The following is a 72,089-nucleotide window of genomic DNA, read 5'->3' on the forward strand; positions in this document are numbered from 1 at the left end:
GTAGCATTCTGATATACCCACACACCCTCGCTGTAACATTCTGATATACACCACATCCCTCACTTTAACACGGATATATCCCACACCCCTCACTGTAACATTCTGATATATCTCACATCCGTTACTGGAACCCTGATATAGCCCATAACCATCACAGTAAAACTGATATACCCCATAACCCTCACTGTGACACTCTGGTATACCCCACACACCTCACTGTAGCACACTGATATAATCCACACCCCTCTCTGCAACATTCTGATAATCCCCACACACCTCACTGTAACGTGTTGATATACTCCTCATTGTAACACTGATATAACCCACACAGCTCAATGTAACACACTGATATACCATTCGTCCCACATATAAAAGTCTGATAAAATGCACACCCCTCAGTTTAACACTCTGATATAATTACAACCCACATTGATATACCCCACACCCCTCATGGCAACATTCTGATGTACGCCACACCTCTCAATTTAACATTCATCTACCCCAAGTACCTCACTGTAACACTGTTATACCTCACACACCACACTAAAGCGTTCTGATATGCCCACACACCTAATTTTAACAAAGTGATATGTCCCTCACTGAAACGCACCGATACGTACTACATCGGTGTCTGTAACACTCTGATAAAAATAAAAACCCTTCATATAAGACTGATATGTCTCACACCAATCACTGTAACACTGATATAGCCCAGACCCCTCACTGTGACACACTGATATACCCCACCCATCTTACTGTAACATTGTAATATAGCCCACACATCTCACTGTAACACACTGATATACACCACACACCTCACTGTAACACTCTGATCCAGTCCACTCCCCTTAATGTAACACTGATGTATCTGTCTCTGTCACATTTTGATATACCCCACACACCTCACTGTTAGACAATGATATACCACTCAGCCCACAGAGTAATACTCTGATAAAACCCACACCCACAGTTTATCACTCTGTTATACCTACAACCCTCACTGTAACACTGTTATACCCCACACTCCTCATGGTAACATTTTGTTGTATGCCACACCCCTTAATGTAACACTCATACACCCCACACCCCTCATGGTAACAAACCGATATACCCCACACCCCTCACTGTAACACATTGATATACCCCACACGCCTCACTGGAACATTGGTAACCCCCACACCTCTCACCATAACATTCTGATATATGCCACCCCCTCAATGTAACACTCATAATCCTCACACCCATCACTGTAACACAGTGATATACCCCACACCCCTCACTGTAGCTTACTGATATATCCCACACAACAAACTTTAATTCTCTGATATGCCCACACCCCTCACTTCAACCCACTGAAACACCCCAAAATCCTCACTATAACACTCTGATAAAATCACACCCCTTACTGTAACATTGATATAGCCCACACTTTTCACTGTAACACACTGATATACCCCACACCCCTCACTCTAAAACTGATATCTCCCACACCCCTCACTGTAACATTCTGATGTACCCCACACCGCTTATTGTAAAATTCTAATATACCCCACACCCCTCACTGTAACATACTGATATATCCCACAACACTTACTGTAACACTGATATACCCCACGCCACTCACTGTAACATGATAAGTTAGCCCAAACCCCTCATTATAACACAATAATACACCCAATACCCGTCAATGTAACACTGTTATATCCAACACCTCTCATTGTAACACGGATATGTCCCACAGCCCTCAATATAATAATCATATACGCCACACCACACATTGTAACATTCTGATGTACCTCTCGCCACTCACTGTAACACTGATATACCCAGCAGCCGATACTTTTATACCTTGGTATACCCCAAACCCCTCACTGTAATACACTGAAATACCACACACCCCTCACTGTAACACTGATATAACACACACCCCTCACTGTAACACACTGCTAAACCCCACACACCTTACTGTAATACTCTGATATATCCCATGCCCCTTACTGTGACACTGATATATCCGACACCCCACTGTAGCACTGATATAGCTCAGACCAATCATTGTGACATGCTGATATACCCCACACAACTCACTGTAACATTCTGATAAACCCCACACACCACACTGCAACACACTAATATTCCACGCAGACCTCACTGTAACACACTGATATACCCCACACACCTCTCTGTGACACTGATAAACACCGCACCCCTCACTGTAACACTGATATACCCCACACACTCACTGTATCTCTCTGATGTAGCCCACACCGCTCATTGTAACACTGACATACCCCACACACCTCACTGTTGCACACTGATATCCCACTCACCCCACAGTGCAACACTCTGATAAAACACAAACCCCACAGTTTAACAGTCTGATATAATTACAGCCCTCAATGTAACGCTGATATACCCCACACCCCTCACGGTAACACTCATATACACCACATCCATCTATGTAACACGCTGAAAAAACCCACACACATCTCTGTAACACTAATGTACCCCACACACAACACTCTAACTCTGTAATATGCCCACACCTCTCACTCTAACGCAGAGATACACCCCATACCCCTGACTGTACACTGTGATAAAAACCATGCCCCTTACTGTCATCATCATCATAGGCGGTCCCTCGAAATGAGGATGACTTACTTCCACGCCAAAAAAAGGACGAGTTCACAGTGTTTCAAGGAAGGGCCCAAACTACATCCTGATAGAAACATAGGTGCAGAAATAGGCGCTGTACCTTGCCATGGAACGCCGCCAGGTTGCCGATGGCCGACCCTCGCCGCTGCATTTATGGCCCCAACTTGCCGCTGATGTTTCCTCGCAGATCGGGGCCTCCACGCTGTCCGGAGACCGCCGCCTGCCGCTCCTTTTATGGCCCCGACATGCGAGGGATCATCAGCGGCAGGTCGAGGCCATCAAAGTAGTGGTGTGCGGCGCTCCCTTACTGTAACACTGATATACCCCACTCTCCTCACTGTAACACAATTATACCTCACATCCTCACACTAACACACTGATATCTCCCACACCCCTTTCTGTAACTGTCTGATGAACCCCTCACCCCTCAATGTAACATACTGATATACACTATAACCCTCACTGTAACATAATAATACCGCACACACTCAGTCTAACACAATGATGTACCCACACCCCTCAGTGTAACTGTCTGCTGAACTCCACACCGGTCATTGTAACACTCTGTGGGATTCAGCAGACAGTTACAGTGAGGGGTGTGGGGTTTATCAGTGTGTTAGAGTGAGGGGTGCGGGGTATAATTGTGTCAGAAAACTGTTACAGTAAGTGGTTTTGGGTATATCATTATGTTAGAGTGAGGGTGTGGTGTATATAAGTGTCCTACAGTGAGTGGTGTGGTGTACATCAGAGTGGTTTAGTGAGTGGTTTGGGGTTCATCATACAGTTACAGTGAGGGGTTTTGGAGATATCAGTTTGTTCGAGTGAGGGGTGTGGGATATAAATGTGTTACATGTATATACACCACACCCCTCACAATAACATACTGATACACCCCACTCTCCTCACTGTAACACATTTATATCCCACACCCCTCACTCGAATAAACTGATATCTCCAAAACCCCTCACTGTAACTGTATGATGAACCCCATACCACTCACTAAACCACTCTGATGTACACCACACCACTCACTATAGGACACTGATATACACCACACCCTCACTCTAACACAATGATATACCCCACACCACTTACTGTAACAGTTTGCTAACAAAATTATACCCCACACCCCTCACTCTAACACACTGATATACCCCACACCCCTCACTGTAACTGTCTGCTGAATCCCACATCGGTCACAGTATCAATCTGATATACCCCACACCCCTCACACTAACATACTGATACACCGCACTCTCCTCACTGTAACACATTTATACCCCACACCCCTCACTCTAACACACTGATATCTCCCAAACCCCTCACTGTAACTGTCTGATGAACCTCACATCACTCACTGTACCACTCTGATATACACCACACCACTCACAGTAGGACACTGATATACCCCATGCCCCTCACACAAACAAACTGATATACCCCACACCACTCACTGTAACATACTTATATCCCACACCCCTCACTCTAACACACTGATATACCCCATACCGCTCACTGTAACGCACTGATACACTCCACATGCATTCTACACCCATCACTGTTAGCACACTAAAAAAGACAGCTGGCTCACTGCGCCGCCATCTTAGTGCAGTGACCCAGAGCCGCCATCTTAATGCAGGCAATCTGAGGCAGCAAATTCTTCGCTTTTTCTCATGGTTTAATGAATTTTACAATCAGAGTAAATGCATTTTTCCCCATATTCTTCAAATGCTCTCTGAACTTAGTCTGTGTTACGGCATAAATACCCGTGTTTGTGCAGCAACTCAGGAGCTGCAGCATTATTCCCAGTTCCTTTACAAATAAAGGTAGATACATATCTCTATTTACAGGTAACTGCGAGTCATAAAACAGCCGTTGCCATATATAAAACAACATAAACAACGCCCATAACAGGATGAAATTGCCGGAGATAACGAACATCGAAATGATGGATTTCCTGCGGCTCTCCATCTCGAGGTCTCTAGGACGCTCCCCACTACTGGGACCCTGTAGCCTCCTGCGAGCTCTGCTGGACACTAAAATGTGTCTGACGGTGAGAGCATTGAGCAGCAGGATCACAGCAAATGGGACACATGGGTTGAGAATATAATGAAGGAGCTCGAGTACTGCAAAGACTAATGAACTGTGGGCTTCCAATGACTGAACACAAAACCACATGTAGGTCGACAATGCATACCAACTGCTCAACATAAAATACCAGAAAATGTTCTTTAAACCGCTCAGCACAGTTACTGTTCCCAGAACCGCAGCCGCTGTTCTCGCGGTGCAATATTTAGTTTTCAACTTCTGGCAACAAATGGCCACAAATCGATCAAAGGTGAAAGTGACGGTGAACCATACAGAGCAGTCCGTGACTGCATAAAGCAGGACAGCGTGGTAATTACACACTGGCATGTAGACCAGAAAACGAAACTGGTCCTTATAACGAATCGGAATCTGCTTCAATATCAAGTCGAAGATAACGACCATTAGATCCGCTGCTGCCATGGCCACCAGGTACCAAGTGACACATTTGGAGAGACCGCACTTTCCCCGGGACAGGATCAGAATCGTCACTAAGTTCACTGTGAGGAAGGGAAATAAACAGGGAAATTATACATCAGTTTGGGAGCAAGAGCAGCAGTTTGATGGAACTCGGAATGAAATCTTCAAGTCGTTACCCTCATTAAATTATATAATCTAATTGCATTAACCGTGGAGCTGAATACAGGGTTTATTGCAAGAATAATTGGGAAAACCTTGTGGGAAAAGTAAATGAAATGAGGATAAATACAACAGTACAGTAACAGATGTTTGATCAATGAGAGATTAAATGATAGATTTACCTTTATCCCAGCAGGTGAAAGCTCTGCCGGAGGTAACAGGGACACAAAGGACCAGAACTTCTCAGGAAACCTTTGTATCCCGGTATCCATCAGCATTTGGAGCAGTGCAATTCGCTTCTGTATGCCTCTGTTAGATTAGGAACAGAAAATCCCGCTTGGATTCCTGCTCCTGGTTAGAATATCCTTCATGTTTACAACTGGAACTGAATGTAACTGGAAGATACAGAAACTGCAACCTTGGCGTGCAATGATTACAGGCAATTGTATTTAAAATGTATGGATGTAATATCACAATGCTCAGATGATAAATACAATGGACTGCAGTTATAAAGATAACTGGACTGTAAGAATTGTGCTAAAGATGACGTTTTCTGCGTTTTTGTCGAAATAACCATCTTGTAGCTCACTGAAAGGAAGATATTCTAAATAACATTGCAAAGAATAGACACCACAGGATTAAAAATAGTAGTTATCATTGACCAGATAAAATCCAACTCAATGCATTTTTTAACATCAAAATCAGAAGACTGATCCTAAAGGCAAAGAGCCGCCAAATGTTTTGTAAATTATTTGAACACAAATGGAAACATTTATCCGTGTACTTTTTCAACTGTTGGCTTTCACTTGTGCAGAGAACATTTGACGAGAAAAAATGAAATGATTTCCTTATCCTTGGTAATTCAGTTATAATCAGCTGGGGTTGTTTATCATGAAGTACAGCAGGAGGTGATAGGGAATCACTCTGGGACTTACTGAGAGATCCACTGAATTGTGAAACACGGGCATGGGATCGAATTGTAAATTCAAAATATAGATTGGAAATAAATAGATTGAATTCTGACTGTATGAACATTTTGTAAGAATATAAATTATCTTCGTAATCCTTGTCCAACCATCAGAAGCAGTGTCCCGAATGCAGAAATTGGTGATGGTGCGAAAGGAGACACTGACTGGAACTGAAAGATTTGCGTATATTTCAGACATTTAAAGTTGAACTAGCAGGATTTGTTCCTGTGACTTTGTCAATAACCATTCCAAGCATTAGGTGAAACCAACACAAAATACTGCCGGTGCTGGAAATCGGAAATGAAAAGCGAAAATGTTGGAAATACTCAGCAGGTCAGGCAGCTTCTGTGGAGCAAGAAACAGATTTAACATTTCTGGTCGATGACCTTTCGCATTGAGATGAAAAGGCTCCTAAACCAACACAATATTCTACTGCCATGTTACAAATGTTCAGTGGAGAGAGCAGACTGAAATGTGTTAAATAAAGACGCTCATCTAATATCGTTTCCTGAGTTGAACATGGATCATGTAAATCTTGGCAATACTGTGTCAAGTTCAGAATCGATAGCCAACAGCAGGGTGGATGGACTGGGGAGGGATATGGAGTGAATCACAATTAAGCATTACTTTTAGAATGAACAGCTGGATACAGAGACTTACCAGGGACACCAACAGCACCGAGCATGTTCCAGTATTTGTAAACAACAAACCTTGCCTGAACAAAGATGCAACAACTTGAACCATAGAATACCATTAAGAACTGTGTATCCTATGGAAAATAGCAAGAATACTATCACAGTGCAATAAGGTTTATGGAATTAATAACTGGACATAGATACTTGCTAGGAATACCAACAACACCAAGGAGGGGATAGTAAATATGTTGTACACCATAGAATTTTTAAAGTAGCAAATGAGGCCATTCGGCCCGTCGATCCCATACCAGCTCTCTACAAGAGCACTACAGCTAGTCCCACTCCTGCGCTATTTTTTATTACAATGATTTATTTTGCTATGCCAATTCATGTTACTAGCCGATCACAAACCTTTACCAGCTTTTCAAGGCCCAAAGGTGGGAATTCCATGCATATAGGCTTCCAGATTGCAAAGACGGGCTATCTTATTATCTCAGTATGATTATAAAATCAAGTATCTCATTTCGAAGGAGAATACAGTGGCAGCTACCCTTTGAAATTTGCGTCATGAAGATCCTGGAATTGACCGCGTTCATTCAATCTTCACTCTAGATGTCGTTTATAAGAACATTTCAGTCATTGCCTCTGTTATTACAGAGTGCACACAGAAAGATGCCAAGTTACAGTGGGACTATGACCACACCCTGCGAGGGTGGTCTGAAGATCAGAAACATTTAACTTAAGAAAAAAAGCCTTTTATCTTCACCGGCTCGAATTATCATGTGAGCAGGGCTGTCATAATGGGGGCCGGACAGTATTCATTCCAAGTGCACTATGGACGAGAGATTTGATGAAAATGCATGGTGACCATACTGGCATCGTAGGCATGAAAGCGGTGGCCCGAAGTTTTGTTTATTGGTTTGTGTTGTATAAAGCCTTCGAAGAATTGTTAAGTAAATGTTCTAATGCCAAGAGTCCAGGACCATGCTAACTAAAACGCCGGTGTAAACATGGACTTGACCAAGAAAACCATTCCTAAGAATACATATTGTTTTTTGCATGATGGGTCGTAATAATTGTCTGCTTCTGATCGATACCTATTCGAAGTGGCTTGAGGTACGGCATATGGAGTCAACTACAAACTCAGAGCGTACATTGAATGTACTATGGGAAAATTTTGCATGCCATAGCCTGTCCAAAGAAATGGTGTCAGATAATGGACCGCAATTTTAGTCCATGCAATTTGCGAGTTTTTCTGCACACAACGGTACCAAACACACGTTGGTAGCACCATATCATGCTGCTTCGAATGCTTCAGGTTTAAGTTTGGTCAGGATTGTCAAAGAGGCTTTGTGGAAACAAGTTCTACAGACTTGTTCATCGGTGAGCATGAAGCATAGGTTAGCAAAAGTTATTTTCAAATACAAATTAATACGTCATTCTACAACAGGGCACACACCTGCTGGATTAGTGATGAAGCGTTCGCTGAAGATGCTTCTGAGCTTGTTGCAACCAAACTTGTCTGATGAGGTAGAAAAAGCAGAATCGGTGCAGAAACATCATATTCCGCTACGCTTTCAGGAGGGTGTTTAGGTCACATTTCTCAATCCGTCAAAAATGACAAGTCCACTCAAATGGGAACTTTTTCAATTATTCACCAACCAGTAATTGCTCAGAATTGGTAAATATATCAGGTAGGTTAGTGTGGATCAAATGTTGATGGCGAGTGACGCAACTTCGGTATCACTAGCAGATAATGATGAATCTGACTTGGACGATGATCAGAGTCAGTTGGCAAGTCGAAGTAATTCAACTGAATAAACAGTCACAACTTCTTTCTCCAAACCAACATAGATGCAACCGACTTGAACGGTGCTGTGGCTATGGAACAATCTTGCAGAGACTCAATATCTTCAGGGGGGAAATTGAAGTTCAGGTACAGTTGTGCAGATCAACGAGGAAAGGCAAGCCAACCAGACAGGATATTGATAACTAATATCATCAAGATCTTATGAAGAAAGCAAACACGATGACAGATGAAGGGATTATAAGGAGACTCAAGAGGACACAGGACGATACAGATCAGGAATCCTGGGGTACACTTCTTGTAAACAGATATTCCCCAAGACGATCTCTGAAGTCAAGTAAGAATATAGAAAATGGGAATAGCCAGCCAACTACAAGAAAATGGAGGTAGGAGCAGGAAGAATCTAAAAGTTTACAATACGATACTTGGGTTCAGCATTTGTAATCACAAACAATGCTTCAAAATATTTTATGAATAGCTTGCTTCTAAAATAAAGAAGAAGCAATATACTGTATGCTCACAGGTTTGTAGAGCTGTTGGGAAAGAGTGGCTTAGCTAGTCACGTGATATTCACATGACTCAATAAAACCAGAGGCTGTTGGTTTCGGGGAATCCAAAATGTAGCAGGTGGTTGTGAGCCTGTTGGATGAACTGGTAATATGTAGTGGGAATGTTAAAACGTTTCCCAACAAATCAAATAGTTCTTAATAGTAATAAGTTGTTATGAAATGTTTTGCAAAGGACCCATGAAGCAAATACAATTTTGAACAATAAGGGAGTCAAGGGTTATGAGGAGCCGGCAGGGAAGTGGAGTTGACGCCAAGGTCAGTTCAGTTATGAGCTGATTTGAAAGGTGGTGCAGGCTCGGGGGGCCACATGTCATAACTCTGCTGCTATTTCTTATCTTCCTTTGTTCTTAATACATTACACTCACCTTCTGACAAGGCACAACATCTCCAACACCTACAGGCACAAGTCAATAGTGTTATAAAACACAGTCTGTACACTGAGAAAGGACATCTGGGAATTACCCAACTAATTGTATGAAACATTTCTACATAAAAGGACTTACACATACTAAAATTAAGTGTCTGCAAAATAGGCAGGTTCTAAGGGGACATATTCAGGACAAGATTAGAAACTGTGAATGAACATCAATAGACATGAAACTGTAGGACAAATTTGAGTTCCTAGAATTTAGGATTCATTTTTCCGCTCTGAAACTGTCTGTTTTGTGCCACCGATAGAGAGGAATGTCTAGGCTTTCCTGATTTAATCGATTTGCCTGCTTAAACCGTCTGTGTGACTGGATCTGGCTCTTCAAATTGCCGATATTACAGGTTCAGTCTTTTTTAAACGTGTATGTGAAGGGTCCTGTTGCTTTAAATGCTATGTGACTAGTCTGGTTACTTTAACACATGTGTGGCTGGTCCTGTCTCTATAAACAGTCTGCTTGACTGGACCTGTCTCTATAAACAGCCTGTGTGGCGAGTCGTGTCTCGATATACATCCTGTGTGACGGGTCCTGTCTCTATAAACAGCCTGTTTAACATGACCTGGCTCGATAAACAGTTGTGTGACGGGTGCTGTCTCTGTCAGCTGCCTGTGTCACAGGTCCTGTCTCCAAAAATAGCCTATGAAACTGGTCGTGTAGCTATAAAGAGAAAGAGTGATGCGTTATGTCTCTATAAACCGCCAGTGTAAGTGGAACTGTCTCTTTAAGCGGCCTGTTGTGGGTTCCGTCTCTATAAACTGCCTGGTAATGGGTCCTGTCTCCATAAACCGCCTGTGTAACGGGTCCTGTCTCCAGAAACAGCCTGCGTAAAGGGTCCTGTCACTGTAAACATAAAAACAGAAACATAGAAACATGGAAAATAGGTGCAGGAGCACGCCATTTGGCCCTTCGAGTCTGTACCGCCATTCAATGAGTTCATGGCTGAACATGCAACTTCAGTACCCCATTCCTGCTTTCTCGCCATACCCATTGATCCCCCTAGTAGTAAGGATACCATCTAACTCCTTTTTGAATATATTTAGTGAATTGGCCTCAACAACTTTCTGTGGTAGAGAATTCCACAGGTTCACCACTGTCTGGTTGAAGAAGTTTCTCCTCATCTCTGTCCTAAATGGCTTTCCCCTTATCCTTAGACTGTGACCCCTGGTTCTGGACTTCCCCAACATTGGGAACATTCTTCTGCATCTAAACTGTCTAAACCCGTCAGAAATGTAAACGTTTCTATGAGATCCCCGCTCATTCTTCTGAACTCCAGTCAATACAAGCCCAGTTGATCCAATCTTTCTTGATATGTCAGTCCCGCCATCCCGGGAATCAGTCTGGTGAACCTTCGCTGCACTCCCTCGATAGCAAGAAAGTCCTTCCGCAAGGTAGGAGACCAAAACTGTGCACAATACTCCAGGTATGGCCTCACCAAGGCCCTGTATAACTGTAGTAACATCTCCCTGACCATGTACACAAATACCCTCGCTATGAAGGACAACTTGCCATTTGCTATCTTAACAGCCTGCTGTACCTGCATGCCAACCTTCAATGACTGATATACCATGGCACCCAGGTCTCGTTGCACCTCCCCTTTTTCGAATCTGTTACCATTCAGATAATAGTCTCTCTCTCTGTTTTTACCACCAAAGTGGATAACCTCACATTTATCCACATTATACTTCATCTGCCATGCATTTGCCCACTCACCTAACCTATCCAAGTCACTCTGCAGCCTCATAGCATCCTCCTCACAGCTCACACTGCCACCCAACTTTGTGTCATCCGCAAATTTGGAGATACTACATTTAATCCCCTCATCTAATTCATTAATGTACTATGTAAACAGCTGGGGCCCCAGCACAGAACCTTGCGGTACCCCACTAGTCACTGCCTGCCATTCTGAAAAGTACCCATTTACTCCTACTCTTTGCTTCCTGTCTGCCAACCAGTTCTCAATCCACGTCAACACACTACCCCCAATCCCATGTGATTTAATTTTGCATATTAATCTCTTGTGTGGGACCTTGTCGAAATCCTGCTGAAAGTCCAAAAACACCACATCAAATGGTTCTCGCATGTCCACTCCACTGGAAACATCCTCAAAAAATTCCAGAAGATTTGTCAAGCATGATTTCCCTTTCACAAATCCATGCAGACTTGGACCTATCATGTCACCTCTTACCAAATGCTCTGCTATGACATCCTTAATAATTGATTCCATCATTTTACCCACTACTGATGTCAGGCTGACCGGTCTATAATTCCCTGTTTTTTCTCTCCCTCCCTTTTTAAACAGTGGGGTTAGATTGGCTACCCTCCACTCCATAGGAACTGATCCAGAGTCTATGGAATGTTGGAAAATGACTGTCAATGCATCTGCAATTTACAAGGCCATCTCCTTAAGTACTCTGGGATGCAGTCCATCAGGCCCTGGGGATTTTCGGCCTTCAATCCCATCAACTTCCCCAACATAATTTCCCGACGAATACGGATTTCCCTCAGTTCCTCCTTCTTACTAGACGCTCTGACCCCTTTTATATCCAGAAGGTTGTTTGTGTCCTCCTTGGTGAATACCGAACCAAAGTACTTGTTCAATTGGTCTGCCATTTCTTTGTTCCCCGTTATGACTTCCCCTGATTCTGATTGTAGGGGACCTATACTAACCTTTACTAACCTTTTTCTCTTTACATATCTATAGAAGCTTTTGCAGTCCGTCTTAATGGTCCCTGCAAGCTTCCTCTCGTACTCTATTTTCCCTGCCCTAATCAAACCCTTTGTCCTCCTCTGCTGACTTATAATTTCTCCCAGTCCCCGGGTTCGCTGCTATTTCTGGCCAATTTGTATGCCACTTCCTTGGCTTTAATACTATCCCTCATTTCCCTTGATAGGCACGGTTAAACCTCAAGTGTAACTTGTCCTGTCTCTATAACAGCCTGTGCAACTTGTTCTGTCTCTATAAACAGCCTGTGTAACGGGCCTGGTTTCTATAAAGACTATGAAACTGGTCCTGTAGCTTTAAAGAGCCATAGTGACGGGTTCTGTCTCCATAAACCTCCAGAGTAACTGGTCCTGTCTCTAAAAACAGCCTGTGAGACTGGTTCTGTCTCTATAAAGAGCCTGTTTGAAGGGTCCTGTCTCTAGACACAGAATGTGCAATGGATCCTTTCTGTCTAAACAGTCTGTGTAACGGGTCCTGACTCTATAAACAGCCTGCATGACGGGTCATGTCTCTGTACGCAGCTTGTTTCTGTGGCTGTGGCTCTATAACCAGCCGATGTAACGGGTCTATAAACAGCCTGTCTAACGGCTCTATAAACAGGCTGCGTACGGTTGCTTTCTCTGTCAGCAGCCTATTTCACTTGTCCTGTGTCTATAAACAGTCTGCGCGACACATCCTGTCACTATAAACAGACTGTGCCACTTGTTCTCTGTCTAAAAACAGACTGTGGGACTGTTTCTGTCTCTATCAACAGTCTGCAACTGGTGCTGTCTCTATAAACAGCCTGTATGACTGGTATGGCTGTGTAAACAGCCTGTGTAACTGGGCCTGTCGCTTTAAACGGTCTGTGAAATGGACCTCGTCTCTTTAAACAGCCTGTCTGGCTGATTGTGTTTCTAAAAAGAGCCTGTGTGACGGCTCCTGTTTCTATAAACAGCCTGTGTATTGATATATTCTGTCTTTACAAACAACCTGGGTAACTGGTCCTGTCTCTATAAACAGACAGTGGAGCAGGTCCGGTCTCTATAAACAGCTTGTGTAACTGGTCCTGTCTCGAAACAAAGGCTGTGTGACGGTTTCTTTCTGTATACACTGCCTGTGTGAAGGGTCCTTTCTCTGGCAACAGCCTGTGTAACTGTGTCTTTCTCTATAAACAGCCTGTTTGACGCGATCTGGCTCTATTAATAGCATGTGTGATTGCATCTTTTCTCTTTAAAAACGTGTGTGATTGGTCTTGTCTCTATAAACAGCCTGCGCAATGGATCCTGTCTGCATAAACAGTCTGTGTAATGGGCCCTGTGTATATAAACAGACAGTGTAACGGACCCTGTCTCTATTAAGAGCCTGTGTGACGGGTCCTGTCTCTGTACGTAGCCTGTTTCTGTGGCTGCGGTTCTGTCGCCAGCCGATCTAATGTGTCAATAAACAATCTGTCTGACGAGTCTATAAACAGGCTGCGTAACGGGTGCTGTCTCCGTCAGCTGCCTGTGTCACAGGTCCTGTCTCTATAAACAGCCTATGAAACTGGTCGTGTAGCTATAAAATTCCAGAGTGACGGGTTCTGTCTCTATAAAACGCCAGTACAACTGGAACAGTCTCTATAAACGTCCTCTGTGTTGGTTCCTGTCTCTATTGCCAGGAAGTGTGATGCATCCTGTGTCTATAAACAGGTTGTATAAAGGGTCCTATCATTATAAACCGCAAGTGTAACTGATCCTGTCTCTATAAACTGCCGAATTGGTGGGTTCTGTCGCCATAAACAGCCTGTTTGATGTGTCGTGGCTCTATACACAGCATGTATGATTGAATCTTTTCTCTTCAAAATCCTGTGCGATTGATCCTGTCTCTATAAACAGCCTGCGCAATGGATCCTGTCTGTATAAACAGCCTGTGTAACTGGTTCTGTCTCTATAAACAGCCTGTGTAAACGGTCCTGTCTGTATAAACAACCTGTGGAGCAGGTTCTGTCTCCATATCCAGCCTGTATAACTGGTCTTGTTTGTGTAAACAGACAGTGGAGCGTGTCGTGCCTCTATAAACAGCCTGTGGGATCGGTTCTTTTTCTTTAAAAACCTATGTGACATATTGTGTCTCTATATACAACATGCGTGACGGGTCCTATCTCATTTAACAGCCTGTGTGACGGGTCCTGTCTCTGTACGCAGCCTGTTTCTGTGGCTGTTCATGTATAAACAGCCTATGTAATGGCTCAATAAACAGCCTGGCTTTTGGGTCGATAAACCAGCTGCGTGACGGGTGCTGTCTCTGTCAGCAGCCTGTGTGACGGGTCCTGTCTCTATAAACAGCCTGTGCGACGCATCCTTTCTCTGTAAACAGCATGTGCAACTGGTTCTCCCTCGATAAACAGCCGGTGTAACTGGACCTGTATCTATAATGAGCCCGAATGACGGGGTCTGTCTCGATAAACCGCCAGTGCAACTAGTTCTGTCTCTATAATCAGCCTGTGTAACTGATCCTATCTCTATAAACCGCCTGTCTGACTGGTTCTCTCTCTATAAACAGCCTGTGTACCTGGACCTGTCTCTACAAACAGCATGTGTAACTGGTCCTATCTCTATAAGCAGCCTGTGTAACTGGACGTGTCTCTAATAAGCGGCCTGTGTCGGGGACCATCTCAACAAAAAGCAAGTGTGATGGGTCCTCACTCTATAAACAGCCTCTGTAACTGGTTCTGTCTCGATCAGCAGCCTGTGGAGCGGGCCCTGTCTCGAAAAGCAGCATGTGTGATTGGTCGTTTTCCTTTAAAAACCTGTGTGACATGTCGTGTCTCTATATACAGCCTGTGTGACGGATCCTGTCTCTATTAAAAGTCTGGGCGATGCATCCTTTGGCATAAACAGCCTATGAAACTGGTCCGGTATCTATATAGAGCCCGAGTGATGGGTTCTGTCTCTATAACCTGCCTGTGTAACTGGACCTGTCTCTATAAGCAGCCTGTATCGGGTACCGTCTCTATAAACAGCAAGTGTGATGGGTCCTGTCTCTATAAACAGACTGTGAGATTGGTCCTTTCCCATTTAAAACCTGTGTGACATGCCGTGTCTCTATAAACTGCATGTGTAACGGGTACGTTCTTATCAACAGCCTGTATTTTATGTCATGTCTCTTTAAACAGCCTGTGTGACGAGTCCCATCTCTATAAACAGCCTGTGTAACGAGTCCTGTCTGTATCAACAGCCTGAGTAACTTGTCCCATCTCTATAAACAGACAGTGTAACTATTCCTGCCTCTATAAACAGCCTGTGTGAAGCTTTCTGTCTCTTTAAAACCTGTGTCACTGTTCGGTCTTTTGAAAACCTGTGCAAGTTGTCCTGCCGCTATCAACATAGAAATGTAGAAACGTAGAAATTTAAAGGGCAGTAGGAGGCCATTGCGGCACATTGAGTCCGCGCCAGCCGTCAAAATGACACACGGCCGTCGGTCAGCAGTTCTGAAGGTTTCATATAAACCTATCAGCAATGATCAATGGCGGAAAGTTAAATAGCACCCAGCCCAACAATTCCACCCCACACAACTGTAACACCTCTTACACTGAAACATTCTACACTACACCCGAATCCGAGGCACATGATCTCCTGGGAGAGGCAAAAAAACAAATAAAAACCCAGGCCATTTGGGGAAATAAAATCTGGCACAAATAGATCCAAATCCATTGCAGAGACGTGGTTGCAAGGTGACCAGAACTGGGAAGTAAATATCCATCAGTACTTGAGAATCTGGAAGGATAGACAGACAGGGAAAGGAGATGTGGTAGCTCTGTTGATAACGGCTGGAATTACTTCCATTGTGAGAAATTATATTCGCTCAAATGATAAGGATGTTGAAACAGAATGGGTGGGGATAAGGAATAATAAGTGAAAAAGTCACTGCCGGGCGTAGTCTATAGGCCCCCCTAACAGTAGCAACTCTGCTGGTCGGAGCATATACCAGTTAATAGTAAGTTCTTGTAAAAAGAGTACGGCAAAATTCATGGGTGATTCTACCATAGAAACATAGAAACGTAGAAACATAGAAAATCGGTGCAGGAGCAGGCCATTCAGCCCTTCTAGCCTGCACCACCATTCAACGAGTTCATGGCTGAACATGAAACTTCATTACCCCCTTCCTGCTTTCTCGCCATAACCCTTGATCCCCCGAGTAGTAATGACTTCATCTAACTCCCTTTTGAATATATTTAGTGAATTGGCCTCAACTACTTTCTGTGGTAGAGAATTCCACAGGTTCACCACTCTCTGGGTGAAGAAGTTTCTCCTCATCTCGGTCCTAAATGGCTTACCCCTTATCCTCAGACTGTGACCCCTGGTTCTGGACTTCCCCAACATTTGGAACATTCTTCCTGCATCTAACCTCTCTAAACCCGTCAGAATTTTAAACGTTTCTATGAGGTCCCCTCTCATTCTTCTGAACTCCAGTGAATTCAAGCCAAGTTGATCCAGTCTATCTTGATAGGTCAGTCCCGCCATCCCGGGAGCAGTCTGGTGATTCTTCGATGCACTCCCTCAATAGCAAGAATGTCCTTCCTCAAGTTAGGAGACCAAAACTGTACACAATACTGCAGGTGTGGCCTCACCAAGGCCCTGTACAACTGTAGCAACACGTTCCTGCCCCTGTATTCAAATCCCCTCGCTATGAAGGCCAACATGACATTTGCTTTCTTAACCGCCTGCTGTACCTGCATGCTAACCTTCAATGACTCATGTACCATGAAACACAGGTCTCGTTGCACCTTCCCTTTTCCTAATCTGTCACCATTCAGATAATAGTCTGTCTCTCTGTTTTTACCACCAAAGTGGATAACCTCACATTTATCCACATTATACTTCATCAGCCATGCATTTGCCCACTTACCTAACCTATCCAAGTCACTCTGCAGCCTAATAGCATCCTCCTCGCAGCTCACACTGCCACCCAACTTAGTGTCATCCACAAATTTGGAGATACTGCATTTAATCCCCTCGTCTAAATCATTAATGTACAATGTAAACAGCTGGGGCCCCAGCACAGAACCTTGCGGCACCCCACTAGTCACTGCCTGCCATTCTGAAAAGTACCCGTTTACTCCTACACTTTGCTTCCTGTCTGACAACCAGTTCTCAATCGACGTCAGCACACTACCCCCAATCCCATGTGCTTTAACTTTGCACATTAATCTCCTGAGTGGGACCTTGTCGAAAGCCTTCTGAAAGTCCAAATATACCACATCAACTGGTTCTCCTTTGTCCACTTTACTCGAAACATCCTCAAAAAATTCCAGAAGATTTGTCAAGCTTGATTTCCCTTTCACAAATCCATGCTAACTTGGATCTATCATGTCACCATTTTCCTGATGCACTGCCATGACATCTTTAATAATTGATTCCATCATTTTACCCACTACTGAGGTCAGGCTGACCGGTCTATAATTCCCTGTTTTCTCTCTCCCTCCTTTTTTAAAAAGTGGGGTTACATTGGCTACCCTCCACTCCATAGGAACTGATCCAGAGTCAATGGAATGTTGGAAAATGAATGTCAATGCATCCGCTATTTCCAAGGCCACCTCCTTAAGTACTCTAGGATGCAGTCCATCAGGCCCTGGGGATTTATCGGCCTTCAATCCCATCAATTTCCCCAACACAATTTCCCGACTAATAAAGATTTCCCTCAGTTCCCCTCCTTACTAGACCCTCTGACCCCTTTTATATCCGGAAGGTTGTTTGCATCCTCCTTAGTGAATACCGAACCAAAGTACTTGTTCAATTGGTCTGCCATTTCTTTGTTCCCCGTTATGACTTCCCCTGATTCTGACTGCAGAGGACCTACGTTTGTCTTTACTAACCTTTTTCTCTTTACATACCTATAGAAACTTTTGCAATCCGCCTTCATGTTCCCAGCAAGCTTCTTCTTGTACTCCATTTTCCCTGCCCTAATCAAACCCTTTGTCCTCTTCTGCTGAGTTCTAAATTTCTCCCAGTCCCCAGGTTCGCTGCAATTTCTGGCCAATTTGTATGCCACTTCCTTGGCTTTAATACTATCCCTGGTTTCCCAAGATAGCCACGGTTGAGCCACCTTCCCTTTTTTATGTTTACGCCAGACAGGAATGTACAATTGTTGTAATTCATCCATGCAGTCTCTAAATGTCTGCCATTGCCCATCCACAGTCAACCCCCTAAGTATCATTCGCCAATCTATCCTAGCCAATTCACGCCTCATACCTTCAAAGTTACCCTTCTTTAAGTTCTGTACCATGGTCTCTGAATTTTCTGTTTCATTCTCCATCCTAATGCAGAATTCCACCATATTATGGTCACTCTTCCCAAAGGGGCATCGCACAATGAGACTGCTAATTAATCCTCTCGCATTACACAACACCCAGTCTAAGATGGCCTACCCCCTAGTTGGTTCCTCAACATATTGGTCTAGAAAACCAACCCTTATGCACTCCAGGAAATCCTCCTCCACCGTATTGCTTCCAGTTTGGGTCCATATTGGTTGGACAAATCAAATTGATCTGGGTAGTCTGGAGGAAGAATTCATAGAGTGCAAAAGGGATGGTTTCCTTGAGCAATATGTTACGGAACCAAGCAGGTGGCAAGCTTTCTTGGATCTGATCTTGTGTAATGATACAGGATTAATAAACAATCTCCTAGTAAATGATTCCCTGGAATGAGCGATCATAGCTTGGTTGAATTTCAAATTCAGATGGAGGGTGATAAAGTTGGATCTCAAACCAGCATACTAAGCTTAATTAAAGGAGAGTATGAAGGTATGAGGGCAGAGTTGGGTAAAGTGGACTGGGAAAATAGATTAAAGTGTAGCATGGTTGATGAACAGTGGCGTACATTTAAGGAGACATTTCACAAGCCTCAAGAAACATATATTCCAATGAGGAGTAAAGGGTGTAAAAGAAAAGGTAGCCATCCGTGGTTAACTAAGGTAGTAAATGATAGTATCCAATTAAAAACAAGGGCATACAAAGTGGGCAAAACTGGTGGGAGCACAGAAGATTGGGAAGCTTTTAAAAGCCAGCAAAGAATTACTAAAAAATTATTAAGGAAGTGAAGATTGACTTTGAAAGAAAACAACACGAAATATAAAAGAAGATAGCAAGATTTTCTGGAGGTATATAAAGAGGAAAACAGTGGCTAAAGTAAATGTTGGTCCCTTAGAAGACGCGACTGGGGAATTAGTAATGGGAAACATTGAGATGGCAGAAACTCTGAATAAAGATTTTGTATCAGTCTTTATGGTGGAGGACACAAACAATATCCCAACAGATTGTCAAAGGGCTATAGGGGGGGAAGGACCCAATCACAATCACGAAGGAGGTGGTACTCAGTAAAATAATGGGACTAAAGGCAGGTAACTCCCCTGGACCTGATGGCTTTCATCCTAGCGTGTTCAGAGAAATAGCTGCAGCGATAGGAGATGCAAGGGGAGGAGGGTGTTGACTTATGAGGAAAGGTTGAGTCGGTTGGGCCTCTACTCATTGGAATTCAGAAGAATGAGAGGTAATCACATCGAGACGTATAACTTTATGAAAGGGCTTGACAGGCTGGATGCAGAGAAGATATTTCCATTGATGGGGGAGATTCGAACAAGAGGGCACGAGCTAAGAATAAGTGGCCACCCATTTAAATCAGAGATGAGGAGAAATTGCTTCCCTCAGAGGGTTATGAATCTGTGGAATTCGCTGCCTCAAAGAGCTGTGGTAGCTGGGACATTGAATAAATTTAAGAGAGAAATAGACGGTTGCTTAATCGAGAAGGCGATAAGGGGTAATGGGAAGCGGGCAGGGTAGTCCATGATCGGTTCAGCCATGATCTTATTGAATGGTGGAGGAGGCTCGAGGGGCCGTATGGCCTAGTCGTGTTTCTATTTCTTATGTTTTATATGTTCTTATGCTTTGGTTGTAATCTACCAACGTTCCTTGGATTCTTGGGAGGTCCCAGCAGATTGGAAAACCGCAAATGTAATGTGCTTTTTTAAAAAAGGAGACAGACAAACGCAGGAAACTACAGACCAGTTAGCCTAACATCTGTGGTTGGGAACATGTTGGAGTCTATTATTAAACAAGCAGCAGCAGGACATTTGGAAGAACATAATTCAATCAGGCAGAATCAGCATGGATTTAGGAAAGGGACGTCATGTTTGACAAATTTGCTGGAATTCTTTAAGGATGTAACTTACAGTATAGATAAAGGGGATCCAGTGGATGTGATGTATTTGGACTTCCAGAAGGCAGTTGACAAGGTGCCACATAAAAGGATACTGCATAAGATAAAGTTTCACGGGGTTGGGTGTGATATATTAGCATGGATAGAATATTGGCTAATGAACAGAAAACAGAGAGTCGCGATAAATGGTTCATTCTCGGGTTGGCAATCAGTAACTAGTCGGCTGCTGCAGGGATCAGTGCTGCCACCGAACTATTTCCAAACTTTATTAATGATTTGGAAGAAGGGATCGATGTAATGTAGCCAGGTTAGCTGACGATACAAAGAGGAAAAACAATGTGTGAGGAGAACACAACAAATTTGCAAAAGTACACAGGCAGGCTAAATGATTGGCAGAAATTTGGCAGATGGAATGTAATGTTTGAAAGTGTGAGGTTATACACTTTGCAGAATAAAATTAAAGAGCAAGTTATTATTTAAATGGAGAAAAATTGCAAAGTGCAGCAGTACAGCGGGACCTAGGAGTACATGTGCCTGAAACACAGAATGTTAGTTTGCAGGTACAGCAAGTAATCAGGAAGGCCAATGTAATCGCTGCCTTCTTTGCAAAGGCGATGGATTATAAAAGCAGGGAAGTCTTGCTACAGTTATACAGGGTATTAGTGAGGCCACCTGGAATATTGTGTACAGTTTTGGTTTCCATATGTAAGAATGGATATATTGCTTTGATGACAGTTCAGAGAAGGTTCACTTGGTTGATTCCGGAGCTGAGGATTTGACTTATGAGGAAAGGTTGAGTAGGTTGGGCATCTAGTCATTGGAATACAGAAGATTGAGATATGATATTATTGAAACGTATAAGAATATGAGGGTGCTTGACAAGGTGGATGCAGTGATGATGTTTCCACTGAGAGGGGAGACCAGAAAGTGGGGGCATAATCTTGGAATAAGGTGCCGCCCATTTAAAACTGAGATGAGGAGTAATTTCTTCTCTCAGAGAGTTGTGAATCTGTGGAATTCGTTGCCTCAGAGAGCTGTGGAAGCTGAGACATTGAATGATTTTAAGACCGAGATATACATTTTCTTAACTGATAAGGGAATACTGGGTAATGGGGAGCGGACAGGGATGGGGACCTGAGTCAATGATCGGTTCAACCGTGGTCGTATTAAATGGCAGAGCAGGATCGAGGGGCCATATGGCATACTCCTGTTACTATTTCTTGTCTTTTCATGTTCTTATGAACCATCCAGGCGATCGAATCTACTGTTCGATTCGCTGCAGTACTTATCATCGAACCTGCGCCAGCCAACAAGAGGTTATCCAGTATAATCCCAATTAACATCTCTAGGTCCTTAACCCTGAATGTTATGGCAGTTCAAGTGCCCACCCAAGCAGGTTTAAATATGGTGAGAGTTTGTGCATCCACCACCCTACCAGGCAGTGAGTTCCAGACCCCCACAACCATCTGCGTGTCACCCTCAAATCCCCTCTGAACATTCAACCAACCACCTTAATGCTATGCCCCTTCATAATAGGCCCCATCACCAATGGAAATAGTCCCTTGCTATCCACTATATCAAGGCCACTCAAAATGTTGTACATCTCAATGAATCTCCTCTCAACCTCCTCTGTTAAAATGATAACAAACCCAGCCTGTTCAATCTGTCCTCATAGCTAAGATTCTGCATTCCAGGCAGCATCCTAATAAATCTCCTCTCTGGTACAATCACGTTATTCATATAATACGGTGAGAAGAACTGCATGCCATAATGCAGTTGTGGCCTAACCAGTGTATTATACACTTTCAGCACAACTTCCCCGCTCTTGTATACTATGCCTCGATCAATAAAGCAAGCATTCCGTATGCCTTCTTAAACATTTTATCCACCTGGCCTGCTATTTTCAGGGAACTGTGGACCAGCAGTCCAAGGTCCATTTGTTCATCTACACTATAAAGTGGCTAGCCGCTTAATGTGTATATTCTTTCCTTGTTATCCCTCCTAAATTGCATGACCTCAAACTTCTTCGAATTAAATAAAATTTGCCATGGCTCTGCCCACCTGACCAATAGATTGATATTCCACTGCAGCCCACGATTTCCTCTTCATTATCAACCACACAGGCAATTTTAGTGTCATCTGCAAACGTCTTAATCATACTCCCGATATTCAAATCTAAATCATTGATACATCCCACAAAACGCATGGGACTCAGTACTGACCCCTTTGGAAACCCACTGGAAACATCCTTTCTGTCACAAAAAAATTCATTAACCATTACCCTTTGCTTCCGACCTCTAAGCCAATTATGGCTCCTACTAGCCACATTGCCCTGGATCCCAATGGGCTTTAACCTTCCTGACCAGTCTACCATGTGGGACATAACCAAAAGCTTTGCGTACGTCCATATTCACTATATCATACGTACCATTCTCATCGACCCTGTAGGTTACCTCCTCAAAAAAATTCAATCAGGTTCGTCAAACACGATCTCCCCTTAACAGATTGTGCTGACTGTCCCTAATTAATCCTTGCATTTCCAATTTTTTTTCAAGATTTATTTTGTCGTTCAAGATTTTTTCCCATTATCTTCCACTGAGATTAGGCTGAAAAGCCGGTAATTACACGGCCTGTCCCTTCCTCCCTTATTAAATAAGAGTACATATTAGAAGTCCTCGAGTCCTGCGGCACCATGCCCAAATCCAAAGAGGACTTGAAAACGAAGGTCAAGGCTTCTTCTATTTCCTCTTTTACTTCGCTCAACAGCCTAAGATGCATTTCATCCGGGCCTGGGGATTATCAACATTAAAAGCTGCGAAACACATTAATACCTGCTCTCTAACTATATTTATTTCATACAGAATTTCACACTCCTCCTCAATAGCAGTATCTGCATTGACCCTTTCCGTTGTGAAAACAGACGCAAAGTATTCATTAAGAAGGATACCAACATCTTCTATCTCCACACAAATATTACCCTCGTGGTCTCAAATAGGCCCGACCCTTTCTTTAGTTCCCCTCTTGCTCTTAATGCATTTGTAGAACAGCTTTGTGTTTTCCTTAATTTTATTAGCCAAGAATTTTTCATCGCCACTCTTAGCATTTCTAAAATCCTTTTTAATTTTACCTCTGAACTTTCTATATTCCTCCAAAGATTCTATAGTATTTAGCCGTCAGTATGAGACATAAGCTTCCCTATTTTTCTTTATCCTCCCCTGCAAGTGCCTAGACCTACAGGGGGCGCTATAATTTTATGCCCACCGTTTTTGTAAGGGAACATATTTGGCCAGAGCCTTCCGGATCTCCTGCTTGAATGCCTTCCACTGTTCCGACACTGATTTACCCACAAGTAGCTGTTTCAATTCCACTGTGGCCAAATCACTCCTCAACTTAGCAAAGTTAGCTTTTCTCCAAGTTGGGATCTTTATTCCAGGCCTATCCTTGTTCTATCCATAACGAACTTGAATCTGATTTAATTATGGGCACTTGCACCCAAGTGCTCTCCCACTAATACTCGTCAACCTGCCCAGCTTCATTCCCCAAAACTTATCCAAAACCGCTCGCTCTCGCCTGGGCGTGTTACATCTTGACTAAAAGGTTTTCTTGAATGCATTTTAAGCATTCTGCACCCTCTCTACCCTTCACACTATGTTTATTCCAATCAAAATTAGGATAGTTAAAATCCGTTATTGTTAATACCTATGGTTTCTGGACTTCAAAGCAATTTGTGGACATATTTGCTCCTAGATCTGCTTGCGTGTCGGGTCCTGTCTCTTTAAACAGCTTGTGTGACGGGTCCAACCTCTATAAACAGCCCAGGCGATGGGTCCTCTCCCTATAAATAGCCTGTGAAACTGGTCCTGTCTCTATAAACAGCATGTGTGACTGGTCCTGTCTCTCTAAACTGCCTCTGTGACGGGTCCTGTCTCAATACATAGCCTGTAAGATAGACCAGAGGAAATCGGAGCAGGAGTAGGCTATACAGCTCCTCGAGCCTGCTCCACCATTCAGTACGATCATGGCTTCTTCCCATCATGCTTTATTCACTTTTCAGTTCAGAAACTGTCTATCTGGTCTTAAATTTATTCAATGTCCCAGCTTCCACAGCTCTCTGAGGCAGCGGATTCCACAGATTTATAACCCTCTGAGAGAAGAAATACCTCCTCTTCTCAGTTTTAAATTGGTGGCCCCTTATTCTAAGATTATGACCCTAGTTCTCGTCTCCCACATCAGATCAAATCTTCTCTGCATCCACCTTGTCAAGCTCTCTCATAATCTTTTCGGTTTCCATAACATCAGCATTCATTCTTCTGAATTCCAATGAGTAAAGGCCCAACCTATTGAACCTTTCCTCATAAGCCAACTTCATCATCTCCGGAATCAAACTAGTGAACCTTCTCTGAACTTCCTCCAAAGCAAGTATATTCTTTCTTAAATATGGAAGCCAACACTGTACGCAGTTTTCCAGTGTGGCCTCATCAATACCCTGTATAACTGGAGCAACACTTCCCTGCTTTTATGCTCCATCCCCTTTGCAATAAAGGCAAAGCTTCCATTGGCCTTACTGATCACATACTGTACCTGCATACCAAACTTTTGTGTTTCAGGTGCATGTACTCCCAGATCCCGCTGTACTACAGCATTTTGCAATTTTTCTCCATTTAAATAATAACGTGCACTTTGTATTCTTACTGCCAGTGTGCATAACCTCACCCTTTCCAAAATTGTATTTCATCTGGCAAATTTTTGTCCATTCACTGAGCTTGTCCATGTACCTTTCTAGTTTTTTTGTGTCCTCCTCACACGTTGTTGTTCCTCCCATCTTTGTATCTTCAGCGAACTTGGCTATGTTACATGCGGTCCCTTCATCGAGGTCGTTAGTATAGATTGTACATAGTTGGGGTCCCTGCTCTGATCCTTGCGCCAATCCTTTATTCATGCTAATATAGTGCCCACAACCGCGTGAAATTTTATCCTTTGCAGTAACCTTTTATGCAGCACCTTGACTAATGCATCCTGGAAGTCCAAATACGCCACAGCGACTGGTTCCACTTTATCCACCCTGTTCATTACATGCTGAAAAAATTCTAGCAAATATGTCAAATATGACTTCCCCTTCATAACTGCATGCTGATTCTACCTGACCGAATTATGTTTTTCCAAATGTCCTGCTGCTGCTTCTTTCATCATGGAATCCAACATTTTCCCATTCATAGATGTTAGGCTAACTGCCGAACTGAGGGAATTTTTGGTAAATTACAACCATAACCTCTGTCTCTATAAACAGCCTGTTTGACTGGTCCTTTCTCTTTAAAACGTGTGTGACTGGTCTGGTCCGTATAAAGAACCTGCAGGACGCGTCCTGTGTCTTTGAAACGTGGATGACTGGTCAAGTCTCGAGAAACAGCCTGTGTAACTGGTCCTGCCTCTATCTACAGCCTGTGTAACTTGTCCTGTCTATTTAAACTGCCTGTGTGACGTGTCCTGTCTCCATAACCAGGCTGTGTGACAGGTCCTGTCTATATAAACAGCCTGTGTGACGGGTTCTGTCTCTATAACAGTCTGTGGAGCGGGGCCAGGCTATGACTCTGCCCCTCTTTGAGTGCCACTGCATGATATACAATAATTGTCTGTGCCTTCCCCTCCCCCTCCCCCCACCCCCTGCATGTTATATAATTAACCGCTTGGCTCTCAAGAAAAGACGGAATGCTTTATGTTTTTCTTTATACAGGGTACCAAGGATTTTGGGTCTATAGGCGTGTCGATGGTGTGTGGTACATTTCATTAATAACCTCTGTGCATTAATATTCAATGCTTTGTATGATAAAGTAGTGGATCCCTTATTCATTCCGAGTTACCTTATCTACCTGGCCTTATATCTTCAGTAATCTGTAGACATGCACTCCAAGGTCTTCTCTTCCTCGACACTTTTCAGTATTGTGCCATTTAACGTGAATTCACTTGTCTTATCCTTCACCAAAAACATTATCTCACACTTCTCCTGATTGAATTCCGTTGGCCAATTCTCTGCCCACCTGACCAATCCATTGAAGTCTTCTTGCAATCTGGAGCTGCCTTGTTCACTATCTACGGCTTAGTGATTTTTGTTCTCAGCTGCAAACTTCTTAATCAGATCCCCTACATCACTGATTTATACCTAAAAAAGCAAAGGTACAAGTACTGAGCCCTGTGGAACCTCAGTGGGTACAGTCACAAAAGCACCCATTGACCATTAAGCTTAGCGTTCGGCCTCTGACACCATTTTAGATTCAACTTGCCACATTTCCTGGATCCCATCTGCTTCTACATTGTTGACCAACAAGTCATGTGTGACCATGTCAAAGGCCTTGCCAATATCTATGTAGATTTCATCAAATGCACTGCCATCATTGACGCTCATCGTTACCTCCTCAATCATGTAACTGAGACACAGACTTCTCTTAAAACTCCAAGCTGACTGTCCTTGATTACCTCATGGCTTGCTAAATGCCATGTTATTCTGGCTGTTATAATTTTTCCGATACTTTTCCCCCAACTGTGGTTAGGCTGACTGAACTGCAATAATGAAGAAGAATAGTGGCGATGAACTCTGTCTACACATTTATCTCATCTTAAACAATGGTACAATGTTAGCAGTCCTCTAGTCCTCTGGCTCCACACGTGCAGCCAGGAACAATTGGGAAATGATGGTCACAGCCTCTGCTATTTTCCCCCTTGGTCTCTTAATAGCCTGGGATACATTTCAGCCGCACCTCAACATTTAACCACTTTCAGAACTTCGAATCACATTAATACTTTTCTCTATATTAATATCATATAATATTTGACACTCCTTCTCCTTAACTAAAATGCTAGAATCGTCCCTCTCTTCTCTGAAAATCGACGAAATCTATTTCTTCAGACCAAACCCACATCTTCCTCCTTCTCACATAGATTAATTATTGGTGTCTACTAGGTCCTATTCTTTCCTTAGTTATCCTTTTGCTTTTTATGACTTGATTTTTTCTTGATTTTACTTCATTTCTCATGCCTGCTCTGTGCTTTTCTAATTTAATTGTATTAATTGCAACCCAGCACTTTCTATACTTCGCTTGGCTTTCTGTCGTATTAAACTCTCAGTAGCTTACAAAAGATACCCTTTTTAACCTTTTCCTACCATCGATACCCCTTGACATGCAGGTAGCTTTAGTTTTTAGAGTCCTCCCTTTTTATTTGTGTGAACATATTTGCTCTGAAACTCACTATGTCCTGAGTGAAGGCCTCCCATTGCGCTAACACAGATTTATCTTCAAGTAGCTATTATTCCAGTCCACTTTTGTAAAATCCCATCTCAGCTTGGCAAAATTGGCCTTTCGCCCTTTGAGAACTTTTGCACCTGGTCTATCTTTATCCTTTCAAATAAGGGGAGATATAATATAAATGTTAAAAATCATGATGGCTTCTGATAATGTAGGTGAGCCAAAACAGTGGTGGAAAGCTGTGTAACCAGTGGACACAGACTAAAAGTGAGTGGGAAAAGAACCAGAGGAGAGATGAGGAGAATTTTCTTCATGCAGTTAGTTGTGATCTCTAATGCAACGTCTCAGAACGTGTTGGATGCAGATTCAATAGTAACTTTCGAGGGAGAATTAGATTATTAGTTGAAGGGTAAATAGTTGCAGCGATAAGGCTAAAAAGAATGATTAATGATTAATCATTTTGAAAGAGACACAGGGACACGATGAGCCGAATGGTACCATTCTATGACTCTATGAGGAAGAGATAGAGAGGGAGAGCACAGGGTGAGAGAGAAAGAAAGACAAAGGGAAAGCAATACAGAAAAATAGGGAAAGAAAGATGGATAGGTTCAGTGGGAAATAAATTAATTTTAATAGGTTTATTGGGTAAATTATTGAAGGGGAAAACGTACGGGACAATGGGGAAAGAGCAAGGGAATTATATTACATGGAGGGGTCAGGCCATTGTGGGATTGGAAGAGAAGGATGAGAATATTAAAATAGTTGTGTTGCCGGATCGGGAGCCAATGTCAGTCAGTGATCACAGTGGTGAGGTGTGAATGTGACTTGGTGTGAGTTAGGATATGGGAAGCAGAATTTTGGATGAGCAGATTATAGAGGCTTGTAAATGGGATGACGGCTAGGAGAGCATTGGAATAATCGAGTCTGGATTCAACAAAGGCAGGGGTGAAGGTTTATGCAGTGGAATTGCTGAGGCAGGGGTGGAGAGTTTGCGATATTATGGAGGTAGTAGTAGACAGGACTGGTGATTGAGAGGGTTTGAAGTTGGAACACAGCTCATGTTTAAAGAGATCACCGTGGTTGCGAACAGTCTGGTTCACGCTTAGACACTGGCCACTGAGGGGAACTGAGTCGGTAAATAGATAGGGAATTTTATCTTGGGGACCAAAGGTAATTGCTTTGGTCTTCCTAAGATTTTAATGACAAAAGCAGTAATACAGTGAAAAATGTTTTACAGATCTAGTTGTTTGATGTAGAGACTAAGCAGTGACACTAACAGCAGTCACGAAAAGAGAGTAAATTCAGGACGAGTAATGCAGTTAGCAGCAGATGCAGAGTGAAAAGCTGGATAGAGATACTTACCTGAAACAACAACAGCAGCAGAGAGCAGAGTAAATACCAAGAGCAGTAATACAGTCAGTAAAAGTTTGTAGAGTTAGTAGCTGGATACAGAATCTTACCTGGAACAATAACAGCAGCAAAAATGAGTAAGTTACGAGAACAGTAATACAGTTAAAGCTGCTTTTAAAGATAAAAGCTGGAAACTTACATGGGACGCCAACAGCAGCGAGGAGAGGATAGTAAAAGTATTGACTTAGCTGAAGTGTGACTTTAATCCGATAAAGTAATGGCCATGATTTGTAACTTATCGAAGCAAGGAAAACATCCCACACGAAATCCCTGTCCATTGTTGTAACATTCGATCCCACTGTTTTTCGATTCTGATCCATTGATGTATCATTCCAATCCACTGTTTTGAGATTCTGATCCATTGATGTAACATTCCAATCTACTGTTCTTAGATTCCAACCCATTGATGTAGTGTTGCAATCTTTTGTTCTCAGGTTCCTTGTTACTGCCAGAGGCGATGCTCTCACTGACATTATGGGAGAACATCTTGAAAGTAATCCATTAATAATAGAAGAGGTGAACGCTAAACTGATACAATTAGGATCCATGGAGACTGATATTACTTACAGTCACTGAACAAACAGCTTCAGTTACCCATAGAGACTGACATTTTTTACAGTCACTGAACAAAGAACATCAGTTACCTCCTTTCAATCCAACACTTTTTGTACTACAATAATTTCGAACATTTACCCGGTGAGAATGGTATGTATGAGTGTTGCAGAGGGCAGCAATGGTGGAAATAGCGCCAGCTCGGGCCATAATCATTCAATCCTCCTTGTATATGGGAATGGTGTCAGGGGACTGGAAGTTTGCATATATAGCACCCTGTTTCAAAAAGGAGATGGCGATAATCCATATAACTACAGGCCAGTCAGCCTAACTTCGGTAGTGGGAGAAATTCTAGCAGCCTTATTCTGCGACAAAATTATCTGTAACTTCGAAAAACATGAATTAATCAATGACAAACAGCACAATTTGTTTTAAAGTCAAAATGTGTCTGACAAACTTGATTGGCTGCTTTGATGCAGTAACTGAGAGGGTTGATGTATGTAGTGCAGTTGATGTTGTGTGCATGGCCTTTTAAAAGGGGTTTGATACAGTGCCACGTCATAGACTTGATCGGGAGACTGAAACACATGGGAGTGAAGGGACAGTAGCTGTATGGATACAACATTGGCTAAGGGATAGATAACAGAGAGTAGGTTGAACAGTTATTGTTCTGACGGAAGGGAAGTATAGATTGATGTCCCCCAGGGTTCTATATCAGGGCCAGTGCTCTGTTTGATAGAATTGAATGGCCTTGACATGTCAAAAGGGCATGATTTCAAAGTGTGCAGATGCTACTAAATGCAGGAATATAGTAAACAGTAAGGAATGTATAAGACTTCAGGAGCACATAGAGGGACTGGGGAAATGGAAGAAACATGGCAGAAGCAATTTAACATGGAGAAGTGTGAAGTGATAGATTTTTGGAGGAAAAATGAGGAAAGGCAATATAAACTAAATGATGCAAATTTAAAGGGAGTGCAGATACAGAGAGACCTGGGAGTTTATGTAACTAATCTTTGGAGGTGGCAAGACAAGTTGAGAATTCTGTTAAAACGCATACAGGAGCTTTAGCTTTATAATTATAGGCATAGATTGCAATAGCAAGGAAGTTATGTTAAATCTTTATGAAACACTGTTTAGTCCTGAACTGCAATATTGTGTCCAGTTCTGTGCACCGCAAATTATGCAGGATGTCAAGGCCTTGGAGAAGGCACAGAGGAGATTTACTGAAATGTTTCCAGAGATGAGACGTTTCAATTGTATGGACAGTCTGCAGAAGCTCGGGTTGTTCACCTTAGAGCAGAAAAGGTTAAGCAGAGATTGAATAGAGGAGTTCATGTTTATGAGCAGTTTGGATCGAGTAAATAATGAGAAACTGTTCCCACTGGCTGATGGGTTGATAACCAAAAGACACAGATTTAAGATAATTGACAAAAAAAAACAGAGGGAATATGAGGAGAATATATTTTTTCCAGCGAGTTTTGTCTGGAATGCACTGCGTTAATATGTGAGAGAAGCGGATTCAATAATCGACCGTACTTGTGATCTTTTACCAGTGTATTTTAGAACTTTAAAACATGTAAATTAATATTTAAAGAATCAGGGTTATCTTTTAAAGATTGAATGAAATGCCACTTTAGTTAATTTTCAAGATGTGATGTATTTTAATTTATGGTGATAGTAGATGTATGTTTTGGGTATTCCCATGCATACTGATGCCCACCTGACCCAGGGGACACTCGCGAATCTCCAGCGAACCTGAGACACATGGGCCTCTGCCCAGGCATACCCAGATAAATGGCTTACACCCCGGATCGCCAGGTACATGGGCCTCTCCCCACACATACCCACAGAATGTCCGTAACCACCGAACTCACAGGTATGTGGGCCTATCCCCACACATACCCAGAGAGTCTCTGCAACCCTCCCGGCCCCCAGGTACAACGGCCTCGCTGCAGGCATACCCAGAGAGTCTCCATAATCACCGGACCCACAGGTACATTGGCCTCTCCGCAGGCATACCCAGATAATTGCCGGACACCCCTGATCACCAGGTATGTGGACCTATCGCCACACATAACCAGAGAATCTCTGCAATCCCCAGAAAGCCAGGTATGTGGGCCTCTCCGCCGGCATACCCAGCGAGTCTCCACACTCCCCGGACCCCCAGCTACATGGGACTATCACCACACATACCCAGACAGTCTAAGAAACCTCAGGATCCCCCCCACCCCCCGCTACTTGGACTTCTCCCCCCACATAGCCAGTGCGCCTCCATAACACCTAGACCCCAGGTAAATAAGCCTCTCCCCACACATAACCAGAGAGTCCCATCAAGCACTCTCAGGGCAGGTACAACACGGGGTAGGTACAGAATAAAGCTCCTTCTACACTGTCCCATCAAACATTCCCGGGGCAGGTACAACACGGGGCTAGATACAGAGTAAAGCTCCCTCTCGACTTTCCCATCAAACACTCCTATGGCAGGTACAACACGGGTTAGATACAAAGTCCTGTTCCCGCTAAACTGTCTAGTGAAAAACTCCCAGTGCAGGTCCAACACGGATTACATACAGAGTAAGGAGCCCTCTCCACTCTCCCATCAAACACTCCCAGGGTGGGTACAGCACTGGTGAGATAGAGAGTAAATCTGCCTCTGCACTGCCCCATCAAACACTCCCAGGGCAGGTACAGCACGGTTAGATATAGAGTAAACTCCCTTTAGTTTTATTTCGGAGCACAGCTCATTATTCGGACAGCAGTTTTCAAGGTTCTGGGGTCACAGGGCCGACATATCTGACATAACCTGAATTAACGTTGGCTTCAGTCGGGAATATTGGACAAGTCTAAAACTAGGATTGAAGTCAGTCCCTTTGTTTTCTTGCTCAGTCGTGAGGTAGGGGAGGGGGTGGAATAGCCCAGAACAAGGGTCGGAACGATAAAATTGGAGCCTGGCCATTCAGGGTGATAAGAAAATAAGAACATAAGAAATAGGAGCAGGAGTAGGCCATAAAGCCCCTCGAGGCTGATCCACCATTCCATAAGATCATGGCTGATCGGAACATGGACTCAGCTCCACTTCCCTGCCCGCTCCCCATAACTCCTTAACTCCTTATCAACTCTCATTCTTCTGAATTCCAATGAGTAGAGTCCCAATTCTACTCAACCTTTCCATATAATTCAACCCCTCATCCTCGGGATCAACCGAGTGAACCCTCTCTGAACTTCCTCCACAGCAAGTGTATCCTTTCATTAATATGGAGACAAAAACTGCATGCATTATTCCAGGTGTGGTCTCATCAATACCCTGTACAGCTGTATAAAATACTTCACTGCTTTTATACTCCATCTGTTGTAGAGATTAGAAACATATATATATAACTAGGCATGAGGCACCTACTGGATATTTAAAACTCACATAAGCTTAAAATGGACACACACATAAAATGGCTGCCCAGGCATGATGGGAAATCAGGTAGTCAAGCTTTGAACTGTTCAACGTTCAATGACCAAGCAATAACCCTGTGAGGCCCACTATAGGAATGCCTGGGATGCGGGAAGATAGAGATAAGAAGGAAACCATTTCCTGTGAACAAGGTCATAAACCAATTAATTCCCCAGGAAGAAAGATAAGAGGGAAACCATCTCCTGTAAACAAGGTTATAAACCAATTATTTATCCCAGATGAAAGAACTAGGGAGAGAACCTATAAAGTCATCGATCAGCCCAAGCTGACAATAACCGAACATATGGTTCCCGGGATACAAGGGGAATTCTATTGGGTTAAAATAACCTATATGTAATCTATAATCGTTGTAATTGGCTTGTGTCCAGCCGTGATGGGCTGTGTAGGTGTAGTAAACTGTTTTGTAACTGTTGTGAAACATATAAAGGTGCATGTAACCCTTTGTTCGGTGGAGAGAAACCTGGATACGGTCCTGAGTTTTTCCTCCCCGCTGAGAGTAATAAAGGCCGCCAGGCGTTGGAACTGACTCTGAGTGTTGAGTGATTCTTCTGAGAAAACACTAACGCTAACAATGGCGTAGTCGGCAGGATTCCCCGAAGTTGCTGAACGCACTTGGAGTAAACCCGGGTGAATATAAACACAGACAATTTTTAAATTATAAAAGTGCGGAAGGTGGATGCTGGTTGATCGACACGAGGGAACGGTCCAATATCTCAAACACCTAGCCTGAGCCTGAATTAAGAGGACAGTAGTCCCACGTAACGGCCAGGAATTAAGTAGGTGCCGGGAACACACTTGGACCGTGGGATCGTGATAGCGAAATACACCTTCCAGACCCAGTAGTGTAATTGGAGATATACCCCGGGGTAGAACCAAGCGGTGTGCAGCGGCTAACGGAATCCAAACCTGTGAACAGGGTCGGACCAACGGGCCGAGCGGTGGTAGGTAGTTGTTAAGGATACGTAGAGCACTGCGGGAATTGCTTAAACGCGTTTTTAAGAATTGTATAAGTGTGTGTAACAGCAGAACTTGTGACCTGACAGTAGCCAAGAGACAGTTTACTACAAGTCGCGCTAGAAAGAAAGCGGATTTCTGAGAGTAGATTCCTAACAGTACTAGTCCTACCCAGAAATGGCCATGGAATCAAATAAACTCGAGTGGGGACCAGAAGGGTCACTTAGCCGCCACCTGGCGGAAAAACAAAAGAAGCTAATCGAAAAAATGATCAAAGCAGGGTGGAATCCTCAGGAACTACCAGCAAAGTAAAGGGAATGGTGGGAGGAGGAAAAGAAAGATAAAGGGGAAAAGGCAGTAATTTTGATATTGCGAGCGCATGTAAAGTTAACAGAAAATAAAAAGGAAGCAAGTAGATGTTGATAACGGACAGACAGTTTTGCTTGTCCTGGCAATAAATAGCCCAAGTGCACCACCTAGTGAGGAAGACTGGGAAAGCCTAGAGAATGAAACGGATAGTTGCAACTCCATTAAAGTGGGCGTCTTACTACCCCCATATAATACGATTAACCCGGCTCAGGTTGCCCCGCTAAAGGTAGAACACATACCCAGGATCCCAGCCGGGACACGACGTCATAACAGTCCCGCCATACCCGCGCAGAGACGAGTAACATACTTATCGCTGTCCCCAGTGGACACGATGCAGTTGTTAGAGAAACTGCCACCCCTAGTTCCCCGCCATAACAAAGCAACCTTCTGGCAGAAGCTCAAAGAGATGATAATTTGCCACCAGCTCCATAACCGAGATATCGCCGGTATAGTTAGGATTAAAATGCCAGAGAGTTAGTGGGACAGACGAGATAATGATCACCAAGACGGTACCTGGTGTGCCGACCTGTCCTCTACAAAAGAGGAGCAGGAGGATTCCATGATAGAATTTAAAGTGAACGTGATATGCGTTTTAGGCCAGGTCCCCGTTAACTGGAACGCTATAGTGGGAGTAGTACAGAAGAAGGATGAACGGGCACCACAATACGGTGCAAGGAAATTTGAGGCGTTCTTAGCACATGGCGGAATACCCGGAGCCGACCGGCAGAACCCGGCTTTCATACAATTGTATGAGGACGGACTAAGCCCTGCACACCAAGCCATCCAAAAAACAGGCTTGGTGATGTACAATAATTTTGATGACCTGGAAAGATGGGCGAACTCGGTAGATAATCAACAAAGGTCCAAAGTAGCCGCAAGTACAGCGGAGGTCTGTGCAGCCAGTGACATAAAGGCGGCTGAGACATGCTATAATTGTAACAAGACGGGGCATCGCTGCGCCGAGTGTAGAACCCCAAAACGCAACGGACGCAAAAAGTGTAGTAATTGTGACCGACTAGGCCATGAGGCAAAGGACTGTTGTGCCAAGGGAGGTGGCAAAGAAGGGAAGGGACCTAGATCGGGAAAAACCATCAATGAAAGAGCCCCGGACGTTGGTACCCTCGGGAACCAGCAGCTGCTGGACATTATACAGCAGCTGACCCAGAAGCAGGCGAGTCCCCAATGAATCGCATCGGCCCCCGGCCAAGAACCCGATCCCCGTATGTGGATCAACGCATCGTTAGGGGGCCGGCGATGCGATATGTTGATAGACACCGGGGCGTCGGTATCAATAACGAACCTCGACCTACCCACTACCCGAAGATCCAGCACGATCCAAGGGGTAGGGGGGGACAGGACCACGGCATATCAAAGTGAAACCCAAGTGCTTGAGGTAGACGGTATAATGATGCCGGTCCAGTTCTGGGTATGTCAAAACTCAGAGGGCACTATACTAGGGATGGACCTACTCCGTGAATTAGGAACAATAGTGGATGCGCAGCGAAGACGGGTAACCTGGAAAAGTAAGAAAGGGTTTAAGGATAAACAGCCCAGGAAATGGGCACTAGTAAAGAACATAGCCACATTAGGTAAAACGGATACTCTGACGAGAGACTGGTCTAAGGACGGGATGTTGGGATTACTGTGTCAGGCTATCCCGGGAGTTTGGGCAAAAAGCAAACAGGACTGCGGACTTGTTGACATGACACCGGCGAAGGTCACGGGACCGGTACACCCCCCCCCCCCCCACAAGCAGTACGCTATCAAACCAGAGGCCATGCGAGCCACTGAGGGGATAATAGATGCCCTGGTAGAACAGGGCATACTACGACAGACCGTGTCAGTCACAAACTCCCCGATGTGGCCAGTTAAAAAGCCGGATGAAAGCTACCGACTAACGATAGAGTACACAGCCCTGAATAAAGATACACCCAGGGAACACCCGATTTTGGCCAGCCCAGCGACTATCTTCAACGGTCTGAATCCGGAACATAGGATTTTCACCGTTTTAGGTATTGCTAACGGATTTTGGTCAATCCTGCTGTACCCTGAGTCTCAGGAGAGATTCGCATTTACATCCAGAGATAGACAATACACATGGAACCGACTCCATCAGGGATTCCATAACAGCCCGAACATTTTCAACCGAGTCATGAGTAACGCCTTGGAACAATGTAACCTAACCCATTATAATAGTACAATCCTTCAGTACGTGGACGACATCCTGATGGCCTCATCAAGTGACCGAGAGCATTTAGGGGCCGTAGCAATGATTCTAAGGACTCTAGATAAGGCAGGGTTTAAAATAAATCCAAAATAGGCGCAGATCGGGCAAGCCACGGTTCGATATCCGGGACACGATATCAGTCAGAGGAAAAAGACTCTTCCGACAGACCGAAAGACAGCCATCGCTGATATGCCCTGACCAACTACGGTCCGGGCAGTGCGGCGGGTAATGGGTTTGTTCAACAATTGCAGGAATTTCATTCCTCAATTTGCAAACATAGCCGAACCCATTCAGCGACTAGTGAAGGGAGGAAAACCAGGAACAGAGCAGGTAGACTGGGGATCGGAGCAAGAGGATGCCTATGGGAAATTAAAAGCCGAATTGGTAGCAGCCCCAGCGCTGAAGCTACCGGATATGACAAAGCCGTTCCATGTATATTATGATCTCGATGGAGGTTTTTATAGCGCCGTCATAACCCAGGAGAAAGGGGGGGGTAATGAGACCAGTAGCGTATTACTCAACACAAGAGTCCCCGGTAGTGAAATGACTTCATCGGTGTGTGGCTGCCCTCGACTGTGCCGCTTGGGCTGCCAGAATATGCGAACCAGTCACGATGTCGGGGCAGATAATCTTACACACGAAGCACACCATAGTGGAATTGCTGAATACCGGGAGGTTAAAAACAGTATCAGATGCGCGACGGGCTACCTGGGAGGCAGTACTATTACCCAAAGACCAGTCCATACAAATAATCAGGGATATAGGTTTTAATCCCGCGGAGGGAATAGTGACCGAAGGTGAACCCCATAGCTGCAAGACTGAGATAGACGAAGGAACAGAAGGGGGAATAGCGGATGAACCTCTGAGAGACCCCGATTTAACCCTTTACGTTGATGGGTCCCGACGATATATCGACGGAAGATTCCGCACCGGGTGGGGCGTGGTAGATCAGGATGGTGCCACCCTCCTGCGAGCGGCACTGGAAGGAACAGTGTCCGCCCAAGTGGCGGAGTTGGTAGCGCTGACCGAAGCCCTCAAATGGGCACAGGGGAAGCGTGTAAATGTTTATACTGACAGCCGGTATGCGTTCGGGGTAGTACACGATTATATGATAGCGTGGAGTAGACGTGGATATATAACCTCGGGGGGGGGGCACATTAAACACGAGAATATAGTTCGGGATCTGGTCGAAGCCGTTAAAAGGCCTACGACGGCAGCAGTAATAAAGATCAAGGCACATCAAAGGGTAGAGACCAAGGAACAACGGGGAAAAATGTTGGCAGATCAAGCAGCTAGGAGCGCGGCAGAAGAGGATGAGCCCCAGATAATTAAAGTGGCCATGATAGGACCAGGAGAGCTAAGTGTCCGTAAGATACAGGAAGAGAGTAGCTCGGAGGAACGGTCACAATGGGAAAGTAAAGGGGCTAGCATTGGGGAGGACGGGGTATGGAGGAAGGGGTCACAAGTAGTTGCCCCGTCATCAATCCAGACCGAACTAATCCGGCTACACCATGAGCCGGACCACACTGGGCGAGACGGAATGCTGAGCCGTCTACTCAAAGACTGGTGGTGGGCCGGGGTAGGGCGAGACGTAGCCAAGCATTGCCAAGCATAGTATGTGCACAACATAATCCAGGCAGACCCATAAAGGTTAAAATGGCACATCAGACACGTCCCAGGGGCCCGTGGGAGAATCTACAAATTGATTTCACAGGGCCCCTAACCACCAGTCGGGGAAAGAAATACTGCCTGGTCATTATCGATCAGTTTACCAGGTGGGTTGAGGTTTTTCCCACCCGGGATTGCGGAGCATCCACGGTAGCGCAGATTCTCGCATTCGACATAATCCCACGGTGGGGTGTGCCCCTTCAAGTTGTCTCGGACCAGGGGACGAACTTCACAGGACAGGTCATGAAGCAGGCATGCGGTCTGCTTGGAATCCGACAACGGTTCCACATCCCGTACCACCCCCAGAGCTCAGGAATGATGGAGCGAATGAACCGTACCCTTAAGACAGCAATTGCCAAAGCTATAACGGAGACCAGGAAGGGGTGGGTAGACGTTTTGCCCTGCATATTAATGAGACTTAGGGCTACCCCTAACCGAACCACAGGCCTGACCACCCTTGAATTAATGACAGGGAGGGCCATGAGACTTCCTGAAGGAAATGGGGGAAATGGGGCCTCTACGAGATCGGATTAAACAATATGTAAAACAATTAGATTCACAGCTAAAGGAACTAAGGAAAGAGGTGGTAAAGCAACAGGCCCTACGGGACTTGGAGACCCAAAACAACGGAAAGGCCGACGCATCCCTCCCACAGGTAGGCGACAAAGTATTAGTACAGGTCACTCCAGGCAGGACGGGGTTTGCCCCGAGGTGGACCGGACCGTATGACATCAATTTGACAAGCGACACGTGTGCATGTGTCGACATGAAAGGAAAAGGCCGGTGGAAGCACTGGTCACAACTAAAAAGGTATAACCCAAAAGAATAATGGCCGAACCAAGGGTGATACGCCTAGACGAAACGGAATGGTATGCTGGAAAGTACCAGGAGTGGTTAGACACCCATTCGGAAGGGGTGTTCAGAGGAATAGCTTTAGCTTTAATGATAGTAGGAGTTTGGGTAATATTTAAGTGAGTAAAGACACGGGCGGACGCCCCACAGATTCAATTCGAAATGGTTCAATTGTAACCCTGTGTTTCTGATTTTGCAGGGTGACCGGCACACTCGTAGAGCAAAAAACTTTAACCCCTGGTGACGACCCGGCCGTCTGTTTAAAATTACAGATAACACTCACAAAAATGGGAATACGAACGACGCTACTCGTAATATGGATAGCCATGCGACATACACGGACCCTGGACAACACCGACGGACAGCAGAGCACGCTGGAATAAACAATTACCTGAACTATGGAGTGTTGTTCAATTTGACGGACGGAATATGTGTTCCAGCGACTAAGGATTGGAGCAAGGACAGAACTTATTTTAATGCATGGTTACAAGTGAATCCTAATAAGGACCGGGTATGTGTACAGTGCTCCACGTGTATAAGGAGCAGCTGCATTAAACGGAGGGATGTCAAAGGGCCCGATGAATGTACTTTCGGCATAATTTGCGCGCCTCCGGGACAATCCCAGCAATCAGTCATCCGAAAAAAGGTCATGGGGCTGTGTGGGTACAACGAGGAGGTGGGGGCGGCTGCAATATCATTGCATGCATGCTTCTCACCCCCTCCAACACCGCGCCCCATAAGAACCACTACATTGCCGGGGGAACTGCCTTGTCCCATAACTACTAAGGGACCAGAAAATGGGATTGTAATGTACAACGAAGGGGAATTATTGTATGATAATGTTAAACATGAAATTGTGCCTGTTCTGATCAATATTTCAGTCATCCAGATGCCGGAATATTGTACCGGACAGTCAAGGAAGATGTACAATTTATTAAGTAAAGTCGTAATGCAGCAGGCTGCCGATGCCATGGGTGCCAGTAAGTTCCGGGGACAGAGGTTAGCCTTGAGGGTGAAGAGGGAAATAGTTAATGATGTTGCTACCGTTTTCAATACAGGGACCTCCGAAGTGAACTCGATAGACATACAAGGGTTAAATGAGAGGGTGGAACAGTTTAGAGGGGTGATGAAGGGGTTATTGGAGAGGGTGGAGGAAAACCAGGAAGACCAAGCCAACCTAGGAAAGGAGGGTGCCGAAATCCAGTTGGATGGCATCTCAGTCCTGGAAGCTCACGCCAAAACCATCAATCACCTCATTGATAGAGAACAAGAAGGTACAGAAAAGCAAAGACAGGGGAAACTCTGTCACGCTTATGGTCTGTGGATGGTGGGACAGATCCGACACAACCTCGACCAGATCCAACGCGTGGAAGTACCCGATTGGATAGACAGTTCACATTTAGCTCAGTTGGCGAACCAAAGGGGGACACTGGATAATTGTACTCTGAAGGGACTGACCCGAGTATACCCAGCAATTCCAGATTGTCAGATGGGTAGGACTACCGGGATAGGGATAGTCCTGATGATCCCTATAGCTACGCCGGACTCAGGGCCGTTCCCCTTATACTAACTAGAGAATATCGGAGTAATACGGGAAAATGTCTCCATACGCTACTACCTGACCACCACCTCTGCCGTTCGTCGAAACAACATACTTACCGGGATTTCCCTAGCAGATTGCAAGCAAAGGGGGGAAATCACAATATGCCCTCACCCGGTGGGCCGAGGTGAGCTTGACGAGTGCGGGTTTAACCGAACCGATGGGTGTGTACAAGAAATAGTGCCCGCACACATGCACTTCGCGAGGGCAGGCTACGGAGGGAGGGAAAGATACTGTATCTCTACCACAGAGCGTTCATACCAGTATAATGACCTGCAGTGCCCTATACCACAGCCAAACCTTTGCTCTACACCACTACGACCTGTCGCGATCGGGCAAGCGCACATCACCCACGTTAGGCGCCGGAAGTCTGAAGTTATTGAAGTAACCGATCAGCTCCATGATCATTTACATGATTATGACGAGCCAGATCAGGTCCCTATCACACATCTAACCGAAGTATTAGGAGAGTTGAGGCTCAGAGTGGGTCAATCCGTAAAACTCTATCACCAACTGCAAACTAAAATCAAAGAACTGGAAGAAGATATCGATGTAGACTTACAAAGTCAGAGTTGGTGGAGAAAGGTCTGGGACTGGGGAATAAATGTGAACATCCACCCATGGATTCGAATTATTTCACACATAATGGTCGGAATACAATTGATCTTTGCAATAACATGGGGCGTGATGACCTGCCAGGTATGCAGGCGCCACAAACTGCGGAGACGGACTATTCACCGTTTCCCGGATATTAAACAAGCCTGTTTGATAAGGGGACGGGAGGAGTTAGCCTTTGTTAATTTGGTCTAAGCAACCGGGACTCCTGAAACTGCGTGACTGGCCAGCACGTTGAGGCAAGGAATACCAGGCCATGCACAAATATCTGATAAAGGCAGTACGGTCGGTTAAAAGGGGACTAGGACTAGTCCCTTTACCGAAAGGGGGAATTGTTGTAGAGAGTAGAAACATATATATATAACTAGGCATTAGGCACCTGCTGGATATTTAAAACTCACATAAGCTTAAAATGGATACACACATAAAATGGCTGCCCAGGCATGATGGGACATCAGGTAGTCAAGCTGTGAACTGTTGAACGTTCAATGACCAAGCAATAACCCTGTGAGTCCCACTATAGGAATGCCTGGGATGCGGGAAGACAGAGATAAGAAGGAAACCATCTCCTCTGAACAAGGTCATAAACCAATTAATTCCCCAGGAAGAAAGATAAGAGGGAAACCATCTCCTGTAAACAAGGTTATAAACCAATTATTTCTCCCAGATGAAAGAACTAGGGAGAGAACCTATAAAGTCATCGATCAGCCCAAGCTGACAATAACCGAACATATGGTTCCCGGGATACTAGGGGAATTCTATTGGGTTAAAAGAACCTATATGTAATCTATAATCGTTGTGATTGGCTTGTGTCCAGCCGTGATGGGCTGTGTAGGTGTAGTAAACTGTTTTGTAACTGTTGTGAAACATATAAAGGTGCATGTAACCCTTTGTTCGGTGGAGAGAAATCTGGATACGGTCCTGAGTTTTTCCTCCCCGCGAGCGTAACAAAGGCCGCCGAGCGTTGGAACCGACTCTGAATGTTGAGTGATTCTTCTGAGAAAACACTAACGCTAACACCATCACATTTGCAATAAAGACCAAGATTCCATTGGCCTTCCTGATCACTTGCTGTACCTGCATACTATCCTTCTGTGTTTCATGCACAACTAGCCCCAGGTCCCGCTGTACATCAGCACTTTGCAATATTTTCCATTTAAATAATAACTTGCTCTTTGAGTTTTTCCACCTCGCACTGCTCCAACAGAGATTTACCTTCAAGTAGCTATTTCCAGTCCACTTTTGTAAAATCCCATCTCAGCTTAGTAATATTGGCCTTTCCCCCATTGATAACTTCTTCACCTAGTCTACCTTTGTCCTTTCAAATTAGGGCGGATTTAATATAAATGTTCAAAACCATGATGGCTTCTGATAGTGTTGGTGAGTCCAAACTGTTCAGAGAGGCAGATAGCTGTCTTCCCATAAGACACAGACTGAAGGTCATTGCTAAAATAACCAGAAGAGAAATGAGGAGAATTTTCTTTATGCAGTTAGTTGTGATCTGTACTGCACTGTCTCAGAACGTGTTGGATGCAGATTAAGTAATAGCTTACGACAGATAATTAGATTATTAGTTGAGGGGGAAATAATTACAGCGATCAGGCTAAAAAGAATGACTAATTATATAGCACTTTGAAAGAGATGCAGTGACACGATGGGCCGAATGGTACCATTCTATGATTCCATGAGCAAGAGATAGAGATGGAGAGCACAGGGTGAGAGAGAAAGAGAGAAACAGACAAAGCAATAAAGAAAAATATAGATAAAAGACGGAGAGGTTCAGAGGGAAATAAATTAACTTTAAAAGGGATTTGGGATAATTAATTGAAGGGGAAAACGTGCAGGAAAATGGGGACAGAGCAAGTGGATATTAATACATGGAGGTCTCAGCCCATGGTGAGATTGGAAGAGAAGGATGAGAATATTACAATAAATGCATCGTCAGATAGGGAACCAATATATGTCAATGATGACAGCGGTGATGTGCGAATGTGACTTGGTGTGAGGTAGGATATGGGCAGCAGAGTTTTGGATGAGCTCTAGTTTATGGAGGTTTTGAACTGGGAGCACAGCAAGGAGAGCATTGGCATAGTTGTGGCTGGGTTTAACAAAGGCACGGGTGAAGGTTTATGAAGTGGAATTGCTAAGGCATGGGCAGAGAGGGGCGATATTATGGAGGTGGTAGTAGACAGGACTGGTGATACTGAGGGTTTGAGGTGGGAACTCAGCTCATGTTCAAAGAGAACGCCATGGTCTGGTTCAGCCTCAGACATTGTCCAGTGATGGGAAATGAGTCTCTATATAGATACATAATTTGTGATGAGGACCGATGGTAATGGCTTTGGTCTTCTCAACATTTAAATGACAAAAACAGTAATACAGTGAAATATGTCTTTCAGATCTAGTTGCTAGATATAGAGACTTGGCAGTTACACTAACAGCAGCATAGATGAGAGAGTAAATTCAGACTGAATAATGCAGTAAGCAAGAGATGTAGCGTTAATAACTGGATAGAGAGACGTACTTGGATCAACAACAACAGCACAGGGAAAAGTAAATTACAAGAACAGTAATGCAGTCAGTAAAAGTTTGTAGAGTTTGTAACTGGATATAGAAACTTACTTGGGACACCAACAGCAGCAAGGAGAGGATAGTAAAAATATTGACTAAGCCGAATTATGGCTTCAATCCGATAAAGAAATGGTGATATTCCATAAAATGTAGAAACAAGGAAAACATCCCACGTGAAATCTCTCTCCATTGTTGTAACATTCCAAATGACTGTGCTTAGATTCTGATCCATTGATATAACATTCCAATCCATTGTTCTTAGATTCCAACCCATTGATGTAATGTTCCAATCTATTGTTCTTAGGTTCCCTGTTACTGCCGGAGGCGATGCTCTTACTGACACTATGGGAGAACACGTTGAAAGGAATCCCTTAATATTAGGAGAGGGGAACCCTTCACTGATATAATTAGTGTCCATGGAGACTGATATTACTTAAACTCACAGAACAAACAGCTTCGGTTAACCCATAGAGACTGACATTAATTACAGTCACTGAACAAACAACTTCAGTTAATTCCTTTCAATCCAAAACTTTTTGTGCTACAATAAGTTCTAAAATTTAACCGGTCAGAATGGGATGTATGAGATTTGCAGAGAGAGGTAGTGGTGAAAATAGCGCCGGCTCTGGCCAGTGTCGTTCAATCCTCCTTATATATGGCAGTGGTGTCAGAGGACTGGAAGTTTGCATGTGTACAGCCTGTTTAGAAAAGGAGAGAGGGATAAATCATATAACTACAGGTCAGTCAGTCTAACTTCGGTGGTCAGGAAAATTCTAGAGGCCTTATTCCAGAAGAAAATTATCTGACACTTGGAAAAACATGTCTAATAAATGACAGCCAGCACAAATTGCTTTAACGTAAATGTGTGTCTGACAAACTTGATTGGCTACTTTGATGAAGTAACGGAGAGGATTGATATCTGTCGTGCAGTTGATGTTGTGAATATTGACTTTCAGAAGGTGTTTGATACAGTGCCACGTAATAGACTTGATGGGAAACTGAAACACATGGGAGTAAAGGGACAGTGGTTGTGTGGATAAAACATTGGCTAAGGGATATATAAAAAAGAGTAGTTTGAATGGTTGTATTTCAGATGGAAGGGAAATTATGGGTTGATGTCCCCCATTGGTCGATATGAGGGCCAGTACTCTGTTTGATAGGAATTAATGGCCTGAACTTGTCTAAAGGGCATGATTTCAAAGTCTGCAGATGATACGAAACTCATAAATGCAGTAAACAGTCAGGAGGGCAGCAGACTTCAGGAGCACATAGAGAGACACAGGAAATGGGCAGAAACATGGCAGATATAATTTCCCATTGAGAAGTGTGAAGTGATACATTTTTGGAGGAAAAATTAGGAGAGGCAATATAAACTAAATTATGCAATTTTTTAAAAAGTTGAAAGTAGACAGAGACCTGGGAGTTCAAGGACACTAAACTTTGGAGGTGGCAAGGCAAGTTGAGATGGCTGTTAAAACGCATGCAGCATCTTTAGCTTTATAATTATAGGCACGGAATACAATAACAAGGACGTTATGGTAAACCGTTATAAAACACTGGTTAGTCCACAATTGTAATATTGTGTCCAATTTTTGGCATCACACTTTATAAAGGATGTCAAGGCCTTCGAGACGGCGCCGAGGAGATTTACTGGAATGTTACCAGGGATGAGACATTTCAGTTGTATGGAAAGACTGCAGAAGCTAGGGTTGTTATCCTTAAAGCAGAGACGGTTAAGCAGAGATTTAATAGAGCAGTTCGTGTTTATGAGCGGTTTGAATAAAGTATATCATGAGAAACTGTTCCCAGTGGCTGATCGGTTGATAACCAAAAGACACAGATTTAAGATAATTGGAAACAAAAAAGAGGGAAGATGAAGAAAAGGTCTTTTATGCACGAGTTTTCATCTGGAATGCACTGCCTTAATATGTCAGAAAAGCGGATTCAATAATGGTCTGTAATTGGCAATAAAACCCAGAACTAGCGAACTTTTACAGTGCATTTAGCCCCTTTAAAACATGTAAATTAATGTTCAAAAAAAGGTTTTTCTCTTAAATATTTAATGCAATGACATTTTAATTAATTTCAAATGTTTGATGCATTTTTACTGATGCTAACTTTCGATGTATGTTTTGGGTATTGCCATTAATACTGACGCCCAAGTGACCCAAGGGACGCTCGCAAACGTCCAGCGCCGGTGAGATATATGGGCATCTCCCCCCATATAACCAGATTGTCTCCGTAACCCATGGACCCGCCGGTACGTGAGCCTATCCCTTGTGCACCTAGAAAATCTCCATACAACCTGGACCGCCAGGTACATACGACCCTCCACACACATTCCCAGAGAGTCCTAGCCAACACTGCCAGAGCATTTTCAGCACCAGTTAAATGCAGAGTAAAGCTCACTCTAGATTGTCCTATCAAACAGTCCCAGGACAGCTACAGCACAGGGTAAAGTACAGAGTAAAGCTCACCCTACACTCTCCCATCCAAATCTCCCAGGGCAGCCACAGCACGGATTAGATGAAGAGTAAAGCCCCCTCGAGATTGTCCCATTAACCTCTTCCAGGGAATGTACAGCACGGGTTAGATACACAATAAAGCTCCATTTACACTGTCCCCTCAAACACTCCAAGGGCAGGTATAGCTCGAGTTAGATACAGAGTAAATCTCCTTCTACAGTGTCCCATCAAACGCTGCTAGGGCAGGTACAGCACGGGTAGATACAGAGTAATGCTCCCTCTACACTGTCCCATCAACACACCCAGGGCAGGTACAGCAGGGGTTAGATATCGAGTAAAGCACCCTCTACACTGTCCAATCAAACAATCCCATGGCAGATTCAACATTGGTTAGATACAGAATAATGCATCTCTCTGCAATGTCCCATCAAACACACCCAGGGCAGGCACAGCACGGGTTAAATACAGAATATATCTACCTCTACCTTGTCCCATCACACAATCCCAGGGCAGGTACATCATGGGTTAGATACAGAGTAAAGCTCACACTGCACTGCCAAAACATACATTCCCAGGGCCGGTCCAAGACGGGTTAGATACAAAGTAATGCTCCCCTGCACGACCCCATCGATCGCTCACAGGACCGCTACAGCATGTGTTGGATGCAGAATAAAGCTCTCTCTACACTGTTGCATAAAATACTCCCAGGACAGATACAGGGGGTTAGATACAGTGTGAAGCACCTTCTACAATGTCCCATCAGCACTCCCAGGGCAGGTGTAACACGGGCTTAGATACAGCGTAAAGATGCCTCTACAGTGCAACATCAAACACACCCAGGGCAGGTACAGCACGGGTTAGATGCAGAGTAAAGCAACCTCTACACTGTCCCATCAAACAATCCCAGGGCAGATCTAACCCAGGTTGGATACAGAGTAATGCATCTCTCTACACCGTCCCATCACTCACTCCCAGGGCAGGTGCAGCATGGCTTAGATGCAGAGTAAAGCTCCCTCTACAATGTCTCATCACACACTCCCAGGGCAGGTACAGCACGGGTTAGATACAGAGCAAAGCATACTTTACAATGTCGCATCAAACACTCCCAGGGCAGGGACAACGCGGGTTAGATACAGAGTAATGCTCCCCCTAAACTGGCCCATCGAACGCTCACAGGACCGGTAAAGCATGCGTTAGATACAGAGTAAATCTCTCTCTATACATGTCGCATCAAATGCTCGCAGGGCAGATACAGCACGGGTTCGATACAGATTAAATTCGTTCTCCACTGTCCCATCAAACACTCCCATGGCAGGTACAGCACGGACTAACTCGACTAAAGTTCCCTCTACACTGTCCATCAAACACTCCCAGGGCAAGTACAGCACGGATGAGATACAGAATAAAGCTGCCTCTAAATTTTCCCATCAAATAATTGCAAGGCATGTACAGCAGGGCTCGATACAGAGTAAAGTTCTCTCTACACTGTCCCAACAAACACGCCAAGGGCAAGTATAGCACGGGTTAGATAGACTGAAGCTCCTTCTACCCTGGCCCATCAAACAGTCTCAGGGCAGATACAGCGCAGGGTAGATACAGAGTAAAGCTCCTTCTACACTGTCCCATCAAGCACTCCCAGGGCAGGTACAGCACGGGTTAAATAGAGAGTGAAGCTCACTTTAGTTTTATTTCTGAGCACGGCCCATTATTCGTAAAGCAGTTTTCCAGTTTCTGGGTTCGCTGGTCCTACACATCAAACAGATCTTGAATTAACGTAGGCTTCTGGACGGAATATTGGACACGTCACTAAGTGTGATTGATGTCAATCAGTTTGTTGTCTTGCTCAGGGGTGAGGGGTGCGGGGATGTTTATCCTGGATCAAGGGTCCTGGAGCCTGGTCATTCAGAGATTATACCATAAAGCACTTCTTCACAGAAAGAGCAGTAGGAATATGGAACTCTCTCCCCCAAAATACTGCACAGTCCGAGGGTCAATTGCAAATTTCAAAACTGTGATGGATAGATTTTTTTGGTAAAACTTTTTAAGATTTACGGAATCAAGACAGGTAGAAGGAGTTAAGATACAGACCAGCCATGATCTAATCGAATGGTGGAATAGTCTCGATGGGCTGAGTGACTTCTTTTTGTTTGACCGAAAGGCAACTGAGTGATGTACTGACCTCCTCGGCAGTGATGAGCTGCACCAACAGCAATTCTCCAAGCATCAAGTGCAGTGCTTTTATCATCTTCCACTGAGCTGCTCAGAGTTACGATGAAACAGCTGGTGTGCTGAAGCTCTTTATATGGACCTGGATATTATTCTGCAGTTCATAATCACACACACACATACACACGGGCGTGGTGGGGGGAGGGGATGGGGAGCGGGGAGTTGGGGGCGAGGGTGTCTCTATTAGCTGCACCTTTGGCTTATAAAGTGGCAGTCCTCTTCAATAAGACCAACAGTAACTCAAATCAAAGTAATTATTGAGCTGGTGAAGGTTTGAAAGCATTATTTGCCGCAACATACAGTCGGGCAACTACAGTCAGGGCTCCCTGGATGATGAAACAGTCAGAGATTATGATGAAGCTGAACAAGAATGCGTATGACAGATGTCAGGTTGCAAATACATCTGAGAATCAGACAACATATACAAAGGGTAGAGAAGTGAAACAGATAATAAGAGGTGCAAAGAGAGGGCATGAGAATAGAACAGCAGCTAACATAAAAGGTAATCGAAAGGTATTCTATATGCATACAACTAGCAAGAGGGATAATAAGATGATGGTTGGGGCCGATTAGGAACCAACAAGTAGCCCTCTGCGTGGAGGCAGAGGTTATGGCTGGTGTACTAAACACATTCTTTGCATCTGTCTTCAGCAAGGAAGAACATGCTTCAAGATACATCGGGAAGGTGGGGATCAAGGCGATTTGTTGGATAAAAGTGGATAAATAAGGGGTATTAGAAATGCTGGCTGCATTTAAAGTAGCTTAATCACCAGGGCGGGATGCATCCTGGGATGGTGATGGATTTGAGGGAGGAAATTGTGGAAATTTAACGCAGAAAATTGTGAAGTGATACATTTTGGTAGAAAGAATTAGAGGAATTATAAAGCAATGGATACACTCCTGAAGTACGTGCATGGACAGGAAGATCATGTAAAAGAATCAATTAAATGGGCTTATGGGATCCCATGCTTCATAAATGGAGGTATCGAGTAGAAAAGTTTGGAAATAATGATGAAACTGTTAAACACTGGTTTGGACCCAATTGGAGTCATGTGTCCAATTCTGGGCACCCGACGTTAGGAAAGATGTGAAGCTTGTGAAGGCCTTCGAGAAGATGCAGAATGATTCCAGGGAAGAGTCACTTCAGTTACATGGACAGATTAGAGAAGGTGGGATTGTTCTGCTTGGCGCAGAGAAGATTGAGAGAAGATTGATAGAGGTGTTCAAATTCATGATGGGTATGGAAGGAGTAGAACGAGAGAGACTGACAGTCTGGCTGAAAACCAGAAGGCACAGATTTAAGGTGTTGGGCAAGAGACCTAATTAATTTTTTTACGCAGCGTGAGGTTAAGAATTGGAATGCGCTGCCTGAAAGCGTGGTGGAGGCAGACTCAATCTTACCTTTCGAAAAGCGAGTTGGACAAGTATCTAGTGGAAAAAATCGCAGGGCTATGGGGAAGGGAGAGGAGATTGGGACGAACTGAGATTCGGCACGGGCTCGATGGGCTGAATGACTTTCGTCCGTGCGGAAAACATACAATGACTCTGTGCAGTACCTTCCCTGCGAGTGTTTCATGGGGACAAGGTATAGGGAGATTTACTATGTATCTGATCCGCGCTGGACATGCCATTGCAGTTCTTGATGGAGACAATTTAGAGGAAGCTTTACTCTGTATGTAACGCGTGCTCCACCTGGCCTGTGACTGTTGGATGGGACAGTGTGGATGGAGCTTTACACTGTTTCTAACCCCGTGCTGTACCTGCCCAGGGAGTGTTTGATGGAACAGTGTAGAGGGAGCTTTACTCTGTATCTAACCCCGTGCTGTACTTGCCCTGGGAGTGTTTGATGGGACAGTGTAGATGGAGCGTTGCCATGTATCTAAGCCCGTGCTGCACCTGCCCTGGGAGTGTTTGATGGGTCAGTGTAGATGGAGCGTTGCCCTTTATCTAAGCCCGTGCTGCACCTGCCCTGGGAGTGTTTGATGGGACAGTGTAGATGGACCTTTAGTCTTTAAGCGTCCTGTGGCCAGCTTAACCTTTATTGTTCTTCGTTAACCTGCACCTGTACAGGAGCTGACACTAAGGACAGATGGGCTTTAAAGTAGCAGAGGGGAGCATATCGTTCCAATTAAGGCGATTATTTTATTTCAGTTTTATTCCTTATTTAAAAACTGAAGAAAATTTAGTTTCACGAGATTCGAAGGTGGAATTGTAATTCTGCTGTCCAGATCATTAGTCCAGGATATTGATGTAATGCGCAACAGCAGCAATATTACGTGAAAACTAACAATGACTGTTAACACGAAAATAGACAACCAGAATATGGGTTCACACCTCGCTTATCAGCTGCTGCTTGTTTGCGGAAGATTCTATTACGATTTCCATCCAATCTTTTCTGGGGCCTCAGGTTTTTTATATTCCACCGTTTTGGTCCTTTCTGCGTTTGAAAACTCTGAATTTTGTCTACAGTACACGTATGTGTCCCTCCCGTCTTTGTACTGATATCTCCTCGGGAGAAGTGAGACTGAGGTACACCAGTAAATGTACAGACATCTCCGCTAGCTAGAGGAACTTAGCGACAACAGTCAGTGTGCAGACATCTCTCCGAGGTATTGGGACTGAGATACACAATCATAATCATCATACGCAGTCCCGCGAAGCCAGGATGGCTTGCTTCTACGCCAAAAAGTGATGAGTGCACAGTGGTTTCAATGAAGGATCTAATATTCCAGATCCCGAACTTTATCATGAAGGGTGGAAGATGCTTGTGCATGGATTTTTTTAACGCGAGGTGGTTGTTGCATAACAGCCACCACACGGACTTAACTGAGCTAGGTCTTGGTGCAGTGGCAAGGATTACCCAAGCCTCACTGGAAGTCAGCTCTGCTGCGCAGACCAACCATGTATACATACAACAGCATGGGCTGGCACGTGCTGCCCCTGGGCCCTCGTCTCTTCTGGACCTCAGATTCACACTTCTCCTGGGCCCTGGTCGCTTCCCTCTATGGGTGCTGCCATTCATTTTCCCCTCCTGCTGTGCCTGCCTGCAATGCAATCAGTGACCTAGCTTCGTAGCCGTCGCACTCCTGCTGCCGCACGCTGCTCCCTGCAATGGCCATGGCCTGCTGATGGTCTTGCAGGTCTCTCAATATACTACTCTAACACAATCAGCTCCGGGAGATGTTCATTTAATAAGTTTTACTTGCAGCAAGGAAGAGTCTCATTCAGTCAAAGGCCAAGTGAGGACTCTCAAAATGGTTCAGTTTCACAATATATTTATACAGTAGAATAAACAAGTTATGGTTCCATCCTGTGTATTGGTTCTGCCTTTGCAGTCAGCGAAAACAGGTAAAGAGTTCTTCAATCAGTTAATGATTACCACATCCTTGTCATTACATTTTTTTCAAATGTCTCCTTTGTCAGTGACTTTGGTAGGCCACACAGCAATAACTCGATTAGGGTGTGAAAACGTGCTGTCACTGGCTTTGCAATGTTTTAGGATTGTCCAGTTTCCTGGCCAGTAATTTGGGCCCATAATTTCCATAGAAGTTGATATGGGTACTTGGCTTCTTGCAAATTATGCATGAGCTCTGTTCAAGAGATCATGGCTGGTAATTTAATCATCTCTTAGGTGGTGAATTGGTGCTGCATCTTTACGACCTCAGCCGTTCTAAGATCTGGCGTGGCGACACACTATTGATAATACAGGGGAGCACAATGGGTGGTACTTATCTCAGCAGGACAGTCTTAATGTTGTCTGGTGGCTATTAATCAGCTATCAGCCGTCAGTTTCAGTCAAGGTTAACATGTTTATGGAAACAGATTGCTGCAGACGTTTTTGGTAGGACTGGGACTCCATTTTGTTTTATGGCCAAAAGGGTACAAAAAACAGTGTAATGCAACTTAATAAATACATTTCCACATTCCCCTGTTTCGTCCTTCACAAGGACAACTTAATTCATTCGAATATTGCATAGTCTTTCTTTTTCCATTTCCACACAAGAATCTTCAGTAGTTGTTGCTTCCATAACCCTAGCAGTGGTCTCGGTTGATAACACTGTTTTTCCCAACCTGGCACAGCAACACTTAACTAAGACAAACAAAAGATATGGGTCGAACACTATCAGCAGGAATATGATCAAACCCTGTACCAAACATCTTCCTAGGGATCCCAACCATCCAGATGCCCAATCCCACAAGGTGGTACCGTCCTGGCCAATAGTCTGTTTGTACTCTATTACCTTTTTCCTAATGTATTCAGCTTGACCGCCGATCTCTTCTGACTTATCCAGGATATACGTGCAGCATTCTCCACCAATTAATGTGCATGTCCCTCCTTTTTTGGCGAGGAGATAATCTAAGTCCATACGATTTTGGAGAGCCACTGTTCGAATGGCTACCATTTCGTCATTCACCCCTTTGAAGACTTGGGAAGTTGCGTTGGCTACTGATTCTACTAAATTAGCCAGTTCCCGTAATTCCCATTTGTTTTATTCTATTCCATAGGGTGGTACCATTACCTTGAATATTCCATTTAACCATGTCAAATCCCGTTTAAGTCTATGACTTCCATAGGCATCCCTGAGAGTATATGTTGTCCTAATAAAGGGTACCACATATCCTAAGTAACAGGACCCTGTCCAGTTGGCTGGTAAGCATCGGCAGGCTTTATGGCCACAAATAAAGCAATTATAGGACTTCAGCCTTTGGTCCTTTCGTGCCATCCATACTCGAGTGGTCTTCCCGTCCCACCCTTCACCTGATGCTTTATTTTGGGCCATAGTCCAGTTAATGGTTGCTATCTTTCTCCCGTTAGTGAGATTTGTCATGGCTTGCCATTTAATCATGTGGGAACACTTGCTGCGTCCCATTTCTGTTCCTTTCGTCACATTCCTTACTAGACATAGTATAGCTTCAGGATTTCCTATTCCGGGAGTAATACTTAGAAAGGGTGGCTGACGGTTATTATTATAATTTGGCTGGTACCATCCCTGGAAGGTTGTAAGTTTATACCCTGCTTACCTCCATTCTGTTAGATCCATCGTTCGTGACACCTTGGTCAGGTTATTCCTATTTTGCACGATCAACCATTCTACTATTTCTAATTCATTAAATGGGACGGATCTTAGGGGAATACCCGCTTCAGAGTGGACAGGTACATGGGAACATATCGAACAACTCGACAAATTTTTTTCTTGAGCACACTTTTGACTCAGTGCCATACATATATTTACCTGCAGTTCTGTTTGTTCGCGTTTCTGTACCCCGGGTACTATCAATAACGCAAAGCACAACTATGTTAAGCATAGTGCTATCAGTCCCCTTTGCCCGTACAGTTCCTTATTCGGTCTTTCTTTTTCAGTTCCTCTGGTTCCTTCTTCCCTTCCTCCTGGTCGGGTGCCCTTTTGCAATGGGATGCATGGATCCAAGGTGGTCTTTCCTTTATGTTGATTGCAGTATTAGTCGCCTGCAAGACCTGGTATGGCCCTTCAAATCATGGTTGTAGACTGCTTTTCTTTTCAAGATTTTGAAGTGAACGAATTCCCCGGGCTCCAGATTATGACACTTCCCTTTCGTTGGCTTGACTTGTGCTTCTTATACCTGCGAATGAAAGATGGAAATACATTAGGTTAGTGCAATACAATCATTCATCATATTTTCTTCCATTTTGTGGATGTCCATTTGTTTTGCAGTAAACGGTGCTGTAAAAGGTAGCCGTTGGGGACGTCCCATAACTATCTCATGCGGTGACAGGACTGTTGTTCTGTTGGTTGCAGATCGCATTACCATCAAGGCTAAGGACAGCAGTTCTACCCATTTTAGTCCAGTTTCATTGCATAATTTTGCAAGCTTATTTTTAAGCATTCCATTATATCTTTCAACAAGTCCAGCTGATTGTAGATGATAACTGCAATGAAAAGATTACACATTCCTTTTATAACAGTTCCCGTGAAATGTGACCCATTATCACTAGAAAGCTTAGCAGGGATTCCGAAGCGCGGTACAATTTCTTTTAACAAAAATTTAGCAACAGTAGTGGCATCGGCCTTTTTACATGGAAAGGCTTCAATCCATCTAGAGAACACATCTACAGCAACTAATACATACTTGAATCCCATACAATTAGGTAATTCAATAAAATGCATTTGTAAATGTACAAAAGGCCCCAATGGATTTGGGTGGGAGGCAGATTCTACTTTTTCCGTCTTACCCGGATTCATTGTCTGATAGATAACACAATTTTCACAGATTTGTTTTGCAATTGCCGAAATACCTGGTGCATACCAAGTTGCCAAAATACAATCTGCCACCCCCCCCCCCCTTTGCCTGCATGTGTGAATGTATGAACACATGGGGCAATCCATGGATGTTAAGGATTTGGGCGCCACCACGCGGCCGTCATGGGGAACCCATATTCCTTCTGGATTTTTAGAACAATAATCCTTCGTCCAGGTCAATACCTCCTCCATACTGGCCTTTGTCTAGAAGGCCCGCACATCATTAATAGTGGGTGGTGGGTCGGAGCAATTATTTTTCCTTCGTGGAAACAATTATACTTGCATTTCCCCTTTTGACAGAGCTGCTGACTTAGCTGCATTATCAGCTCTGGCGTTTCGAAGTGCTACCTCATTCAACTGGCCTGTATGTGCTTGGCATTTGAAAATGGCAAGTTTTAAGGAGCATTCAATGGCTCGCAGAAGATTTTCTACTTGTTCTGCATTCTTGATGGTGGTTCCTGAAGAAGTTAAGTTCCCGCGAATTTTCCAAATTAGACCATAGTCATGTGTTACTCCAAAAGCATACTTGGAGCCAGTGTAGATATTAACTGTTTATCCTTCAGCCAGAATATAGGCTCGAGTTAACGCAAACAATTCAGCTTGTTGGGCAGAAAAGGAGTCTGGAAGAGAGGCTGTTTCGACAACATTAAATTGGGTTAGAATTGTGTAAGCCGCTTTAGGTTGGCCCCTGTCATTACTTAAGGCTGATCGATCAACATAGTACACTAGATCAGGGTTACACATTGATACGTGGTTTAGTCACTAATTCGGTTATCATTTCACATGAATGAGGTTTGCCGTCTTCTTCCGAGGGGAGTAGAGTGGCTGGATTTAAGGCAGTATATCATTTAATGATAAGGTTCGGATTTGATAAAAGTTCAACTTCATATTTAGTGGTTCTTGCAGAAGTTAGGTGTTGAGTGGCACATTTAATAAGTAAGATCTCGACAGAGTGTGGGATACATAAAACGGTTTGATGATTTAGAGTTATTGTCTGAGCCTGTTGTGCAACATAAGAAGCTGCTGCCAAAGAATGAAGGCATCCTCGTAGTCCGCGTGCCACTGGATCTAGTTGGGTACAGAAATTCGCTGTTGATCGCTGCCTATCCCCATTTAACTGAGTCACAACAGATTGTGCAAAACCCGACTTGTGATGAAAAAATAATTTGAATGGCTTATTTTAATCTGGTAATCCCAAGGCCGGTGCTGAAGGGAGGGACTGCTTAAGGTTCTGGAAAGCATTCTGGGATACTTCATTCCAAATCAACTTTTCTGGTAGTGAGGGCATGGACATGTCTAACAATGGTCGAATGATCTCGGAATAACTCATAATTCATTGCCTGAAATATCCTGACATGCCGAGGAAATGTTTCATTTCTCTCCAGGTTATTGGTAGTGGAACAGAACAGAATGCTTTTCCTCAATCTTGTGTCAATTGTCTCGTATCTCTGACGAATTTGTGTCCTAGATACAGAACCCTTTCTGAGACAAATTGTAACATCGCCTTTGACAATTTGTGTCCTTTCGAGGCCAAGGCTTTTACTAACGAAAGAGAATCTGTTTGACAGGCAAATTTGAAGGTTGAGGCGAGCAGTAAGTCATCAACATACTGCACAAGTGTAGAACCTGCTGGTAAAATTACATCTTCCAGATCCTTCTTTAAGCATTGTGAAAATATAGTAGGGCTTTCGGTAAATTCCTGCATGAGTCTTGTGCATGTATATTGGCATCGTTTATCCGTGATGGCAAGCAGGAATTGTGACTCTGGGTGAAGGGTTATTGAGATAAATGCAGAACATAGATCAATCACCGTCTAATACGTTGAGTTTGCCGGAATACTGGTAAGTATAGTCACTGAATTGGCACCACCGGATAAGTTGGGAATACAGATTCATTCATAGCTCATAGGTCTTGGACAAACCTCCATTTGTCACTATTGGGCTTCTGAACCGGAAATATCGGTGTGTTACACGGACTTCTAGATGGAACTATTATTCCCTGTGCCAGCAGAGATGTAATGACTAGTTCAATAACTTGTTCTGCGGCTGGAGACAAGAGGTATTTGGATTTCTTAGGAAGTGGTACGGTCGAATTGATCGCTACCTTATATGGTTGTGCAGTAAACATCTTTCCTGCTTCATTTAAATGTGTAGACCATAGTTGCTCTGGGAACTTAGCAAGGTGTTCTGCTGTTCCTTGTTGCAATGGAAAGCTAGTGACCTAAAGTATCTTTTCTTCTAAGATAGCATCGAAATATATTTTCCTTTTCAACGTGACAGAATAGACTTCCCCTCCCTCATTTTGCCCCAGAGTTCCATTAAATGCATGCCATTAGTCTTGTACTGGAGATCCTTGCATTCTCTGAACCGTTCGTCCTAAATATGGGGTTTATATGTGTCTTCAATCGCAAGGGTGCATTGTGGAACGCTACCGTTAAAACTAAAACGGATCTGATTTTGGGAGGATAATACAAACCCTGCCGCTCTTCCTTCAGCTCCGATGAAAATTTGTTCAATCATCAATTGATGTTTACGGTGCAGGAATGGTTGTTAAAAGATTTGTGCTGTAGCGTCTGATTCAGTTTTGTCATTATACGCTATACAGTGTAACGTTTCGTGCCAATTTCCCAAGTTTTGAGATTTGATGTCGTCTGTCACACATCAATATGAACCAACCAAATAGGATACGGTTTTGCTTAGTGTAGGGTCCAAACTTTTCCAGGCATACAATATGGGTGTTGTGGGTTGAAGTAATGGATATGCACCACATTTACCTATGGGGACTCAAACTTCCATACCGGTTAGAAAACAGAGGATAGTGTCATTCATTTTACATAATAGGTCAAATCCACACAGATTTACTGGAACTTCCTTAGACAGTAGGAATAAATAACTATCTTCATAATATTCTCATTGTACATTGATAGGGTTGGAGAAAAACATTTGATGAGCGTGTCCAGATAGTCAATCACTGAGGTTTGATTAGTGGAAGTGGGAATTCCCTTTGTATCTTCCTTCGAAAGGACATAATAGGTGGCGCCAGTATCAACTAGGAATGGAATATCGCTTCCTTTTATTGGTATTTTTACTTCAGGTTCTTCTATGGCATTTAACGAAACGACGGGTAACTGTTTGCTCATAGCACTTGGATCTGGGATTGGGCTTCATTGGCCATTATATGGATAGTTTGATCGTTGGCCCAATTGATTTTGATTCTGTGGTCCAAATGGATTTTGATCAGAGAAATTCGTCTGAGGTCTAGCATGTACCTGGACTTGAGTCACATATGGTTTGGGTTCTAGAGGTGGAGGAGGTGATCTATTTAGGCCTGTTGAGTCCAAGCCTAATTTGGTTGTTGCTGTTTTGACGGGCAATTTCTAGCCCACTGTCCAGTCTGACCACAATTGTAACTGGTGCTATATAGTCCTCGCCCTACACCTCCTCGCCCTCTTCCCCTAAAATGTCTTCCTCTGCCTTGTCCTCTTCCTCTACCCTATGGAGGGCAGTAGGATTATGTCGCTGGGGAGGGTGTTGTTGGAACTGATTGTTCCGTAAACACGGTGACCTTGCTTTTAGATTCTCTATTTCGCTCTTGTATGTCTTTTAACATAGATACAACCTTGGATTGCGATTCCTGTCGCCATCCGAGACAAACTAATTTAAAAGATCTCTAAGTTCGCATCGTCGTCTGTTTACCATGGCACTAATCATGGGAGATTCTACTGACTCTATTTTCATGCCTGAACATTGGTTCATGATTTCTCGCACTCTTTCTGCGTAATCCTCAAGATACTCATTCTTTCTTTGTGTAGTCTCCATGATTTTGGACCAATTCGTTTTCCTTGGGAACACTTGATGTAAGACCTCCCAACAACTTCCACAGAACCCCTCTCCTGGCTTCGTGCCGGGATCTGCATTGGCAGCCTCTCGATGGCTTTTAAAATCTGTGAATTTTGTCTCGATTTTGGCAAATTTAGTGTCCTTTAACCATGTTTTCAGCAACATTTGATCATCGAATATACTGGGTTCACGGCACAAGATGATCACTTTTAATTGGTCTATTGCCTTTTCAATACTGGTTTTCGGGTCTACCAATCCTTCCACAATTGTTCTTAACTCATTTGGTGGCCATGGTCGATAAATAGGAATCAGAGCTCCGTCAGGAGTTGGAATGGGGAAAAGTCTTGATGGGAATGTGGATGGCTCTCGGGCATTGGACCCTTGTCCATGAATATGACTTCGCGTACAACCTGCAGGGCCGGCACGGTATTAATTTCCTTGTGACAGATCTACTTCTTCTGTAGCTGCACCTGCATTGTTGGGAGCGGGTGTTACCGCATCTCCCTGTGCTCTGGCCCATGGATTGCCTCCTCTCTGTTGGCTTGGAGCACCCGCTTGGAGTGGAACATATGGGGGTGATCGATGGCTGTAGGAAGTCCAATCCTCGTCCCAATCCTCATCCTCATCTTTTTCCCAACACTTAGGGGCATTTGGCGAGTGTGCCTTTGTTTCTTTAGCAACCATAACAGATGGATTTTTGCCATGTCTAGGGCGATTCACTTGCTCCACTCATTCATCCACCTGCTTTCTCCATCTAGTACACTGTTTGCTAAACCTTTGGCTTTTTTCATGTTGTACCTCAGCTTCCCTTTTCCAATCTCCAAATGCCGACCAATTTACTTTCTTTCTACCTCTTCTACCTGGGTTTCTGTCTATAAGGCACTTCTCTAGATATGTTATGCTCTCTAAATTAAATGAACCATCGGGTGGAAATGGCCTATTTTCACCCTTAATCAATTTTAACCATTTTTTTAGGTGGTCAATTGAAGACAGACCACAATTCTGGAGGATAAAATAGGCTGGTGTGCCCTTTGGTGGTGTTTTACTTGCTCCGGCACCCATTCTGGATGATTAAGATTTTTCATAGTTTCTGATCTCACAATCCTTTCGGTCAACTGAGTATTCTACGGCCACTTCCCCTGGCCGTCAAGTGGCCTGAAAAGGCTCTTAATTCGGGCTCAGTCTGGGTGTGTGAGATATGTTGACATGAACTAACCATAGTTGATCAATCATTTATTGTTTCTTTTCTCAATCAATCCTTTTTTTCCCCCGAATCACAATTTTCCCTTGTGACTCTTCCCGTTTCTTTAATTGCAATTTCGCACAAAGGTATTGAACACAACAGTAGAACAAAGACAACTAGAACCAGCAACATTCACGCGGGTATACAAATCATAGCTTAAACTCTATCAAAACAAATAGTCAATTCTCAGTCTTCATTGTACGCCACTACAGACCGAGTCCTTAACTTATATTAATAAAATGTATAGTCCTATCACACAAGGACCTGGATCCTATTGCACAAGGACCATGTCCCTTCTAAGGCAGTCCTATCGCACAAGGAACTTTCCTTTAGGGACTTGTATTATCCTATCAAACAAGGATAATTCCCTTCATGGTCCTATCGAACAGGGACCCTGATCCTATCACACAAGGAGCATCGATCGATAGCGCTCTTTTTATGTTTTGCCAATGAAAATCTCCCTGCGCTGTTTCCAGATCGGATATTTTCAGGATCATATCCCTTCTGCCTACAAGCTGAGATGCAAATGTTTACAAAAATAACTTTATCTCTTAAATGCCGAGAGTCGTAGTTCGCACTACCTTCATTGTGGACAACAGATTGCATATGCGATTCAACAGTAAAGAGAACACTTGCGAGCAAAAGGCTCACCTTATTCTGGCCAGTTAAACCCTTCACTGAAGAGGCACTATGCTGGCATCTGTTCCCTCACAGAGTAGGGGGTAAGCGATCTCGGTGGAACCTCAAAGAAGTAAGTGTCGAAATCTCGTTTCTTAATATACGACTCTAACACAATCAGCTCCAGTAGATGTTCCTTTAATAAGATTTAATTGCAGCAAGGAAGAGTCTCACTCAGTTAAAGGCCAAATGAGGACACTCAAATTGGTACAGTTTCACAATACATTTATACAGTAGAACAAACAAGTTACGGTTCCATCCTGTGCATTATTTCTGCCTTTTCAGTCAGCGAAAACAGATAAAGAGTTCTTCAATCAGTTAATGATTACCACATCCTTGTCTTTACATTTTTTTCAAATGTCTCCTTTGTCAGTGACTTTGGTGGGCCAGACAGCAATATCTCGATTAGGGTGTGATAATGTGCTATTACCGGCTTTGCATTCTTTTAGGATTGTCCAGTTTCCAACCAGTTTTTTGGGCCCGTGATTTCCATAGAAGTTCATTGGGTACTTGGCTTCTTGCAAGTTATGGATGAGTTCTGTACAAGAGATAATGGCTGGTAATTTGATTATCTCTTAGGAGGTGAATTGGTGCTGCACCTTTACAACCTCAGCCCTTCTAAGGTCGAGCATAGCGATAGACTATTGATAATACAGGGGAGCACAATTGGTGGTACTTATCTCAGCAGGACAGTCTTAATGTTGTCTGGTGGCTATTAATCAGCTATCAGCAGTTTCAGTCAAGGTTAGCATGTTTATGCAAACAGACTGTCTGCTGCAGAAGTTTCTGGCAGGACCGGGACTCCATTTTGTTTTATGGCAACAAGCGTACAAAGAAAACTGTAATGCAACGTAAAAAAATGCATTTGCACACCGGGCCCCCGCACGCTGCTCCCTCCAATGGCCACGGCCTGCTGATGGTCTTGCAGGCCGGGCGCCCGCACGCTGCTCCCTCCAATGACCTGCTGATGACCGTGAATCAACTGGAAACAACATACAATCATCAATTCCTAAGCTGGATCCTGAGGTTGATTGTAGGCCCGGATCTTTAGTTGCAGCTCATGAGATACACCAGTCATTGTACAGATGTCTCACCTATATCGAGAAACTGAGAGACACCAGTCAGTATACCGACACCTCTCCTATATAGAGGAACTGAGAGACACCAGTCAGTATACAGACGTCTCCCCGAATGAGTATGGAGAGACACATGTCATTGTGCAGATATCTCCCTGAAAAGAGCTGTATGTGAGACACCAGTCAGTGTACAAATATCTCTCTGAGGGTGAGGGGCGGACCGACACCAGAACGTGTGCAGATATCCCCATGAGTGGGAGGCACAGAGAACACCAGTCAGTGTACAAATACCTCCGTGATGGTGAGGGACTGAGAGACACCCGAACGTGTACAGATATCCCCATCAGGGAGAAGCAGAGAGAGACATCAATCAGTGTAGATATATCTTCCGAAGGGAGAGGGGACTGAGAGAAACCAATCAGTGAACATATATCTTCCTGAGAAAAGGGAGTGAGACATATCAGTCAGTGCACAGATATCTTCCTGACTTGATGGAGAGGGAGACACTAGTAAGTGTACAGATATCTCTCCATGGTAGAAGGCCTGAGAGATAACAGTCAGTGTATAGATATCTCCCTGAGGGAGGGGAGCTCACAAACACCAGCCAGTGCACCAATATCTCCCTGTGAGACTCCTTTCATTGTACAGATATATCCCTGAGGGTGTGGGGACTGAGGAATACGAGTCAATGCACAGATATCTCCCTCAGGGAGAGGGATTGAGAGAAAACGTTCAGTTTCATGATTTCTTACTAAAAAAGATAGAATGAGAGACACCAGTCTGTGCACTGATATCTCCATTTATGAGAAGCAATTAGATGCAACAGTTGGTGTCGAGATTCTCCATGTGAGACATCAATCAATGTACAGATATTTCCCTGAGAGGGGACTGAGAGACGGCAGTGTACAGATTTCTCGCTGAAGGAGAGGGTCTTGCAGACACCAGTCAGTATACAGATCTGTTCCCGTATGAGAGGGTTAAAGAGACAATGGTCAGTGTACAGATATGACACTGATTGCGAGCAACTGGGAGAAAACATTTCAGTGTGCAGAAAACTCACTGAGGATGAGGGGCTGAGAGACACCAGTCGGCGTACATATATCTCCCTGTGAGACATCAGTTTGTGTATAGGTATCTCGCTCTCTGAGAGGGGACTCAGCGAATCCAGTGAGTGCACATACATTTACCTGTTGGACACCAGTCAGTGCAAAGATACCTTCCTGAGGGTGATGGCGAGGGAGACATCACAGATTCTACAAACATCTCCCTGAGCGAGATAGGACTGAGGGACACCACTCAGTGCACATATGTCTCCCTAAGAGACAACATAAAGTATAAAGACATCTGCCTGAGAAAGACTGACTGAGAGACACCGGTCAGTGTACAGATATCACCCTAAGGGAGAGGGGGTGAGAGACACCAAAATAGAACAGATATCCTCCTGAGGGACCAGCACAAAGATGCAGCAGTCAGTGCACAGATATCTCCATGTGAGACACCAGTCCATGTACAGATAGGTTTGTGAGAGTGAAGACTATGAGAGACATGTCTACGTACAGATATCTCCCTGAGGGAGAGGGACTGGGAGACACAAGTCAGTGTGCAGACATCTCTCTTTGCGAGAGGGATGAAGAGACACCAGAAAGTGTACTAATACCTCCTCGAGGGAGAGGGGACTGAGAGACACCAGTCAGTATAGAAATATCTGCCTCATGGAGATGGGAGCGAAAAACATCGGCAGTTTACTGATATCTTCCTCAGAGCGAAGCATAGAGAGATACCAGTCAGTTCACAGATATCACCCTATGAGCCACCAGTCAATGTACAGATATCGCTCTGAGAGAGAGGACTGGGAGACACCATTCAGTGTGCAGAGGACTCCTTGAGGAGGAGGGACTGGCATCACCATTCCGTGTACAGATAGCTCCAAGAGAGAAGGCGGACTGAGTAACACCAGTCAGCGTACAGGTATCTCCGTTATGGTGTGGGATTGGGAGACACCAGTAAGTTAACAAATATCTCACTGAGGGAAAAGTACAGAGAGACACGAGTCAGTGCAGTGAAATTTCTCGGAGAGAGAGTGGATTGAGACACACCGAAAGTGTACAGACATCCATCTGGGGGATTGGCACAGGGAGACACTCGTCAATGTAAAGATATCTTCCTAAGGGAGAGGGTATCAGTGTACAGATATCCCCCTGAGGGAGTGCACAGCGAGACACCAGTCAGCGTACATATATCTTTCTGAGTGAGAGGGGACTGAGATACACCATTAAGTGAACAGGTATCACCATGTACGATCGCAGTAATTGAACAGATAGTTCTATGTTAGAGGGGACAGTGCGGTACCTGTCTACGTACAGATATATCCCTCAGAGAGAGGTACTGGGAGACATCAGTCAGTGTACCGATATCTCCTTGAGGGAGAGGGGACTGTGAGACAGCAATCAGTGCACTAATATATCCCTCAGGGAGATAGACTGACAGAAAACGATTAGTTTCCTGATTTTTGCCTCAGAGAAATGGAATGAGAGGCACCAATTAGTGCACTGTGAGACACGAGTCATTGAACAGATGTCACTCTGAGAAAGGTGAATGAGAGATACAAGTCAGTGCACAGATATATTCCGAAGTAACAGGTAGATGAAGACACCAGTCAGTGTGCAGATATCTCCTTGAGGGTATGGCAGAGGGACACACCAGTCCGTGTACAGATATCTGCCTGAAGGAGAGGACTGAGAGACACCAGTCAGTATAAAGATAGCTCCCTGATGGAGAGGGACTGGAAGACAACAGTGACTGTACAGATATCTTCACATATGGGAACGTCTGAGAGACAACTATTGTGGAAAAATATTTCCGAGACTGTATAATATATAAAGAGAGGTTTATTAAATCGGAGACAAAGCTTTGGGAGAAGTGTTAAAAACCCCTGTCTTGGAACCATCTTCTCAAATTAGTATCTGCAGTGAACTCCTTTTATCTTACAAATTAGGTCACTTTACAACACATGCTTTAGCACTACAAAGCTTTGACTTATCGAAGGTTAAGCTTTTGATATATAACCCATCCTGCATTGTGACAGGGCAGTATAAACAAGTGCAGGCTTTTGACACCGGTATAAACAAACATACCTAGCACTTAACTCTCCAGTGTTCATAATGCATCAGTATTGTCCCTTACAAAATTCATTTAAAGGGGAAAATAAAACAAATGTTTGATCCCGCATACAATCAAATATAAGTCCAAAAATCCGCTCCAACCATATTCCCCCTTTCGGTCCTGGAGGATGTTTACGAAATCCAGATGACCACAATGATAGTAGCATATATTCGTCCTTTGAGGTATGTTACTTCTCTGATGTTCCGTATATCCACCTTAGCCTGTACTCTCGGCTACCCTTGAAAGATAGTGGTCGGTGTCATTGTCGTCTGTTTCTTCATCCTTGGTGTCTTCAGGTATTTCCATCAGATGTGCTTCTTCTTCGGCGATTACATTGGCTACTGGCATCAGTCGAGCCATCATAACTTTACAGCAGATATTAAAACACCCGATAATCAGACAGCAAGTAATTATTATTACAACCAGAATAATTACTCCATGCATAAGTTAGGACCCCCAGGATCCCCCTAACAGCCAGTCAAACCAGCCAGATCCTCCTGCTGTTGTGGATAACTTCTTTACTTCCATTCTGATGTGATCAACGAGGTTAGTTATGTTTTCTGAATTATCTGGAATGTAAGTGCAACATTCAGCTCCAATCAAGGCACATGTATCCCCACTTTGTGCTAATATATAATCTAGGGCCATTCGGTTCTGGAGTACCATTGTGCGTATGGCTACCATTTCAGCCGTTATGCCCTCTATTGCTTCAGCAGTGTCGTTAACTACCTGTTCCACTCCCCTCTCTAGGTTACGTAATTCATCCATGGTACATCCTATCCCGAATGGGAGCATCATGACTCCAAATAGCCTCTCTACCGGTGTAAGATCTCGTCTTAGTCGACCTAATGTCTGTACTTCTGCTAAAGTACATACCCGTCTGACAAAAGGGACCACATATCCCAAATAACAGGACTCCCTCCAGTTCTGAGGCAACCAGGGGTAGGCCTTATGCCCGCACACAAAATAAGTGCCATTGTATGCTGTTAGATTCGATCCCAATCCCTCTCTCAGCCCCCGTCGCCACCTAATCTTAGGGTCCCAGTCCTGGCTACGTGTCTGATTCTTCAAACCCTCTATTTCAAAGAACCCCTGGTTTGTTGTTTCGCTGGCTATTATGTTCCACCTGGCGAATTTAAAGTATCCTGCTACAAAACTTGTTTCCTCACCGGTCAGGTTTCTAGTGAAACAAATGTCAGCGGTGGGCCTTCCAACTCCTGAGGTGATGGTCAAAACCAGGAACGGGGGTCGTACCGACCTATTGTATTCCGGTTGGTACCATCCGTCAAATGCATCCAAAAGATAACCTCCCGATCTCCACGTTTCTTTATCCCCACTCTGGTTCCAAGTATCATTTTCTTCCCCTGTACCGTTTTGTCGCATTACCCACTCTGCTACTTGCGAAATGTTAAGGGAGATTGACCTCAAAGGTATTTATATGTAACTCTCGTTTCGGTCTAGCTAGCAGGCTGGACCTAACACGAACTATGATAATCGCACCGATCGCAATATATAGTTTCATCTTATTACTCTATAATTAACAAATAGTCAAAGGCAAAATGGCCGTATGGTTTGCTTGAAGAATCTCTCACTGTCAATCTGTAAATAGACAAACAACAACTACTAATATCTGTGCTAAACGGCTGGGTCAAAAATGCTTCCATTGTCCGTTCCCTTTAACATTGATGCAGGCACAAGTGTCCTTGCTGATTAGAACCTCATACGGTCCTATTTGGGGCAAACCCCGGTTTTCCCGGGAGGACCCTTACCATAATGGGACTTCCCGCCAACGGGACTTCAGGGAGCTTCGTAAGCTCCACTTCCGCGTCTCTTTTTTCCTGATTGTCCCTAACTAATTTACGCATCCCTTTTAATTGAGTACTTAGTTCTAAAACATTTTGTCTTTTAATGGGCCTATATCGGCCCTCCCCCTGTTATGATGTTCTCTGGTAATTGCATCGCCCTTACTTTCATATAATCGTGTACTACCCCGAATGCATATCTACTGTCCGTATAGATATTAACAATCTTATTTTCCGATAATTCCAGTGCCCGGGTGAGGGCTACCAGTTCTGCCACTTGAGCTGACGACCCCCCATTAATTCGCCCTAATTCAACTGCCTCTAGATCCTGGTTAACTACAGCCCATCCGGTACGAGGTAGTCCCTCTACGTCTTTCGGGAGCTGTCCACAAACAAGGTTTGGTCTGCGGTTTGAAGGGGGGCGTCTTTTATTCTATCCTCTTCCATATCCTCACATACCTCTTTGCAAAAGTGGGGTTCCCCCTCACCCATCATACCTTCTGCAGGGTTGTTTCCTACATCCATAATTATGGTTACCGCTTTGTTAGGTGGTAAGAGGCTTGCTTCCCACTTTGCCCGTCTCATATTAGATACGGTTCTCAGTTTTCCTGTGTTTAACATTTCGACCAAAGTGTGTTTAGTGTGGAGAATGATGTTTCCAGTCATCACCACAGGCTCGCTTATTTTTACTGCCCAAGCTGCGCAATCTAGCGCGGCTATACATCTGGATAACCCAGTCACCACCGGGCTTTCGGTGGTAGAGTAATGGGCTATCGGTCTCCTTTTATCCCCGTGATCTTGGGTGACCACGGCCATATAGAACGCACCTTCATTGTTACAGTGGATGTGGAAATCCTTACTCATGTCAGGCAGTCCCAATCCAGGTGCGGAAACTAGTTCTGACTTGAGTTTACTATACGCCTGTTCTTGTTCAGTGCCCCACTCAATGAGGTCGAGGGCCGGTTTCCCCCCTTTCACTAATCTTTCTATTGGCTCAGCAATTTTTGCAAAATCAGGGATAAAGTTCCGGCTGTAATTAAAGAGGCCCAGTACTTTCCTCTCCCCCTTACCGTTACTGGTCTAGGTATGTCCTTGACATCCTTTTCCCTATCCGAGGGCATTTATTTCAGCCCCTTGAGAGGCAGTACCCTAGGTACAGGACCTGGGATTTCCCTACCTGGGCCTTTTTGGGGAGTTAGTGGTGCTAACTATTTATTTTAAGATGCCCTTTTCCACTAGCCCTTTTACTATTTCTACAACCGCTGTTCTAGCTTCAGGTCTTATAGGGTATTGTGGCAAGTCCCCCTTTTCAGCCCTCCTCCTATTCCCGTGGCAGAGACCTTTTCCTGCTTTATCTTTTTCTTTTCTAAACTGCTAAAGCTTACTGTTTTAGCCTTTTTCAAAAGTCCATTTTACACCTTCACAGATAGCTCACCACTCGCCCAGGAGTTTGACCTAATCCCTGAAGGTATTTCTAAATTTAAAACTCTTTTTTTTTTTACTGAGCTAGAAGCTTTCGTGTCAAAGTTTAACACAAAGGAAAATGGGAGCGTTTTAAAAGGCATTCTTTATCTCATTTCTAGACTAAATTTATGCCTTTCAACCCAATTGCATGTTTTCTTTCGACAAGTAAGTGAGCGTGTCAAATTCTTTTTTTTTACTACCGGGACCATGTATTTTTATCTTTTACTCAACAAACCTATCCTTTGTGCATTTCCTAGCTCCGTAACTTATCATTCGAACATATCCACACCTTCGTTTCTAACTTAAAATATAATACCATAAGGTTCACAGTTTCTTAAACTTCCCACATACAGAACAACACTACGAAGGGTTAAAAAAAACATTTCACTCTGTTTGGAAAGAGTGGGTGGAGCTCAAAGAGGCAGGCAACACCACACCTTTATAAAACAGGCTTTCATTCATTCCACAGTAAAAATTACTCGAGTACTCTCTTCATTCAAAATAGACACTCACAAAAGTCTCTCTTCATTCAACAAAGCTTATGTCTGGATCCATATTTCACTTAAGATAGTCACTATCAGCTTTTGTTATGGCATTACGTAATTACGCAAGTTACAATTAATGATAGGAATTAATTAATGACCCGGGCAGCCCGCGTTTTACATTCCCTTCCTTACCTTCCATGTTTGCCAGTCTGGGACGTTTCCCTTTGTTTCTGTAATACTCACGGACACGATTACTCTGTGGAGACCCTTTGTCTTCGCAACAAAGCTAGCGTGTTTCCTTACCACCGGAGTTTTCGGCTCTCGGTTGGAGTGATCAGTTCCCTTCCGCACCGACCTTATTTACTAAAGGGACAACTCAAACTGGTTAGTCAGCCTCTTCCCGCTATCTCTTTCCTCCTATCTTATACACTATCCCGTCGTGCCCGTGCACCTCTCTTTTCAATCTCGAACACCAGATTCCAGATACTGTCTTAAATGATCACGTCTGACCAGAAAGTATCCATTCGTGACGCCATTTTGTTGTTGAAAAATATTTCCGAGACTGTATAATATATGAAGAGAGGTTTATTAAATCGGAGACAAAGCTTTGGGAGAAGTGTTAAAGTCCCGTGTCTTTGAACCATCTTGTCAAATTCGTACCTGCAGTCAAGTCCTTTTATCTTACAAATTAGGTCACTTAACAACACATGCTTTAGCACTACAAAGCTTTGATTTATCGAAGGCTAAGCTTTTGATATATAACCCATCCTGCATTGTGATAGGGCAGTATAAACCAAGTGCAGGCTTTTGACACCGGTATAAACAAATATACCTAGCACTTAACTCTCCAGTGTTCATAATGCATCAGTATTGTCCCTTAAAAAAATCATTGAAAGGGGAAAATAAAACAAATGTTTGGTCCCACATACAATCAAATATATGTCCAAAAATCCGCTCCAACCCAACAGTCCGTGAATAGATATCTCACTGAAGGAGAGGGACTGGGAGATAACATTCAGTGTACAGATATCTCGCTCATGGAGAGGGACTGGGAGACAGCAGTTAGTGAACAGATATCTTCCTGAGGAAAAGGCGACTAAGAGTCATCAGTCAGTGCACAAATGTTTCCGTAACACAGAGGAGACTGAGATGCATCAGTTAGTTTACACATATCTCCGTGAGGGAGAGTCGACTGAGAGACACCATGTATTGAAAAGATATTTCTCTCAGAGACACCAGTCAGTACACAAGTATCTCCCTGATATACTCCATTCAGTATACAGACATCCCTCTCGGTGAGAGGGGATCGAGTGACACCAGTCAGTGTACAGATGTCTCCCTGTGGAAGTGGGGACTGAAAGATAACAGTCACTGTACATATATCTCCCTGTGAGACACCAGTGTATGTACAGACTTCTCATTCAGGGAGCGTAACTGACAGACACCAGTTAGTGTACATTTATAGAAGCATTGAATAACAACCACAGCAATTTACAGCACGGAAGGATGTCAGTACAGCCCATCATGTCCGCGCTGGCCGTCCAAGAGCTATTCAACCTATTCTCACTTTCCAGCTCTTGGTCCATAGACGTGCATTTTACGGCACTTTAATTGCACATCCAATAATTTTAAAATATGTTTTGAGTTTCTGCCTCGGTCACCCTTTCAAGCAGTGAGATCGAAACACCCACCACCCTCTGGGTGAAGAAATTTAGCTCATATCTTATCTAAACCTCCCCTAAATTACGTTAATTCTAAGGCCCCTGATTCTTGACTCTACTAAGGGAAACAGGGCCTTCCTCTTCAATATCTCAAGGCCCTTCATAATTTTATACACCTCAATGAGGTCCCCCCTCATCCTCATCTGTTCCAAAGAAAACAGACTCAGCATCTCAAATCTTTCCTCACAGCCAAACTTCTCCAGTCGTGGCAACATTCTTGTAAATATCCTCTGCACCCTTTCCAGGGTAATCACATATTTCCTGTAAAGAGGTGACCAGAACTGCCTGCAGTACTCCAACTGCAACCTGACCACTGTTTTATACAGTTCATGCATAACCTCCTTACACTTGCATTCCATGCCTAGTAAAACTGGAATCAGGGGGGTAAATCTCCATTGGCTGGAGTCATACCTAGCACAAAGGAAGATGGTTGTGGTGATGGAAGATCAATCATCACAGCCCAAGGACACCTCTGCAGGAGTTCCTCATGGCATGTCCTAGACCCAATCATCTTCACTTGCTTCATCAATGATCTTAGCTCCATTAGAAGTGGGGATGATCGCTGATGTCTGCACAGTGTTCAGTGCCATTTGCAACTAATCAGATAATGGAGCAGTCCATTTTCGCATGCAGCAAGAGCTGGACAACGTTCAGGATTGGGTTGATAAGTGGCAAGTGGCATTCGCGCCACACAAATACCAGGCAATGACGATCAACAACAAATAAGAAAGAAACCACTGGCCCTAAACATTCAACGGTATGACCATCACCGAATTTCCCAGCCTCAGAATCCTGTGGGTCACGTTTGACCAGAAACTGAACTGGAACATCCACATAAATAATGTGGCAACACGAGCGGGTTAGAAACTGGGTGTTCTACGGCAGGTGCCTCACATCCTGACTTTCCACCACATACAAGGCACAAGTCAGGAGTGTGATAGAATACTCGCCACTTGGCTGGATGAGTGAAGCTCCAACAACACGTAGGAAGCTTGACCACGTTCACTACAAAGCTGCCCGCTTTATTTGCAGCCCATCCACCACCTTAAACATTCACTTCCTCCATCAGCGATGTAAAGGCTTCTTCCCAGCATCACCCAAAATTGCGACCTGTACCCTGGAAGCACAAAGGCAGCAAGCTCATGCGAGCACCACCACCTCCACGTTCCCTTCCAAGTCAAACAGCATCCTGATTGGAAGCATAACGCTGTTCCTTCATCATCGCTGGGTCAAAATCCTGGAAGTCCCTACCGAACAGTACTGTGCGAGTACCATCACCGCATGGACTGCAGCGTTTGAAGAAGACGGCTCACCACCACCTTCTCAAGGGCAGTTAGAAATGGGCAATAAATTCTGGCCTTGCCAGCGACGCCTACATGCCATGACCGAATTTTAAAAAATGATCTCCCCTCTGCTACTCTACTGCCGACGAGTGTCTCAGTGTCAGCAACTCTACATGTGCAGTACAGAGCAGGAAAAGAGGAACGATTAACTCCCTACTGCTAC

At 44.1% G+C, this 72,089-nt stretch overlaps 1 protein-coding gene across 1 annotated transcript; it reads right to left on the minus strand.

The window, feature by feature from the left end:
* Nucleotides 1-4,326: 4,326 nt before the first annotated feature.
* Nucleotides 4,327-29,674, minus strand: LOC139235514 (probable G-protein coupled receptor 139). The gene is made up of 2 exons (XM_070866592.1): nt 29,410-29,674; nt 4,327-5,240 (listed from the first exon to the last, which is right to left on the minus strand). The coding sequence occupies exons 1-2, from the start codon at nt 29,672-29,674 to the stop codon at nt 4,327-4,329; spliced, it is 1,179 nt and encodes a 392-aa protein (XP_070722693.1).
* Nucleotides 29,675-72,089: the final 42,415 nt, after the last annotated feature.

This window comes from Pristiophorus japonicus, chromosome 23 (genome assembly GCF_044704955.1).
Source record: "Pristiophorus japonicus isolate sPriJap1 chromosome 23, sPriJap1.hap1, whole genome shotgun sequence".
Classification (NCBI taxonomy): domain Eukaryota; kingdom Metazoa; phylum Chordata; class Chondrichthyes; family Pristiophoridae; genus Pristiophorus; species Pristiophorus japonicus.

Bases quoted from the DNA above. Each gene is read 5' to 3' on its own strand.
- LOC139235514 (XM_070866592.1), bottom strand. From the start codon at position 29,674: ATGGGTTGGAATCTAAGAACAGTAGATTGGAATGTTACATCAATGGAT. The intron at 5,241-29,409 runs GTAAGTTTCCAG...CCTTCCTCACAG, and splicing joins CGCTGCTGTTGGCGTCCCAT to TGAACTTAGTGACGATTCTG.